Genomic DNA, 71,280 nt, shown 5'->3' on the forward strand with positions numbered 1-71,280 from the left:
AGAAGGGACGATCTGTCCCACACAAACACCAGGCATCGCTCCGACTTATCAAGCCAAACCAGACAACTAATCGCATGCACCTTTGATACCATGAAAAGCTACAGACCTGTTTGTCCTGTGGTGTGCACAGGTTTTCTTAGGACTTACTGGAGGGCTGTGGGGGAACAGAAGGAGAGCAGAAATATCCAGTGTTTTAACGATCTCCCACCAGCTGCACCAGGTGCAAGGGCTGCAGCAAGCCCAGCCCCAGGTGCTGCCAGGGCCCATCAGTGGTCCCTAGTTATAGGAGTGGGTGGGGTTTTCTTCCTGTATCAGTGTAGAGTGCTGTTCTTTGCTTTAGCTCATGCAGTTTGCTTTCACAAAGAAATTCTATAGCATCTGAAGGTTGTGAAGGATGCTGTGAGCCCAAGAAAAAGACAGACAGCCCTGAGGAGCTGAGCTCCTGTGACTGAGGGGCTTCCTGCAAGATATGTGTACTTAGACTCTCCCCAGAGCCATTCCACCTCCTTACTGCTGTCTAGCATCTGTGATCTCAGCGCTTAGCAGATGCAGTAAGGAACGAAGGTCACAGTTTGTGCTACTGGGAGCGATGTGGCTCCTTTGGTGAGGTTATTTGGAGTGAGGAGGCCTCCAGCTGCTGGGATCTGTGGCAGAGCTGGGAGGCCAGTGTGGAGACACCAGGATATTGGTCTGCTCTGGGACAGCCTGGAGGCTGCGAGATGACGGGGAGCTGCTGCACAGAATGGGATACCTGTGTGCTGTGGGAACGTGTCTGCTTCGCTACTGTTGGTCGCCCATCATCTCAGGTAAGTGATGCTCACGTACTTGTGCACATAATGGTGTTGGTGGGGTGGGGTGCCTAATGGAGATCGCTGACTTGTATTGTTTGGGGAAGTGAAACATGGCAGAAAGCTTCATGGTAATCCTCTGAGCAGCGGGAAGTAGGAACAGCTTTCTCCTTTGCAGTGCTTGCTTATTTTCCCCTTGCCAGATCTGCCTCTTGCTACAGCTGCCAGTTAACGCATGAGGAAACCCTGCACGATGGTCATTTGCAATGCACTGTTGTGAAATTGAGTTCCTTTAGAGCCTTTCAGCAGGGGGTTGTGAAGTAGTTTAAGATGTCTGTTCTCAGTGTGCTCTGAGAGAGAAGCTTGCTGGAGAAATGGCTTCTCACTGTTCAAAGTCCAACCTGTGCTCACAGTCTTGGGGCCAGTGGTTAATGTGGTTGAGGCCGGTGTTGCTGTGAGCTGCCAGTTGTCAACTGATACCCCCAGATTCTTTTTGTTTGCACAGCTTTCCAGGCATTCTGTCCCAAGCCTGTTGTGATGCATGGGTTTGTTGTGACCAAAGTGCAGGACTCAGCACTTGGTCTTGTTAAAGCTCATACAATGAGCTTCAGCCTATACAGATCTCTCTGTGAAGCCTTCCTACCCTTAGGCAGATTGGCAGCTGCTCCCAACTTGATGTTAGCAAACTTAATGTGGTTCTTAATGAGAGATTTACCTATAGGTATGCCACTGCATGGGGTATGCACAGGCTGGAATCAACACTATTGGTCTTTCCTAACCTTAATGATTCTATGATAACAGTTTAAATTGGCACCGGAACCTAAGTGTTGTTTTGTATAAGCAAAATTGGACTAAAAATCACACCCAAATATATATATTTATTGATTTTAGGGTGATGACAGTGCTAGTTTTGAGATGTAGGTCTGCTGTAACCAACAAGCACTTCTCCTAAGTGTATGCAAGTCAAGGATTGCCATGTGTGACTGAGACCTGGTTTCATCTGTTGTTGGTGTGTAAGAGCCCTTTGGATGTGGTGCTGAGGGCCATGATTTAGCAGAGGGTTGTTAGAGTTTGGGTAGGATGGCTTGGGTGTGGTTGGACTCGATGATCTTGAAGGTCTTTTCCAATCTGAGTGACTCTATCGTTCTATGATTCTATGAGTATTGTTATTTTGAACTAAGCCATTCTTTTCAGCAGTTGTAAAACACCCAGTTAAGAATGAAGGCACTTAATTGGAACACTTAATTGCTAGTGATAGCTACGCCTCCCAGGGTTCCTTGTGGCAGTGTTTCACACAGCAGCTGGGAATGCCTTTGCAGTTTGTCACCAGATCCCTGCCCTGAGCAGGGCTTATGAGGCAGCCTCACCCAGTGGGTGACAGAATAATCCAACCCAAGTTCATTGTTGTATAGCAGTGCAGCTGCTGTGCAATGCTCTGTCCTCAGCCTTCAGGTGCACAGGGCAGGAGGGTGTTACAGCATCACAACCCATCATACTGCTGCACTGCAAAGGGACTGGTCCCTGTGTGCCATGACTTGCAAAGCAAATCAAACTGGCTTTTATCATGGTGAAAGACTGCCTTGTCTGTGGTGGGTGAAGGACCAAAAATGCCCTATGGCAAACACTGCCTTAGGAAAAAGGCTCTTTCTGTCACTGGTGGACTCAGTGGTCAAGGCTGGGATCTAGTGTGCTGTCAGGATAAGCTCCAAGCTTAGTGCCATGTATTGTTTGTGGCTGTGGCTTGCTTCAGTAGGAAAAGGGACTTCAGCTGCAAACTGAATGTGAGCCCAGATGTAGGTGAACATAGTCAAAGTACATGTGGATTTGACAGGCCCAGTGTAAAGGGCAACTTCTACAACAGGAAACCAGATGACAAAAAGGAAGTGTGCATACAGTGCCATCACTGTGCTTATTGTTGCAGTCAGTGGCTATAGCCTTATTCTTTCAGAAGCAAAAGCAGCGCTCAGACATCAGTGACCAAGATACAGCTTTACTAATGCATTTTAATCAAGAGTAGTTTTAGTCTTTCCCTGTCGATGCTTTGGGAGATCCCTCAGCTTTCCATTGCCAGCTGACTTGAGTGCTGCAACACTACTGCATCTTGGTTAATAGAAGCTTATAGAATCAAGACAAGAAACAAGAAAGGAAAGAAGGCAGCCTACTGAAATGACCGCATGACCAGCGTGGGGGGAAAACAAAACAGATACCAACACGTGATTTAAAACAAAATAACTACATCTTTCTAGAGAAAAGAGAGATGTCAGCTTGAGAGAGCCCCAACTGCCAGGGAATGTAAAAGTCAGTCAAAGGGAAAACTTGGAAGTGGATCACTTTCTTGCCTACAGGTGTAGTTCACAAACATGGTCTCGCTATCCTTTGTTTCTTCTCTTAGAACCACTTGTCTGCTATGTGAACTCACTTTAGACCAAAGTTGTGATACTAGAGGCAGCTGGACACAAGAAGTAGCAGGGAAATTATTCTAGAATCCAGGCTATTGCAAAACATCTCTACTTCTTTGGGGAAGGTTCCTTCTCTACCAAGCACAAGCTAAGTTATCCTCAACAGTTCTAACCTTTGGGGGTAAAAAGTCAGCCTCTGCCCTACCTAACAGTAGGTGAAAAAGCAGGAGAGCCTCCTTTGGAAGCAGCTACTGCATCTTGGAAGCAGGGATCAAGCACAGTTGTTACTATTACTCATATCTAGGAGTAAAGATACATCATCAAATACAAACTGGAAGTGACTGAACCAGAGAACTACATAGCTTGAAGAAAGAGCTTGCTTTGCAATTGCACTCTATTCACTCCTGACTTTGTAGGAAGCCAGTGGTACAAAGCACCTTGCACACCAGAGGGACCAGAGAGACCTCAGATGTACAGTAAGTGAATGGCACTGCCTTCTGCTATAGTGCCCTGCATTAATGCAGGGATTCAGCACCTCACAACAGTGCAGGAAATAGCACTGACATGAAAGATTACAGGATCTAAATGACTTGCAACGAGCAAAGTAACAAAGCAAAAGATGAGCAAGAGAACAGATGTCAACACTGACCACTTTGTCATAGCATTAGTGAGAATCTACACCTACACAGAAGGATGTAATGAAGTATTGGATTAATTGAACTTTACTTGCTTATGAATTAGTTTGCCCTTTCCCAGGAAGTCTTACCTCATTCTCTGCTGAGATGCAGTGTACCTCCCTGAACTGCTCTTTTCAATAGTGCTGCCTGCAATGTCGTTTGTTTAGACAGCAGTATAAATCTTACAGCTACAGGGATTTGGCTTTGGTAGCCCTCTGTGCTGCAGCTGCCTTTCATCACCTTAACAGATCCTTTCCCCATTGCCTATAGGTTATTCCATGTGGAAATGCAGCACTGTGGCTCAACTTTTAACTGATTAAAGAATGATTCTTCTCAGGCCCCTTCCTTATTCTTTAAAGGAATCTTAATTCTAATATCTACCTGTTGCTCAGAAGATCACAAAATACTTCCTTGCCATTCTTCTCATTCCAAATGTATTTGCTTCCCAAACACGGCCTGTTTCCATTCTTCTTGAGCATTTGCTACTGGATGTGGCTTATCAAGGAAGAGAGCACCCAGGTACCACTCAGGCTTTTTGGTGCCATACTCATGCTTTATTTAGAAAATAATAATAATAAAACCCCCCAAAAAAAACCCAACACGGCTACAAGATGCTAAAAAAACTTCAAGTTTACAAAATACCTGCGGCCAACTTGAAGAGATCTGATCTCACTTAAGAAATGAAAACATCACCTGCTGGTGTTAACTTCATTCAGTCGCAATACACCATCTGAACTTAATCATCCCAAACAATCATCAGTCATTCTTCAGCTCTGTCGATTGCATGTACAGCAAACAATCATCTGCATCGCTTTGATTAGAAAAGTCCCTGGGAAAATTTGAAGTTACATGGACAAGTGTGAGAGGAGAACTTATTAAAGCCCACCCTGCAGCTCCTGCGTTCATTCTGGCTTTTGCTCTCCCCTATAAGTTAACTGCAATCCCTCTGCATATTGAAGTCTCACTGATGCTGCTCAGCTTTTTCCAGTGAGGGAAAGAAACTGATAGACTATGAATCTGTCTAGTTGCCATCACACTACATCAGTGCTATGTGTCTTACTAGCTTTATGGAAGCACGTTGTGCAAGTCTCAAGTAGCTTGAAAACGCTCCTGAAACAGCCCTTGGTCATTCCTATGAGGTAGGTGCTGTCTTCCCTTTGGAGGAGAAAGAACAGACATAACTGCTGCCAAGCACACCAGGTACATGGAAAAACATGACAACCAGCCTACATTAATTGACTTCCCCACTACTTCTCTGAATTCAGAGCTTTCAAATGCAACACGTTGTTTAGCACCACACATACCAGGAAGAAAACCAGTGAATGATGCTTTAGATGGCATCCATTCCAAAACGCTCAGCCTATCTGAACTCTGGTGTTCAGCCCACCTGTTTCCAAAGAAGCTGAAGTAGGGCCATCTTTAAGCACATCTCACTCAGCTCCACTGCCTACAATTGGACTGGTTTGTATATAAATGATCAAAGCTTAATCCTTTCATCCAGCAGCTGCCACTCATCTTTCTCATATTAGATATTAGAAAAAGGCTTTTCATAAATGACAGTATAGAAGACTGCAAGTATCAAACACAATTCAGATGAAGCCAACTTAATGCTTTGCTATTAGCACAGACAAAGCATTCAATGCAGTGTTTGTTCTTTTCTTACCTCACACCGGTAGCCTTGTGAAACCCTCACAATTTTCCTAATTAGTTTACAAGGCATGACAAATGAACAGCAATCTTTCACACTAGGGCCATAACTTCTTCTGTAGTCTAAAAGCATCTCTTCCCAGTAAGATATCCACTTCTTGCACAGCTCTTACTCCCCATAGCCTCACGTGAGCAGGTGTGCAATGAACTGACGAGGAACTCGGCTGATGAGAGCTGATGGATTATACAATATGCCACAAGAACTGAAGGGATAGCAAAGAAACAAGCAGAACTGCCACAACGCAGTAACCACTTTCTCTCAATTGTAAAAGCCGTGTGCAGTAGACAGACTTACTAGAGAGAATGTAAGACTTGCCAAAGTTCAACTGCCACCACACTAGAATGAAGCTTGGTTACAGCAGATAAACACAACTTTAAACTACTGCTGCATTTACCACAAACAATAGCAGACTACTATTCGTTTGTATGAACTAGCAGCTTCCAGCCAGAAAAGTTACTATGAACCATCCCAGGTCAATGTTAAGTCCTATGATCAGTCTTGTTACAATTGTTCAACTGTCAGCTCCTATGCAACTTGCTAAACTGCTTTCTCTTTCATGCTCAGAACTTAAGCATTCAGTTGTTAACTACTAATTGCAGAGAGGAAAGCTGAAACCTCAACATTCTTCTTTCTAATCTAAGCACAGCATTGCAGTCCTATTGCAACTTCTCTTTAGCTCTGTTCAGTGTAAGATACTGAAGGACTAACCTGCTCCAAGACTCGCTCAAAGAGTTTAGCCCTTCCTGATGAAACAGAACCTGGATATCAGAAGTTGCTGTCCTGCCTTCTCATCCTTTGCTTTTCCTCTTGGAGTCCCATTTAATCTAGAGCAGCTCAGATCAAGTTATTATTGAGGAACTTCCAAATCTCGTGAGCAGTTGAATGCAGTTTAACATTACCTATTCCCAGAAGGTGGGAGCCAAACAAAAAGCCCATCTTGATTTCAGCTGAGATGCATATAATCCACAGAAAGGAGCAAAAGTTAAAACTGAGTGTGTCAGCCCCTACAGCAGCTATAGATTTTACCATACAAACCATTTATTACATGAACATTTTGCTGAACCACTGCCAAGACTGAATGTAGACTCCTAAACCTACCACAGAGGCAACACTAAAGGCAAAGTTGTTGCATATACCTGGAGTAGCCAGCTGTTACAAAGTTACTCAATTTGCCAAGTGATCTGCAGGATCATTCAGCCATCTTCCCTACTAAAACCATTCTACTTGGACTGGCATATCATGAAGTTGCTGAGAGCATGACTAGGGATTGTTCTTCCCATTCTATTTCCCACACAGAGATGAGTTGAGAACAACTCCACACAATTCATTCTGGCACTCTGTATATTAAGACAGTGTGAGTACATCAGTGCAGGTAGTTTCAGAGCTTAGATGTCTCCAATATATTACATGATTTATAAGTATTGCTCAACTCACGCAGGCTTAGCAGCTCAGTCCCTGCAGAACAAGAACAGATCCAAAAGCCCTTCTTCACATGTGATTTTTTCCCCCCTTCCTGATCCTCATCTCAAACCAATGCCTTTTCCTGAACAAGCTCCCAGATAACCTTCAGACACAAAGAACTGCAACTGAGATGAAAACAGTCTGAGCCTGAGAAGCAGCAAACTGACTTTACTTTATCTGCTCTCCTCCCCCTCCACCCTCTCAAAGTTACAAGTCCTGAATGCAATGGATGCAAATCGGCATCTGTGTTCCTGCTAATTGTGTAAACTGTGCCTACCACAAGAAATCCCATTTTGGCTACATACAACCTTTCTGTTGAAGTACCAAAGTAGTACGTAGTTAATGGAAATACTTCTGTTTCTAAGAAGAAAGCCAAGGAGGTAAAAGCTTAACTCGGACCAATCTACTAACAATTCTAAGTTAGAGGTTTAAGAACTGTAAAGGTTGAATTTGTCATTTAAAGAGATTACCTGAAGCTTCTCATATTCAGTTTCAAGCACATGGAATACATCCAAGTCCTCACCCCATGTAAAGCTCAAAGAAAATTCCGTATGTTTCTATACAGACAGCATTCAAGTCTTTGTAAGTACCAGGAATGTATTGGAAAGTTGTTCTGGCTTATTGAAAGTTTCTTGGGTAACACTGCAGAGGTACCACTATATTGAGAACAGCTGAACTGTTGGAATGACTCAATCACCATTTAACAAGTTGGGTATAAAAACAATTTATGTAGTAATACCAATTGAGCACACAAATTCCATGCTTCACGAGTTCCGCTGCTGTGTAAGAGTTGTCCTAACGCCTATGCAGATGAGTTCAGATGTTTACATCGCTGCATGCCCAGGTCAAAACAGCAGCAAAATATCTATCGCTACAAGCAGCTATACCCAATTGTGCCTTTAGAATGCTAACTATGCAGAAATCCAGATGATGAGTATCTGGAACAGGACCGGACACACAAACTCGAGTCTGTGTGTGCAAATAGAGAACAAAGTTACCGAGGAGAAAAACTGGATACAGATTCTGATACAGACAGGATACAATCAAGACAGATTCAGTCACCAGACATTCAGATTACGGGGAGGGGAAAATACCCTTCCAAGTATACAGATGACAAGCCAGCATTTAAAAGAACTCTAAAGGCACATTTCAGGTAACACGGTTCTGTTAAGACCAACTGCTTACACGCACAGGCACAAATCTTAATGGCTCCCTCCCGCCCCCCCCAAACAATTATTTAACAAAAAAAGAGAAGTGCATTTTCAGTAATATTAACACCATTCAGTTAAACTGTTCAGTCCAAATGTTTAGCAGTATTTTCCTTATGCTGACACGGACTCTGCACTACTCCAATCCAAAAATAAACAAACAAACCCAACAGGCAGGATTAGTAAAGGTTCAATCGTTGCACTAGTTAACATTTACTCATCAGAGCCCACTGATCTCTTCTGTGCCCTCTTGCGGGGCAACCTCCTTGGTGAAGCTTTATCTGAAAGAGAAAAAGGCAGGGCATTAGTTGTATCACCTACTTCATGCTAGTTGTTATATGACACTGCCTTTTTTAAAGCATGACGCATCATGAAAGAAGCCAGGCTCAAGCATCTCGAAGCTTTAAAAGAAACAAAAGCAAAGAACACTACGTGCTATTTGCATCCTAGATAGTAACGAGAATAACATCCCTATACTCTAACATGCAATTCTAGAGCGAGTTACTAAACCAGCCCTTACTAACCCAAAAACAACCACCCCAACAGTCTCCTGATGAATCTGTATCTTTTGCTGGTTTAGAAAAATCAAAATCACACCCAGTGATTAAACTTTCAGAGAGTTAATGGATAATTATCAGCTGGTTTTAGTTTACCTGCCTGAAGAATGTGATGGACCCTCCCCCTTTAGACAGCTTTGCCTTACATGAAATATTTCTATATTCATACAGATTAACACGAGTGTTTTGGCTGTGAAAAATCACCTGTGCAGAAACCATTCATACTTAATTATGTGAATGGCACTTTGTAATCAGCCATCCCAGGCAGGGAAGCCACCAAGATTTAGCTGCATGAGCACGGGGCACCAGAAACCCGTTCTTTCTATTGAAACTTAGGACAAGTTTACAACTGTCCTTCTCCAGTGACAGTTCTTACATAGGCAGCATCTTCAACTCTTGTACTGTCATTCATAGTTTGTATGAAGAAAGAGGTGAGGTGATTGCTGAGCATTTGCTTACAGCTGCACTCTTCTTAACTAGGCCTGCTTACAGTAATCTCACTGTTCACAGCACGGGCAAGCAATGACTTTATTGGCATGATGGGTGCTCAATCAGTACACATCTAATGCATCTTCAACAGAAGAGGCATGAATCTCTGAGGATCCTGAAGGCCAAGTTTTTCAAAGCGTTAGAGCTCTAATTTAACCAAACTAGGAATTAAAGACAATTAAAAACTTAAGCCTCATTACTCCTAGCCTTCAGGTACTGAGATGAATCTGCTTAAGCCTAAAAGGGGATGAGGGTAGAATTCAAACACTGACAAGATAGCTGGCTCTTCAGAGAGGTTTATCATTCAGACCTTGCACTCCTTGCTAGACTGAGACACCTCAAATTTCTAACCCTGTATTTTTACACTGTCATTCCACTGTCTCATGTGGAATATACAAGAAAACTGACACCTTCCAGATGTAAAACAAGTCCTCATATCCGTGTAATATTAGTACAGTTAAAAAGCGATAAGGAATCAAAAAACTTAATTCATAACTACTTCTCACAAGTCACCACCTGAAGGCCTTCTGTACTAAATACAATTGTCAGGGTAAGATCACTCAAAAAATGAGTATTTAATCAAAACTGGAGTATTTGTACAATAAAGGTAGTTGCTGCAAAGGGAATAGCTTCTTTCTTTTAGAATGTGCTTTGTTTGAAATGAAGCTATCTCATCTCAGACCAGCCAACAACAGCATATTAGTGACAGCTTTTGTGGATTAAGGAAGACCCCGGAAGAGAAACCTGCCTATGAAGCTATTATACTCTAAACTGAGGCTTGTTTCTCACTGAAACAAGATGTACTCAACCAGCAGACATGACCAGTCCTCCACCACTTCAACAACAGCTTGACACTACAGCAAGGCAGAACACTGCATGATGGGTAAGGGGCTCCGGCAACTGTTAAGAGTAATATTTTGCTCTACTGTTTAGCAGCACATTAACCAAACTACACCACTACAATATAACCAAAGGTACTCTATATGTATCACTTATATCTACAAATACGTAAAGTAGTATGCATATAAAACATCTGGATGGTTGTATGCATCTGTTCTGTATTTCATTGCTCATGCTACACTACCAGCCATTCATTGCATGCAGGGAGAAAGGTTTCTATCCATGCCTAATTATCACACAGACAATACATTTAGAGCTTCCACTCTTTATCACCAGCATTTGTCTCACCTCTTCTACTTTGCACTGAAGCAACAGGAAAGCAATAACAAAAGAAACAGCAAAAGAAGTTAGAAAAATTCAAACACATACACTATAAAGAAATCAGATTCTAGCTTTGTTTTAGGCATTTTTGAGCAAAAATTTAGTCATTTTGAACATGAAGAACCCAAATTCCAAGTTGAAATTGTCTTTGGTGAATACACACGTGCAATGATTATTTAGAACTTCAGTCTACAGGCAAGCTGCTAACCAACTTACAGAAACTTCCAGGTATTTGGCTATTAAAACCTTTTTTGATCCAGGTTTTGGGCACAGATGTCATACTGCTGAAAAAGAGCCACTGAAGTGTGAAAACAACCAGCAACTGCCATTACTACCGACCAGGCAAGTTGGTTCTGTATAGGAACAGGCTGTTAATATTGTAATCACTACGACCAGTGCTTTAGATAACTACTTATTCCCTAGAACATGTAGGTGTGCTCTGGAAAAATCACTATTAGCTACTTGGGAAGTTAAACTATTTGACTGCTTAATTTTGTGGCAGAGGTCTACTTACTTATTTGATTTAATGTTTCCTGGGGAATCCAGCTCATATCAACATCATTCTGATTTGATGTTCCCATCTCAACTTTCTGTACCGGTCTTTTCCTCTGAAAAGTCAAGAAACAGGTTTTTGCTTTTTACAGTGTTTTGACAGCACAAATAATTGTTAGTAATCAATAGTTCTTTAATAAACAAACAGCAAGTGTTTCACTAAGAGGCAAACTTAGGGTTAGTCAATAAGTGATGCTGCCTTGACCCATTTAGCAATTTACTTGCCTAGGTTTTGTGTTAACACTCCTGAAGCCTCACAACAGTTATTCTACGCACAGATATTAAGGTTTAATGCATGTCTAGAGAAGTTCATCATACTCGTTATGAAAAAATAGCTGTCAGTAACCCAAACTAGATGACTGTTATGCTTTCTTAGATTGGCACAGCATTCCTTTATGCAACACTGCAAAACAGTCTGAACAATAACAGCAATTCCATGGGAAGATTCTTTGTATTACATTAAGGACTAGACAGCCATTTGCCCCCAAGGTTAGAACTCATTTATCATGAGATATAAAGAGACAGCAAAGGGAAGTCTACCTAGCAAGCTTTGAATCAGCAGCTGCACACATCCAGAGACTAGAAGGTAACAAAATGTTTTACATTCTGACACTCCAGCATTATGGCAAAGATGATTCAAAAAGAGCACTAAGCAAGAATCCTACTGAGTCTTCAGCTCTTATTTGTAAGCAACCTTCTGAAGTTCTAACAGTACCATTGAACACTGGAAGCGATTACTACTTCACCCCCCTCCATGTACAGTAAGGCCTTGTGTTACTAACAACACAGACAGCGCACCACTTACCTTCCTAGATTCTAGCAATTGATGTAGGCCAACAATAACAAGCAGACCAAGTCCAGCAAGGAACATGTACATGAAGATCCTTTAAAAGAAATTTCAAGTCATTAACTGGACATCATAAGTGTTTAAGAAAATATATAAATATAGAAACTAGTGCTAGCTTTGGCCACACGCTCATTAGATCTCTCCCAAGCCATTTTACAGACGTGTGGGTGTAGAGGGGGTGAAAATGAACCTGAAACCTAGGTGTTAACCAACATTAAGTCATTATTCTGATTTTGATTCTGAACAACAGAACATTGAAGAATGTTATATAAGCTAGAAAACAACATGCATAACTACTGAAATTCAGTACCTGCAGTGGGTCTTTGATCCATGGTGTTTTCAAGATGTTGGGACATACAAGTTTGTTTCTTGACTGCTTTAACCACTTGGAAAAGCATCAGTGAACTGCTTATTCACTGATGCTCTTCCTTTGACAAATATGATTTCATAGAACAGCTACCTTTAGTTTAGTTTTTTTAAAGGTCTTAAAGGATTTCTGAAGACCTTCTTTGAGCTCACATGTTTTTAACATTTCTTTCCTTCATTAGGATATTTAAAAAGCATACAGGCACAGCCTATGCTTGCAAAAATACAAGGTATGATCAGGTCTAGCTGGTCTTTTAAGAAAAAGCACTCCTGAAAGAAGCCTGCAACCAGTAGAAGTGCAACAAAGAATGAGCATGAGTTCCTCTACTTCCTATTCAAGGCATCTTTTAGCTTACTTAATCTTGAATTATACTGGAGTGCTCCCAGAAGCCTGTTGTTCCAGCACAACCCAGAGCCCAATCCATGAACCCTCAGCATCTTTTACCTAGAGGAAAATGGCACAGTAGCATTACAAAAGCTTAACAGCTTTGAATTGCTATGTAACTGTGTAACACTACGCCTTATTCCATACTGAAGTCCTCTGAGGACTCAGCAACATAATATAAATGCTGAAGAACCCTAATACTAATGCACATCTTAATCTGGGGGAAGAAAGCTCAATCAGCACTCCAACAGTCAGATGCCTTCAACACCATCAACAATATACAGGAGACCTAACATTCAGTAAATTAAAGGTATGAGAACTATTTTCGTTGCCCCCCATCAGCAACTTATTCTAGTACACCAACTAAATGTTACTCTTCAGTCTCCTTACGTTTCTCCATCCAGTCCATCTTCTTTTTCAATAATTGTAACCGTTTGATTGAAGACAGCATCTTGAAACATATTACCCTGTTAGAAAAGTTTCCACATTAAATTATTCCCTTCAACACACACAGCTTCTCTCTCTTCCCATGTTCTTGGGAAAACTCTAAAAAGCTCATCTTGCACTGTTCATTTATTTGCTCATAAAATCAAATCTGCAGATAGGATTCAGGCTGTTAAGCTTGTAAACAAAGCCTAGTATAAAAAACAAAGTGAAATTCAAGCTTCCCTGGAAGCTCTTTTTTTTCTTTAAATGAGTATAGCCCGCTACTATACAACAAATTCTAGTTTCCATCACTGATATAACATATACAGCATAAAATATACAGTCATGAAACATGTAGTGTGTTTATGCACCTACTGATGTGCTTTAAAGACTTTCGAAGGCATTCACTATTTGAAGAAACAGTAACTTGACTAAGCAGTTCCTTCCTGATGCCTCCACATCAGCTAAAAACACTGCAATGAATTACAATATCGTGCTTACACTTGCATCTCTGTAGTTGAGATTGATAACTAATCCAAAAGGACGGCCACCCATAGGCTCAGCAGGGATGAAAGAGTACTCAAACGTAGCTTGTCTCTGTGGTGGAACAACTGTATTCAGGGGGAGAGCAGTGAAGTTCTGGATATAAAACTGGTAGTCTTGAGGGTACCGGAACGAAGCATCAAGAGACTCAACAATGAAGTCTTCTGTACCCTTATTGGTGAAGCCTACCAGGAATTTCACAATGTTGTTTGCTGGGAAATCTGAAACGAGAATATTTAACTATTAACAGTTCTCAGCATACACAGTCCCTGGCAGACCCCACTTTTTTTAAAGAGCCTCATTGCTTTAACTGTGTATGGGAGATTGGTATTCACAGCCTGAACCTCTGATTAATCAGCTGAGGCAAGTATGGGGTCAGCTGTGGGAGCACAGGTGAGAGTGATGTAGCTGAGCTCCCGGGAGGGGTGGAGCTCGACTCCATCCCCTCTGAGACCTCATTTAAGGGCTGGCTCCCACTGAAGCAGTATCTCTTGGAGACTGCTCACCAGTGAGGACTGCCCCAGCTTCTTCAGCCAAGGCACCACCACTGGTGAGTTTTCCTTTACTTATACCTTCTGTACATTTGCTACCATCTGTATATTAATAACCAATACAAACTGATAAACTCTAAGCACAGTAAGGAATATGGTAGACTGGCACAGGACTCTTACCTTCACCTTTGACAAATAATATTGTTGTATCAGCGCTAGGTGAGGCCTTAGGTTCTCCCGACAAGTCTTCTTCTTCTTTTTCTTCTGTCTAAGACAAGAGACTTTTTTAAAAACCCTATAATGAAAAGTACAGGCAAAGACCATGCTTGCTTTATGAGAATCCTACATGATACATATCAGTGTGTGAAACCATACCATGATGAGCACCAGCACCAATTCCTGCGGCCGCATAATTAGCACTAAGTCTGTTCTCCTTCTAGATTTGATCTGAACCATTTTTAGTATTTATCCTTCTCTAACTGACAAAAATGACTAAACTCAGCTGCATTCGGTCGTAATTAAAAGTATTCTTATCACAAAGCAAGAGTAAGGTTTTTGTTTAGGGGTGGAAGGAAAAGAGCAGAATCAAAGTATTCATTACTCACATCACTAAGCTTTTCTACTTAGAAATCATGGATAACCACAAGGCAAGCGAGAATCGTTTTCACTACAGATAGAGTGTTCAACTTTAAGTAGTACTTTAAGCAGTATTATGTTTGCCTGGAAACAGATTTTTTAGAGCGCAGTATTTATGAATATACTTGTTCCAGTTCATCTAGGCATCCAGCCTAGCTGTGCAGACACCATTCAGTCAGGAAGCCGTGAACCAGAAGTGAAGTCAAGAAGCTAGGCCCAAAAGGTGCTACACAAAACTTCCTTGTTTCAGTGACATATAAAACAAACTGCCAAAAAAGGATTCCATTTTGTACTCTGCTTAGCTATACACTATTTTTTTACAATTACATTTGTAAGGTTACCGAATTCTATCAGTACAGAATATCTAGCACACCCTCTGTGACTTGCAAAGCTGGCCAGCCGTAAGTTCATAAATAGCAATAAGACCAATAGAATCCCAGAACTGTAACTGGGACTTCACTTGTACTATGCAAATCTTCTTCCCTCCTCCAGTCATACCCCAAACTTACTTATTTTACACCAGAAATTTAAGAGCTTAACCAGGTTCTCACATAAGCTCCTTATCTCACTTGGAGGTCTTTTCACAAACAGCTGTTCTGATAGCAGGAACCTGGCTGTCCCCACATGATGTCTTCCCCACAGGTAATTCAGGAAGACAAATCCTTTTGAAGCTTCAAGCAGAATGGAAGCTTCAAGGAGACTCTGAAACAGCTGCTTAGAAATATCACTATACTATTAAACACACACTTAACTGTGCACCTTCAAGTACTTTTGGTCAGATTCCTGCTTATGAAAACACATTCGTGTACAATTACCAAGTCTGTAGGCTCATCTTCTTCAACTTCAGCTTCATCATCTTCATCTTCAACTACAGTATCTTCCACTGCTTCCTCATCTTCTGTAGCATCCTGAGCTGCAACTAATAAGCCTGAACCTATCAAAACAAGATGCAAGCACAAAAGCTTTTCAGTACCTCCTAAACCAACAGAAAACTGATGCAGTTTGCAGAGGGCAACCAAGTTGCCACGAAAGCTATTAAAAGACATCAGTTTTTAATCATTACTAATGTAAAATCTAAGGTGATTGCTATTATCAGTAACATAACTTTGGGAGTTTATGTTTCTTTTAAGACCAGCAAGCTTAGTAAATGATTAACCGCCCTTTTCATTTGCTGGTATCAGAACACTACACTTTTACAGGTAGTTATAAAACAACTTTACATTAAGCTTTCTTATCTAGCTAAGTATTTTAATATGATCTGCTCAATACACCAGCACATTAACATGCTCAACAGAGCTGGACTGCCAGTCAGAAAAGAACAATGACCTAGAACAAGGTAAGTACAGTCAAGCAGTTGATTCCTTCTCTACTTTTATGGTGCCGAGTCTCACATTCAAACACTGAGCAGGGCAAACAGGTCTGAATCCAGCAGCAGACCCAGGGCAGAGTTACACCTGTATTTAGTGCATGTATCAATCAGGAAGAGAACTTTTATTCATACAAGGAAAAAATGTATTCTCATAAGAACAGTGAGGCAGTGGCACAGGCTGCCCAGGGAGTCACCATCCCTGGAGGTCCTTGAGAGAAGTGTGGATGTGGCACTGAGGGCCGTGGTTAGCGAGCATGGTGGTTGGACCAGATGATCTTAGAGGTCTTGTCCAACCTTCACCATTCTATCACTTAGAAGACCACAGAGCTGGGCTGATCCTTTTCCAATGAAGCTAATGCTTTCCAAAAGCGAAGGAGCAGAAATGAATGGACGGCTGAATTGCGCAAGCTTCCAACTCCTCTCTGCTCTGAGTACACACGCTAAGCAAACACTCAGAAACTTTCACGTGGAACAGAAACCCTTGGCCAAAACTCTTACAGCTTCAGGATTCCCAGTAACGGTCTAAAAAAAAGCCGATAAAACCCCTATCTAAGACTTTCTATGGGTATATTCAAAGACTCTGCCCGATCACACGCCACGTTCAAGCGCAGCGATTTTACCTACTGAACTTCTCGGACACTTTAAGCCTCCAAGTAATAGATTATGGAAGGCCTCCTGGCTGAACGGGGCAGAAACGAGCTTTATGGCATCTTTCACACGGTACCCACGCTCCCGGCCCCCCAACTCGCAGCGTTCCCATAGGACGCCAGGAGGGCTGATGATGTGGCAGGAGGAGGAAAGGAGCGCTCCGCTACGCGGGAACAGACCGAGGCGGCCGCCCACCACCCACCGGCACGGCTACAGCCGCCACACGGGCGGCAACCAGCGATCTGAAGGACACCACGGCGGGAGGGCCGCGTGTCGCCACGGAACAACACCACCCCCCCGATATCAGCCCTTCCATTCAGTTCCCTTCACCTGCGCCGCTACCCCGAAGCAGGAGGGAGGCGGGAAAGACGATCAGGGCGAAGAGCAGCAAGCACGGCACGCTCCTCATATCGGCGGCAGGCCGGCAGCCCCGCGCCTTGCGCTGCGGGCGATCTAAATGGCGGCCGCCTCCATCCGGGCCCGCCCCGCCCCGCGCCGCAGCGGACGTGGCTCGGCCGAGGAGGAGCGGTCGGATCACGTGGCCTTAGCACACGTCGGCTCTCAGCTCGCTGCACGGCGCGCATGCGCCGGACGGTCGGCTGTCCTCCCTTCCTGGAGCCGCCTCTGCTCTCTGGGCCCTCAGTGCGCGTACCCGGCGCTTCCCGCCCACGAGCGCGTGTGGTGAGGCGCGGGCGCGTGGTTTTCCAGTGCCACTTGCTTTAGACCAGCCGGTGGGTGGTGGTTTAATTGAAAAAGCTTCTCAAAGCATAATAAACAACTGCAACAAGAGCTGCCTTTCTGGGCAGTTTTTATCTCAGTCTTACTGTAAGCATGTTGACAGAAATACTCAGTATCACCTGAAGCGTGATTATGAAAACTGGAGACCATCCATTGCTACAGGACTAAAGAAATGATCCTGCCCCGGTACTTGGTATTGGTGAAGCTTCATCTCGACTACTGGGTTCAGTTTTGGGCCCCTCAGTACAGAAAGGACACTGAGGTGCTGGAGCAGGTCCAAAGGAAGGCAACAAGGCTGGTGAAGGGTTTGGAGAATATGCCCTGTGAGGAGAGAGTGAAGGAGCTGGGGCTGTTTAGTGTGGGGAAGAGGAGGCTGAGAGGGAGACCTTACTGCTCTCTTCCAATACCTGAAAGGTGACTGCAGTGAGAACGGGGCTGGTCTCTTCTCACTGGTGACAGGACGAGGGGAAATAAGTTGTGCCAGGATAAGTTTAGGATGGATATCAGGAAAAACTTCTTTACAGAAAGGGTTGTTAAGCACTGGAATGGGCTCCCCAGGGAGGTGGTTGACTCAACATCCCTGGAGGTGTTTAAAAATGGTCTGGATGTGGTGCTCAGGGACATGATTTAGCAGAGGGTTGTTGGAGTTAGAGTACTATGGTTAGGTTGTGGTTAGACTTTGATGATCTTGAAGGTCTTTTCCAACCTGAGCAACTCTATGATTTCTGTCAGACATACCTACTCAGTGGCAGAATGTTTTATTCTGTAGAGTTCTGTATGCTGTTTAACATAATCTTTGGTCAAATGTGTCTGACTCAACCAATGATGGCTTTTTGAAAAGATATCCATATATTTTTGCTTGGGGGAAATAAAGGAGCAAATACCAGCTGGCTACAGGAGGTGTTCTATTTAGCACAGTCCAGTTTGAAACATTTTGTGTTTTTTAAGCATCAGCTACCTACATTATGTGTTTCTCTTCCATTCAAGTTAAATGGTCCTGCTGTTACTAATTAACCTGTGCAGTGTTCTCACTGAGCTTACATGTGATAGGCGCAGGGAAAGACACAGGTAGTGGAAATGCGAAGTCACAGCCTGAAGCAGTGATTGAGCACCTGGAGGGAAGGCAGGGCCAACACAGGGGAGCTCAGGTGCAAGCAATGCACCTGAGTGACTGGGAGGGGTGGATGCACCCTTTCCCAGACCTCATTTAAGGGTTGGCAGTGGAGGTGGGGATGTTTTGTTGCAGATCCCTGTGCACCTGAGGCTGTCTGCAGGTATGCAGTTTTTCTTCTTGCATTTCTGTGTCTATGGTTGCTGCGTTTAGTTTTGTTCTTGTTTGCTACAGTCTAGGAGTGTGCTTACCCCGCTGTTATTGTTGTGCTTTCTATCTTATTATAACCAGCTTTAGTGAAACCTTGTTTCATTCAAACTGCAGTACCACAGCAGTGTAACAAAGCCTTTCGGTCTGCAGTTCTTCTGTGTTGTATCCTACACCCACAATGAACAATGCACAATCTGAAAAAAGCAGTAACAACAACAAAACCTAAATGAGTAGTTAAAGCAAACTATGGGTATTTGTTGGCTTTTCTTGGAAGGGGTGGGGAGGTGGGGGAGGGTAGTGTTGGGGTGGGGATCAGACTGTTCTAGGGGAGGGGTATTCACATACATAAAGAACCAATTGTTGATAGTGGCTATTATTGCTATTATTCTGTTTGGCATCTCATATGCTGGATGCTAATTCTGAGCAGGCTGGAAGGAACTCTTCATATTATCCACATGAATCCTGCGTGTGGCCATAGCTGTGTATAAGCACTGTACTCCTGCATTTCAGTTAGAATTTGTTGTTATTGTGAAAAGTGCCTTCACTTTCATTGCTCATATCACAAAAAGAATTATGTTTCTTAATAGGTATGGTGAGAAGTTTACCTTAGGCTACTATTTTCTGTTTCATACTTCTGACTTTTGCAGGTGTGAGGTTTTGTTTTCAATGCTACCAGCAAAAGAAAAGCACTTTATACTTATTTTAAGGCCTAGTTGCAGTAGAAGCCCCTTATTGTTAGCTTAAATGATATTAATAAAAGCAATTCTATGCTTCCAAGGTAACTGTGTCAAGGATTAACTCTTCATTTCCTTTTGGTAGTTCAGAGAAGTAGTATGGCATTAGGAAAGCTTTTCCAACTAATTAAATGGTAATATACTAGTCTATAGTAATAAGACTTTTCCAAATGAAAGTGTGTGGCAGTTGTTAATTATAGATTCCAGTGAGGATTGCCAGTTACGCTTATGGATTGTGCCAGTTACAATTAAGGATTCCAGTTACACTTGCACCAACAAAGGTGGTGTAACTGCAGGATCTACTTATTTGATGAGAGCAGAGAGTACTAGTACTGCAAGTCTTGGGTCTGGGAGTCCCGTATGCCTCTTCCAGCTAGGGAGCAGTACAGGAGACAAAACCCTTCTGTCAGGAAATGACAGTAGTTGGTGGTTCAGTGCCACAACAGCGGCCACTTTACTCTGTTATGTGTGTAATATATTGGAAGAGGCATAGATTAAATATTTCTCTATTCTTTTTTCAATAAGGATGGTAATTTTTAATTCCATGATGTATGGGATACTTCAACTCTCTCACTTAACACGTGCTCAAGCACACCTTTGTAAAGCAATGCATATGAGCAATAGCTAGATCAACCAAACTGCTTTGATATTGCAAAGTCACAGAATGGTTTGGGTTGGAAGGGACCTTAAAGATAATGTAGTTCCATCCCTCACAGCTCTGGGCAGGAGCGCCACCCACTGAACTAGGTTGCCCAAAGGCATTCCCAGCCTGGACTCAAACACTTCAGGGGTGGAACATCCATAACTTCTCTGTTATAGAAGTTATGTAGTTACGTTGTAGAACAGGCAACCTGTTCTAGTGTCTCACCACCCTGACAGTGAAGAATTTCTTCCATATATCTAATCTAAATCTCCCCAGTTTTAGTTTTGACCTGTTACCCCTTGCCCAGCCACTACACTCACTCCAGCTTTCTTGTAACTTTCTATCATTACTAGAAGGCTGTTACAAAGCCTTCTTGGAGCCTAGTCACTCAAACCTAATGCCAACTTATTCAATCATTTTCTCATGTGATCTCAAAGAAAAATCAATAATTGGAAAGTGATTAGATCTAATACAGTTAAGATACTTCTGTATTGGGAAGGGATCACACTAATCAGCTCCCCTGCCTGCACCCTACTTGCCTTAGGACATTTCAGAATGTCTGACTTAAGGAGATACTTAACAGGATTTACTTCTCATGTGACTTTCAATCTACATTAAATCACAGCAGCTGTATATTAACCTCCTCTTCTGTTTGTTAGGGAAATATTGTATCAAATGTAGGTGGAAGTACAGTAAGTGGTGGTTGTTCAAGAATTGTCTCTTAGATTTCTCACTTAGATCACATGAGCGTTTTCTCTGATCGCCCGTAAGTATACTGATTCTAACAGATACAGTACAGTGCTTATGCATATGCACAACTGAATTGCCAGCTTGTTTTCAAAAGGTGAAAGGTTAGTGAACACCTACTCATGGGGAGTATTCAAAGGTTCTGTACCTTCAGTTTCGTGCTTCTCAGTTTATCATTTTCTCCTCCAAGACTGCTGCGTTCCTCTTCCTTTTAGCTTTTTGTCTTGAAAAATACTAAAATAAGATTGCATATGATTAGTGGGGAGAAAATACATTGCAAAGAGAAAACACAGTTTCTGAATTGCTAGGAGTTTCTGCAGCCCTTTATTAATTCTTTATAGCAATTCACACAACTGCCGTGTGAGAAATTGGCCTTAGATACTTCTTTAGGATGAGAAGTTGCTTTGTGCAGCACTAGCAACGGAGTGTAACCTCAGTGTAAAGATTAGCGATTAGCGCTCACACCATCAGTCATTTGATGTGGTTTTGTATGTCTTTATGTACGTTCAAAGAGCTTATGGTGAATCAAACAGAAGGAAGCTTGTGGCAGAGGCTGTACGGCACCCAGATATCCATCGCTAGTATTTCTAGGGTTTTTATTTGCTTGCCTGTTTTTATCATGTGTAGTCTCTACATCTACCTCTGAAGCTTTCTGGCTTTGTTCCCCTTGTCATCCTCATTTAGATTTGGTCTAATCATACCAGCTTTGTATCGATCTCATCTTTCCAATGAGCAGCTCCTGAATCCTGTACAAAAATGTGCCATTTCTGGAAATAAAAATTTCATAACTATCATTGAACTTATTTGTCTTTCTGAAGTGATGGGTTCTTTCTATGATGCAGCTAAGATGCAGGATGGACCTTATTTTTGGTGGCTGGAACCATCAATAGGGCTTAGCCATGAAGTCTGGCTTTGTTGAAATGACATGGGTAGTGTGCCGTAGCTTGGCTTCTTAGTTGCTGAGATAGCATATTTAGTCCATCTGCAAATGCTGTCTCTTACATGTTCTTTGGTTCTACTTCATGCTATATTTGCAGGAGATAATATTTAAGTTCTATGTGCTTCTGACAGGCTTTTTTCTTCTTTTCAGTCTCAACATCCTCAAGACATCTGATAGCAATGAATAAAGCTTCCTGTGTGGCTAGAAGCCAACAACAAACCTCATTTCTCACCTTTCTGACTTTCTTTTGCTTCACTTTGTTCTTCAGAGTTCTTTTTAAACTTCCAAATACTGTTTGCAGGACTATTTTTAGCTCTTTAGGATCAATCTGTGTTGGCTCTTTCTTCTGATTCCACTTCATCATCTAGACCTGAGTTCCATTCCGTCAGCATCAGTTTTCTCATCTTTAATCTCTTCTAAAACCATATCATCACACTGAAGAGCTGTGAATTGGATTCGCTCTTGCTGAGCTTGCTCTAGCTCCTTGATGTCTGCAGTAAAGTTCTCAGCTCTCTCACAAAATTATAGCTTTTCCAAATGGTAATTGGGGTGTTTTGTTCCATACATAGTTTAGGATTCTTTACAAAGACTTGGACAAGGGCTTCCTTTTCTGCAAATGGAGAAAATCCCTTTATTTCTTATGTCTCCTTGCTATATTTGTCTCTGGAAGTAAGTGACACCTTGGGATACTGGAGTGCAAATTCCTTATCAGCTTGAAGACAACCACATTTTGCCATCAGCTAATTAGAAAGGAAATCACATTGTCTTGACAGATATCTATTTAGGGAAAGCAGAAGAGCAACAGAGGATAAATCTGAGTCAGCTTCACCCTTATTGTCACAGTACTATTATACTTCTGCCATTCTAATACTGAATGTATTCTAGGCTACATCTAAAGGAAGGTGGCCAGAAGCATGTGATTGCTCCCATCCACTCCGTCTTTCTGAAGCCCCATGTGGAGTGCTACATCCAAGGCTACACCTGAGGCTGGAGTTCCTGACACTAAGAGGTGCAGTGCTTGGAGTGGATCCACAGGAGGGGCCACAAAGCTGATCAAACGAATGGAGTACCTTTACCATATGCGGATCAATGAGGAAGAAAGAAATACGGTGCTTGAAATTTAACACGATCATTTTTGGTCAGGAGCCACCTAGCGAACACACAATGCAACTACATCATGTTCACAGCAGCACTGAAGAACCATATTACTTGCACTGTGTTACTGTGCTGTTTGCCTTGTGACAGCTTGCTGTGATCGTGGACAAGAGAGGCAATTCACAGCCTGGAAGAAGGTGGAAGGACTCAGCTATTAGGGAAGTACTTCACTCTTCGTTCTACTGGCAGAGTAGAAGGGAATCTTGTCAGTTACAGCAGCTTACTTCTAAAGCTATAAGCAAGTTAACTGAATGCTGCCTTTATATTTCTTTTCTGCATGATCCCTGGTCAGCATTCCTTATCCATAGCTTCAGCAATGGCTCCGTCCCCTCAGCACGCCATCCGCGGGCCTTCTGACATTAAGACGCACGTGGCCGTTCGCGCTGGATAATTCTGTCCCTATGCAGCCGCCGTAGAGGCTGTTGGCCGTGCAGGGAGGCTGCCGCCATGGATTACCGCGCTGAGGTGATGAGGCAGGCCGTGCCCGGGCAGTTCGATGACGCGGAGAGCTCCGACAGGTATGTGGGCAGGTAGCGGGGCGCGGAGGGCGATGGGCTTTAGTGTGGCTGTGTGAGGTGAGGTGGGGCGGCCCCGCTGGAGCCGGTCGGGTTCTGTTTGGAGTGACGGGGGTCCCGCTGCGTGCTGTTAAAGGCTGGACTCTGTCGTCCTGTCACCGCTACACGAGAGAGGAGGCCGCCTCCCACCTCGCCACGACCTGCTTTCAGGTAGTTGTAGTGTACAATGAGGTCTCCACTGAGCCTTCTCCAGGCTAAACGATCCCAGCTCTGTCAACCTCTCCTCATGAGCTTTGTGCTCCACGCCCTTCGTAGCCCTTCTCTGGTCGTGCTCCAGGGCCTCCATATCGTTCTTGTTGTGAGGGGACCAAAACTGAAAACAGTACGCATAGCAATTGGTCCTTCAAAGACAGGTGAAGTGACAAGCATCTCTTGGAGAGCTAACATCCCAGCATTGCTTGCTGGGGTAGGAATACCGAATTAGTTAGAACCGTAACAACCTTTTGTAGTTATATCAACCTGTACTTCTTCAAAGTGACCTCACAGAAGATGCAGAAACAGTTCAGGAAGATGAGTTTGCTGAGAATTGCCAGTCAAACTTGCGCAAAGGAGTCAACGCAAAGGAAGGAGATAGTGATGATGACGATGAAGAGGAAGAAGATGATGACTGGGACTGGGATGATGAGATGGGAAGACTCATGAAGTGCCACACCAATGCTGCTGGATGCAATCCACAGGTATGCTGGAGGCTGTTCCCTGTGTAACAACAGTATCTGAAAGCAGATGAGACTAACCCAGAGGTTTTGTTCTATTTTTGTATTAAGCTGAGCATCAGTTCTAGTGGAAACTTGTCATTGATGGAATCTCATTTCTTTGCATCTGTTGTTATGCCGTGCTCTTTGGGTAGTCAAAGCTGTGACTGGCTGCCTTGTCTCAAACATTTCTGCTGGATTCTCTGTGTCCCTGCAGTTTTCCCTCTGATCCCTAACTTTCTTAGCCTTTCTACCCTTGTTTACCCCATCTAGTTTCTGCTAATGTTGCTTTTTTTCCCTGGAATTTGTCCTCTGTGATTTTTAAACATCTTCCCCACCCTTCCTGCTGAATGTTATGACAGTATCTGTTTGTCACATCCATGAATTATGCTTTGGGCTGCATTGTTGTTTAACACTGACAGGCAGCTACGTACCATGGAGACGCTGTATCTACCTCTTTGGCAGGACAGGGTGGGGAGAGAAACAAAAATAATAAAGAAAACAAGAGCCTTTTTTCACAAGGCTCCTTTTTTTCCACAGGGAGAGCCTCGTGGAAAAAATGTAAAGGCCGTGTAGAAGCAAAAGAAGAAACAAATATTATAAATTTCCCATCAACAAACAGTGTTCTTTCACTCTTGGGAAGCAGGACCTCCATAAGTGTAGCTGTTGGTCAGGGAGACAAACACTTTGATAATGAAAGCATAACATCATATAGCATGGAATATTCTCCTGGTCAGTTTATGTCAACTGTTCTGGATGTGTCCCACCTGTAACCTGCTGGACATTGGAGGGAGAATTTGAGAGAGTCTTAGTGCTGTGCCAGCACTGGTCAGCAATAGCCAAAACACTGATGCAGTACCAACACTGTTAGAGCTATGCATACAAAGCACAACATTGCATGGACTACTGTGGGAGCCATACCCAACTCTGTCTAATAGCAGTAATAATACAGGTGAAAGAAAGTGCTGGAGATGGATGGATTTAGACTGTATGTTGTTGGTTTAGAATCTTCTTGCAGAATGAAAGGCCTGTGAAAGTGTGAGAATTAGAATCCTCTGTCCTCTCAGCTTGGCCAGTAGAGTTTCAAAATCTCCCTGTGACTGATACCAGCATAACAGAATAGTTGAGATGAATGAGAGTGGTGCTGATGGTGGTATATTGTCTGCCTCAATGCACCTGTGTGATTTACTCTTGCCTGTTAGCATTTTTTGCTAGTAGCGTTCAGATACTGTGTTTAGCAAAGACCATCTGTTTTAAAAAGAAAAAGACACCATCTTGGGAATTTCTTTCTGCTCTTCTCATTTTTTGTTCCTGTTTCTGTCTGTTACTCCCTTTTATTTTAAAGATGACGAAGTGTTTATATGAGATGTTTGCATCTCAGTTTTCTGACTAAAAGTAACCTGGAATTGGGGCACTTCTTGAAATCCATTTCCTCACTCGTTCTGGTTTTCTGTTTATAGCTATAGGCATGGTAGGTACTTCAGCTGACATTTCCAATCGTATTGTCTGTATATGAAGGGACTGTTTACTTACACAACTTACACTGACAAATCCTTTGTTTCAGGCAAATAAACAGACCTCTAGTTGCTATTCAGCAAAAATGTCTACCCCTACAGACAAGGCTTTGAGGAAATTTGAACATAAAATTAATTTAGGTGAGTATAACTGTGTTATCACTCTGTGAGGTTCTCGGATGGATTCTGCTTGCTTTGAGCCAGAACTGACTGGTTATCCGACAGGTAGAGTTGTTGAGACAAGTAAAGAGATTTCTCTCCTTTTTGTGTACTTGTTGTTTACCATGTGTTGAAAACAGCCTGTTAAGGCAAGTTGTAGCTGTGACTGGGGCTCTTTAATAGACCAGTAAACAGTTGCATTTCCTTCATAATTAAGTGGTTCTAAAATGAAGGCTGCAAAGAATGGTACGTGTAGCCAAACAGCAGTTTTATGTAGTTAACAGACAAACACTGTTTTGAATATGCCATGGGAACAGAAACTTGGAGACTGCTGTGTCCTCTGGCGTTGGATTGGTGTAAGAGAAAGGCAGATGAGTTTAATGGTAAAATATCATTCAAAGAACATTACTTCTGGTTGGCATTGCATCCCCAAACTTGTGAGACTACAATAGTTATGTTGCACTCCTGTTTTAGAGTGTAGTCAAAACAGATAGCTAGGTAAACTCATATTTAACTAAGCTTCTGTGGTAAGCTTCTATCTTTCGAGCATCCAATTGGCTTGTTATGCACAGATCCATCTATGAACATTGTGCTGTGACATGTCAGAGAATTGCAGAGGCAGTTCCAAACAGGAAAAAAAAAACTTCTCCATATCTTACGTGTTTTTCAGATAAGCTGAATTTTGATGACTCTGTTATAAACCGAGTCACAGAAAAGTCTAGACAGAAGGAAGCAGACATGTGAGTATTAACACCGTCTCTATATTCACTGATGTAATTTGAACTCAGAAGAGTTCTTATTATTCCCTAGTTTGATCCTGAAATTTGAATACATTTATTAAGGAAAAGAAAACTAACTTGTGAGCAAGCAGTCAGCATGCAGTTTGCATCTCAGTCTTCAACTTCTTTGATTTCCAGATCAGTTCCCTAAGTAATTCCAACATTGTGATCTTCTTGTCCCTGAAGTGGAGACAAGAAACTATCTGTAATAGGGAGGGGCAGTGATGCTTTTGGGTTTCTTGGTTTTCTTTCCTGCCTGCAGGAGAGAACTTTGCTGTTGCATGAACTGAAAGCCTTCTTTTTTTTTGAGACTGTTATCTTCTCTTTGAATCAGAATGGCATGTTTTACTTTGTTCAAGTATGGGTGGGTTTATATCACTTTATTTTCTCTAGGTGCCGAGTCAAAGATAAGTCAGACAGAGCAACAGTAGAGCAAGTAAGTCCTTAGTGCATCATATTTCTCTTTTGACTGGAATAAATAATCTGGAATCTCAAAGTCAGTGGTAAAACAGCTAATGTAGGAGAAGCCTTGCCTTGGAAGTCAGTTTCCTTTCTTATCCTAAAGAAGCCTGAAGTTGTTGCTCTCTTTCTTGTATGAAGGTTGCACTTGCTCCCATAACTGTTTTGGGGCTCAATTTTGTGCTTAGCATCATGATTTGATGGTATATGCAATGCAGAATTCCATTTTAAGCACTTACTGAATTCCAAGCATCAAACAGACCTTGAGGAAGGCTGAACTATTACTGGCCCAAGGCCATATAGCTGCTATATGGCTCCTATTCCATATTTTGTCATCTGGTGCAACTATAAGTGGGAAATCATTCTCTTAAATCTGTTGTGAAGGTAACTCAAGGACATACACTTGTTCTAATTTATTTATTTATTTATTTTTAATAAATTGATGTATTATTCTAGAATCATGGCAAAATTCAGTGTGGCAGCTGTTTGAATGATCGTTTGATCCTTAAGAATAGCTTGATGCTATTGGTCCTTTAGTATAGTACAAAGAAGGGGTTGTAGGAGTAAGTAAGCTTAATTCTCTTCATAGAGTGCACTTGAGGTGACTGTTCTTTGTTTAACTTGAGGTGTTGGATCCAAGGACCCGAATGATTCTGTTCAAGATGCTAAGTAGAGGAGTCATATCAGAAATCAATGGCTGCATCAGCACGGGGAAGGAGGTATGTGTTGTTACAAATGGTGTGATAGTCTTTCTCAGCCAGCTAGGTAAGATATTTATTGAAATGTTTAGTTTTTCTACTCTTATTTTTGTTTGTTGCTCAGTAGGATGTTATTTTAAGATGCAGTTTACGTTAAAGGAAATCAGTTTCCCCAACGATGAAGGATTTCTCAGGATACTCCCATTCATTCTGTGTTGCAGCTGAAATTTTTTACAAGCTCTATATGTATGTACAATACTAAACAGTGCCTGAAAGACACACAGATGTAGGTCGTTCTTTCTTCATGGAATACTATTGCATGTGGATTGTATCAGTTTTGCATCTCTCAGTAGTTTAAAATGCTGTTAAACTTAAGTTGTTTTACAAAACTATCGCGTTTGTGCACTGCTATAATCAAGTTATACGGCAGATAATTAAAACCAGACGAGAGTTTTCCAATTCAATTAATAAATGAGTTTTAGGGTGCTTTGTCTCTAGGCTGATCTGGTTTTCTTCCAGGTCCTTGGATGCTGATTAAAGGCATATGTCCACCCTGTGTAGTGGTGTCAACTTGAGGTGTTAGGGCCATGCTTTAGGAGGGCCTCAGTAGTGCCCAAGTTCCAGTAATTGCCTGCAACAAAAGGGGTTGTTAAAATCTCATAATATGGTATTTTCCAGAATGCCGGAAGAAGATTGTGTCAACTCAAGGCTTTTCTTCAGTGATGTTTCTTCCATTTTTAATCCAATAGGCTAATGTGTACCATGCCAGTACTGCAAACGGGGAGAACAGAGCAATAAAGATTTACAAAACCTCTATTTTGATGTTCAAGGATCGGGATAAGTATGTGAGCGGTGAGTTCAGGTGAGTTGGAGTTTGGCCTCATTTTGTTGAGCAAGGGAGGTTATTTTGAAAGGTGGTGAAATGACTAACACTAATCCTGCATTGATTGGCTAAGGATCCTCTTTATTTTTTATTTGTGTTTTAAGATTTCGTCATGGATATTGTAAAGGCAACCCAAGAAAAATGGTGAAGACGTGGGCTGAAAAAGAAATGAGGAATTTAATAAGGTGATTGTTGCAGTTTTTATTTCATCATGAAATAATTTGACGTTACAGGAGATGCTCTTCTATTGCTAGGTCATGCTTATTACTACATGTTGCATATATTACTACATGGCACGTGCGGGACAACTGGGGGATCAGGTGTAGCCAGCATGGGTTGATGAAGGGCAGGTCCTGTTTGACCAACCTGATCTTCTATGATCTAGATGACCTGGATGAGGGCATTGAGTGCACCCTCAGTAAGTTTGCAGATGACACCAAATTGGCTCTGTGGATCTGCCTGGGGGTAGCAAGGCCCTACAGAGGGATCTGGACAGGCTGGAGAGCTGGGCTGAAGCCAATGAAATGAGGTTCAACAAGACCTAATGTTGCATCCTGCACTTTGGCTACAACAACCCAAAGCAACACTACAGGCTTGGGGTAGAGTGGCTGGAAGACCACGTAGGGGAAATGGACCTGGGGTTATTGATAGATGCTTTGCTGAACATAAGCTGACAGTGTGCCCAGGTGGCCAAGAAGGCCAATGACATCCTGGCTTGCATCAGAAACAGTGTTGCCAGCAGGAGCAGAGAGGTGATTGTTGCCCTGTACTCGGCACTAGTGAGGCCGCATCTCGAGTACTGTGTTCAGTTTTGGGCCCCTCACTGCAAGAAAGACATTGAGACCCTGGAATGAGTTCAAAGGAGGGCAATAAAGCTGGTGAAGAGTCTGGAGCACAGGCCTTACGGTGGGAGGCTGTAGGAGCTGGGAATGTTCAGCCTGGAGAAGAGGAGGCTTATTGCTCTATAACTTCCTGAAGGGAGGTTGTAGTGAGCTGGGGGTCGCCCACTTCTCTTGTGTTATTAGTGATAGGACCAGAGGGAATGGTTTCAAGCTACAGCAGGGGAGATTCAGGCTGGACATTAGGAAATATTACTTCTCAGGGTGGTCAGGCACTGGAATGCACTGCCCAGGGGGGTGATGGAGTCACCGACCCTGGGGGTGTTCAAGGAACGATTGGATGTTGCGTTGAGGGACATGGTTTAGTGGGAACTGTTGGTAATAGGTGAACGGTTGGACTGGATGATCTTTTAGGTCTTTTCCAACCTTGGTGATTCTATGATTCTGTACACTTTATGCTCTCTGGAGTATTCAGAAAAGTGTCTTCATCTTCCCTGTGGGATGGAAGGGAAGGGGAAACATTAAAATAAAGATACTTCTCTGTCTGGCTGTTTGTGCTCTGAGCTTGTTTGACATGTACACTCTCTGGCTTGACTGAAAAGTGAGGAGGAGCTAGAAACAGCTGCTGCTGAGTAGCAGCACACTGTGTAATACAGGTTAATCCTGGATGAACAGGATTGAGAGATTCTTTGTCTGACCCAGGGATGCTTAAAGAAGGTTGGTGCCGAATGATTGTGGGTTTTTTTTGTTGTTCATTTTTCAGTTACTCTTTGTGAGTTCTTTGAGCAGACGAGCCCTTACAGTGTCTGATATTTGAAGCAACAAAGCTGCTGGGGGCGCTATTGCAATGCAAATAGTAGAGTTAGTTTGTATTTACCTCTTTTATGATTTTGTTCCTGTATTGCAGGATGAATACAGCACAGATACCTTGCCCAGAGCCAATTATGCTAAGAAGTCACGTGCTTCTCATGGGCTTTATTGGTAAAGGCGACAGGTATGTATGTATTTGAAAATTAAAATGATTCTTCTTATTAGTAGTTTTCCACAAAGATTCATTAAAAATAAACCAATTGACGCTTTATGTACTATTTCTTTAGGTCTCTGAATTTAACATATTGCTCTTATGTGTGTCTGTCACCTGTAGGGTACCCTGATCTTTGCCAGCTACTGCAGTAGAAAGTCTGAATGATTCTGGAACAACTCTAACCAGAGAACAAGGGCTAGGAAGGCTTCCTAATTTCGTTTTGTAATGCAAATGTTAATGTAGCACAGCCCAACTTCTTAGCTCAGGTTGGAATTGGAGCTACAGTATCTTTGGCAAGCATGTATCAAGCTTTGCTGTCTTTCATGCTAATTTGCTTGACACACTGAGTGAAAAGATCAGGTACAGCAATTAACATATTTGTGGCTGGTATGAAGAAGAAAAACACTCACTTTCTATTATTTTGCTTGCAATTTTAAGGCCTGCTCCTCTGCTGAAGAATGCTCAGTTGTCTGACTCGAAAGTTCGGGAGCTGTACCTGCAAATCATCCAGTACATGAGAAGAATGTACCAAGATGCCAGACTTGTTCATGCAGATCTCAGTGAATTCAATATGCTGTAGGTTTTTAAACTTTGAATTGTGACATCTGAAATGTATGTGTTGGCAACCTCTTTGCATATATTTAGAGAGTACTAATCTGCCTGTGAGGGAGGGTGGAGTTCTTTTTGTGACTGTTTTCCAATTTATCAATTATGTAGCTTTTAACCTACCCCATGCTGCTCTGGCTCTACTATGTGAGATGCATGCTTGAGAAATACGTTTAGTTTGTTTGCTGGTTCATAAGATTGAAACACTCTTTGTTCCCTGTCCCTCGATAGTCTCCCATGTAAGAGTGATGGAATCAGTGCAGCCCTGCATGTTTATCCACAGGTACCACAGTGGGGATGTGTACATCATTGATGTGTCTCAGGCAGTGGAGCATGACCACCCGCATGCATTGGAGTTTCTGCGAAAGGATTGTGCCAATGTTAATGGTGAGCAGGCTGCACTTGAGTGCTTGTTCTGATAGGTGTTTTTGTGTCTGTTTTCTTTGTGTATGTGTTTGTTTTTAAGAAGGTGAACTGTATTCTTTCTTACATTCTTTGATTTTATAGATAGCTCTGGCTGTTGAAGCTGCCTGCTCTCCTTCCTAGGTTCTTATGGATTGTTCAGGGTGCTGTCTTCTATGCCAAGTTCAGTCAGTGCAGCCTATTTTGCTAGAAATCATCTGAATCTCAGATTTACAAGAGAAAGAGGAGGCCAGAGTCCTAGTCTGCAGCAGCACCTGCATTGATCTTGACTTCCCTTACATTTGAAGGACTGTGCAGACATACTAATCTGTGTCCTTCTGTGAGTGTGTAATCCACAGCTGGAATTCCTCAACTGACAAGAATTGTGTCACAAAGTTCCCTTCACTTATTTGTCAGGTCAGCTTAGAAGGGAAAAGCATAGAGTAATTTATTAGAGGTCATAGATTTATCTTAGTACTTTGATTAACAGGATATCTTTATGGTATTTTTGACTAAAATATGCTAACTTCATGGGAGTGTACTTAGGTTATGCAAGAGTCAAAGATGTTCTGGTTGGCTGTGTTTCTGCCCAAGAGCATGAAATCAGTCACAGCAGGCTGATTTCTCCTCTCCCCTTTCTTTACTATGATTTTTCTAGTTGTACAGAGGCATCTGAAAGTCTGAAGAAATTGTGTACACTTTGATGCAGCATGTTTGTTGATACCCAGTATGCTAATTGTTTCTTTTTCCTCTTTTCTTTTTGGCCCTTTCCATTACTCCCTTCTGACTCAGATATTTTCACCCTTGCTCTTGTTTTTATGCTTTTTGGCCTATTTTCCCTAAATACTATTGCCACTGTGACTTGATTGTTTTTCTTTTCCCTGCTACTGCAGCTTTCTCTATGTAGTTCTCCTACAGAGACTGTAAAAGACACCTTCTAGCTTTGGGCATTGCTAAGACTTGTGGTTCCTTGAGCACGGAGAGCTGCCACCGAACTACATTTTTTTTGTTGTTTGTTCTATGATTAATTTCTCATGGGGGGCATATCTTCTGAGAGCGTTAGTAGGGAGCAATTACTAAGCAGTCCTCAGTGTGTTTCACTGCTGTTTTTCAGTACTGAAGCAAAACCTCCAAAATCATTTATGCTTGACTCATGAAAGCAATTCTGAGTGTGGTAACTGAGAAAAATTCTGATCTAGTAGTGTGTCCCATGTGTCTTTCTGTTCAGGTGAATTATAAGCAGGCTGTACTGTTTCAATGGGTATTTCAGATGCTCTTTGACAGAAGCTTGAGGTCTACGTTCCTTATTATTTGAAAGACATTTTTCATCTCAACCACTGCAAATACTCAGGTTTATCTTATATTGTTTACTTCCTTCTCTTTAACCCCCTACTCCATTCAGTGTGGCTCCTAATGAAGTTGATTTGACCTTATTTGCTCATTTTGATTCTTCCAGTATTTATCACTTTGGGAAAGTTATACTTTTGTTGTTGTTGTAACTGTAACTGCTGCATGTATTGCACAACGCTTACAGTTTTTTGTCTCTGCCCTTGATTTCTGATAGGCTTTTTCCAGAAGCACAATGTTGCGGTGATGACTGTGAGGGAACTGTTTGAGTTTATTACTGATCCTTCTATCACAAGTGAGAACATTGATGACTATCTATCAAAGGTAAGACCATGTGGCTTTGTTGCTTAAGGAGGTAGACTTGAATGATAAACTTAGAACTGTTTCAAACCCCTTCATTTTGTTTGCTCTGTATCCTGCTATTGAAGTTTACTGGTAAATGAGATGCTGGATGCTCTGCAGATGGTGGGCTGAGTGTAGAAGGAAATGACTCAGAGCAACATTATTCCAAAGCAGTCTTACCAGCCAAATTTAGTGACTGTTGGGACATGCTTATTCTAGGAATAGGTAAACTTGCTTGGTGCTGCTGGCAGCACCTACACATTTCATATGTGGCAATCAATCCTCTGTTCCCAGTTAAATGTTTCTTTAAAAAAGGAGGATGAAAAATTAAAAACAAACAAACAAATTGATCAAAAATGGTCTTCCAAGCACCACTGTAGCATGGGGATTACCAGATGTTGTATTCTTTCCTTCATCCTGGAGGCTGAGTGAAGTAGAACTGTACTTTATCATTTCCCTTTGCTTTCACTCCTCTGACTCGCTCAATGTGCCTGATAGTGAGAAGAGCATATTTTGGGACTAGGCACTGCTCATCGTGTTCCCCTTCCTGCTATCTCTTCTAGTAATGTAGTCATGTTAGGCTTGCTACTGTTTGGTTTATGTGGAGCCCCAAGCTTGATTTCCTCCAATTATTAAAGCAGATCTGCAGTTCTAAGTGTACTCTGCAGAAATGTCGGCTACCATTAGGTGTCGCTCAAGGCATTGCCATAGGAAGACTGGGCAGTTTTGTGAGCCAGTCTGAAATGCTGGGAGAAATACAGATGGGAATAGTTGGATTAAACGACGTGATTCTAAAGAGTGATAACTGTATTGTTTTATGTTTCTTTAGGCAATGGAAATAGCATCAAAAAGAACAGAGGAGGAGAGATCCAGTCAAGATAAAGTGGATGAGGAAGTAAGTGAGGATTTTTGTTCCTGCTATGAAATGAAAATTAGCCCGTCCTCTTCTGAACAGTGAAAACAGTTCTGTTTTGTTTGGCAAAATGCACCGTTGATAAACAGAACACTGTGGTACTGATATGTCCTGAACTAGTTGGGATATGAAGGACTGAGAGATAGTGTGTAAAAGCTTAAGTGACGTTGATCAGGTGCTAAAAGGCAAATACTCAGCTACCTAAACTGGTATGTTTGCTTGTAGCTAGATCCCTTTATGTACCTTCCACATCAGTTTTAGTTAAAAACAAACAAAATCCAACTAAGTGGGAATCTGATTGTGTCAATGTTTTCAGGCTGGTGATACAGACCAGGAGAATTCCCATGATATTCAGCTACATGCTTTGACCAAATTATTTGTCTTTGTTCCCAGTCTACTTCAGTTCTTCCAAATACTGTTTTTGTCCCTTGCTTTTACATATAACTGGAGCCATCTTAAGTCTTCTCTATTGGTATTTTTGAAAACTGCTGATGTTCTGGGAAAGCTGATGTAAAAATGAAACTGCCTTAATTCACTTTTTTTCAGTCTTACGTGTGCACAAAAATAAAACAGCACTTCAGTATTGGGCAGAGCTTATATCAGCAAGAACCTCTTCAGGCATTGGAATGCACTGCCCAGGGAGGTGGTAGAGTCACCGACCATGGGAGTGTTCAAGAAACGTTTGGATGTTGCATTGAGGAATATGGTTTAGCTGGGAAGTATTGGTAATGGTTGGACTAGATGATCTTCTAGGTCTTTTCCAACCTGAAAATTTCTGTGATTCTGTGTACTTGTACACCCAGCATTTATCCTTGGAGTCTGTTGCTTGATGTACCAAAGACATTTTCTCTTGGAGCTGTATAGGTTTTGCCAACTGCTTCTGGCTCAAGCTTGGCCAGTTAAAGATTTTGTTTCCAGAGACATCTTGAGCATACAACTCCTTTTGAATTAGAGGGTCAGATGTTAGGTTTTTTTAAGTACTCTTTAGCAAACAATTTATCCCTTTGCACATGTGAATGTACTTCAATGTCCTATAAGAGCGATGGTTAAGTAACAGTGAAGTTCAAGTTCCTTCTCAGACTTCTCAGTTTAGCCAAACTAGCTTGTACCACTTAGAGAAGAACAGGTAATTTAGAGCATGCTCTTTGGAGACAGGGTCTGTGCTGGCTGCACAGCACTTAGTCTAGTAGTTAAAAATCATAAAGCATGCTTAATTTGCTCTAGGATTGTACTGATACTACGGAAGAGAGGAGCAAAATACTTCAGTCTGATCTAGTAGTAATTTAAGTTTGCTACAGGACAGAAAATGATTGCCTGACAAATGCACCAGTATAGTACTGAAAAACTTTCTAGAGTTGCTTCCATTGAAGCGGGAATTATTACATAAAGACATTAAGTTGTAACAGCATGTTTTAATGGAATTGCCTCCTGAGGGCTTTGCATACATAACAGTAAAAACGCTGGGGAAAATTCTTAGGATATAAAACTCAAATCAGTTGAGAGGAAGTTGGAGGGATTGGAGAAGTTCCTACATGGCTGCCAGTAATGATAATAAATAGGAGCCTCATTCATGATGAGCTGCAGTGGTACGTAGGTGGCAGGTGAAGACTCTGTTCCAGCAAAATAAATAGTAGTAACCCGCAATTCAAATGGTGGTGTGTGACTTTGTGTTTGTTCTGAGCTTCTCTAAGTAATGTGTAATTAGTATGGAAGAACATCACGAAACTTTATAAATCACTAAATCTGTTTTCCCTTTGCTTTCCTAGGTGTTTAAGAAGGCTTACATACCTCGAACATTGACTGAAGTTAAAAACTATGAGAGAGATGTAGATATAATGATGAAATTGAAAGAAGAGGATTTGGCATTGTGTGTTCAGCAAGATAATGTGAGTGTGTGTGTGTATATATGGTGTAGAGTACTGAATCCTGCGTCACACTTAAAATTCTCTGGTTAATACTGATGCTTACGTTGCTATCTCTTTTTGAGACTCTGATTTTCCTTGGATAGAAAGATGCAAGGCTCATATTTTGCTAAAATAATTTTCTTTATTTATTTCTGAGTGTAGATTCTCTACCAGACTGTGACAGGATTGAAGAAGGATTTGTCTGGTGTTCAGAAGGTGAGAGGGTCTCTTTGAAACCCTTCATTTTAGTCATTTTCATAGAAATACTTAAAGGAATACAGAGAATGCCTCATGTTGCAGCTGTGACCATGGAAGAAACCTTTTGTCTATGGAGTGACTGTTTCTGCCCATTATGTGGCAGCAGTATAGACTAAATGGAAATATAAATCAGGGAAGGGATCATGCTGTTGGCACAATTTCCAAGTGTTGTTTAAGAATAAGTGTGTTTTGCAGTGTACATGTTTGTGTTTGCACTAAAGTCTATGTGCAGTGCCCCCAAGGTAGATTTTGGTATGATCCAACTGTAATTAAAAATTGACTTTCATCTATGTTAGCAAATTGCTGTATTAACTTATGGAAATCAGTCTGGGAGTGCCAATACATCTGTGCTGTGAGCCCTATCCTGTTCTTAGTTTGAATTAATCACTTTTTGACTCTTCTTGAGACTCAGCGATAGCTGTAGTAGTAGAGGAAATGACACAAGTTTGCTCAAGGGTTTCTTTGTAGAAGATTATAGATACATATATTTTTAATATGTATATATTTATATTTTACTCTTAAGCTCCAAAGTTTGGGTTTGAGATAAACTCCATCTTGATGCATCTTGCAGATTCCTGCACTTCTAGAAAAGACAACGGATGAGTCAGAAACGGGCTCTGATGATGATGGTGACGACTCAGAGGGCTCTGATTCAAGCTGTAAAGAGTCTCGACATCCCAAAGATCTTCCTGCTGCAGTTATTATGGACAAAAAGGTCAGTTGGCCAGAAATTGTACATTTTTTTCTACATCTGCCCATGTAACAGGAAAAATCTACACCTAGTTTGTTCTACTTCTAGTCTGAAACAAGCTGTGAGCTTTTTTCCCCTCTGAAGAGCATGAGCAGGAAAAGCAGATCTCATGATGGATGCTTTATTAATGATGTTTTTGTCTAGAGGAACATTATACCATATTATTTTCTAGCCTAAACAAAGCTCGAAGAGAGATCTCTGCAGAGAACTGTAGGGCTATGCAAAGCAGAGCTTAGTGAAGCCTGGGCAGGTCTTCAGCCCCTCTGGCTACGCTTCCAGGCTTCGGTGTGTGCAGGCTGGTGGATGTGGCTCTTGGTGAACCACCTTTTGTCCAGGAAACTGAGACCACCTGATCTATGCAGCTGGAGACTTGGTGACAGTGTTTGTACTACAGTGGCTTTTGTTATACTGTTGGTACAGACTGACAAGCATTGCTGTGGGGAGAAGACTGACAGCAGGTGTGCAAGGGAATATAACATGTTTTTCAGGTTTTGTTTTTCAAACTACAGAACAAATATCCTCAGTTCTTGTGATGCTGTTCTGTGGAGTATCCCCTATGGGTGAGAGCCTCGTGGCAACTTTTTAGGGGCTGTGCAAAGAAAGATAAAACTTGCTTGGTTTTAGTAGAGTTGTGAGGGTTTTGTTTGTTAAATTTGTGGGTTTGCTTATATATATATATATATATATATATATATATATATATATATATATATATGTATGTATGTATTTTACATATATATATGTATTACATATATAGATACTGGGTTTCAAATCCATGAAATGAAATGGTAGTGCTCTTTTAGATTGGTACCAATCTAAAGCTGCTACCTTTCAGCTATGAAGCAGGGAGGCCTTGGTCACTTCTTAGCCTTATGGATAAGTCTTGACCACCTAGCAGAAATTCCAGTGCACTGCAGTCACATAGCACTCTTTCTAGCCAATCCTGATGGTAATTGAGTTGCTCTGAGTTATCAGAAGTTACTGGATCACTACTTTTGTTTGATGATTAAAAGCATACCCTATTGTAGCCCTAGGGGTAGCAGAAAACTTGGATCAGGCTTTCTATTGTAATCTTTGCTATAAATAGCATGAGTTGAGTGCCTCTTGTTGCTTTTCCTCAAAGGTTGAATGAAAGTCAGGTTTTAACTAGTTTGAATTTTGTACCGTCATTACCGGTGTGCAATTCCACCCCCACATTTATACTTCCTTTTTCCTTTCCTCTCCCCACTCCTGAAGTCATTTTTGTTATACCCACATTTTTAATGTGATGTATTTAATTAATGTAAAGATTGATAGGCCTACTCACAGCCTTTTATTCCTGCTGGCTTTGAATGGATGGTGTTTTGCTTCTTTATAGGAGAGGAAAAAGATGGTTAAAGAAGCCCAAAGAGAAAAGAGAAAAAACAAAGTCCCAAAGCATGTGAAGAAGCGGAGAGAGAAGACTGCAAAAATGAAGAGGGGCAAATAAGATCAACTTTGGCTTGGCAGATGGACTCATTTGTTTCTGGTTAACGAGTCACCTTCTTTTGTAATTAAAAATTCTTTATTTACATACAGACAGTACTAAAGTACTAACTGTGAGGGTGGTCTGAGGGACAACGTGGTGTGATTATCTGAACAGAATGTATGCTATGGTTTCAGCATACATATGGTTTTGGAAGCAGGAAAGAACAAATATAACACATTTGTGCTTTTAAAAATCCTTTTCACCTGCAGATTCAGCCTGTTGTTAAACTTGCATTTATTTGTTCGTAGCATCTTCCTCTCCTGCCTTACACTGCAAGCATGCTGGTTCAGTTTGTTCCACAGCGTTCATTTGGTTCAAACAGATTCTTGGAGGAGGAGGAACAACAAAGATGGAAGAACTAACTCAAGAGAAGGCCTGTGCATCTGTACTGTGAAGGCAGCATCTTAAGCTAGCTGTCCTCTGCAGGTTGTTGCGGTTATCTGCAGGTAACCTTCCTGCCTGTCTGTGCTTTCATTACTTTTTAATGTTATCTTGCTGAAAGCTGAGTTTCATGATTTGGGAGGTAACTTTCCTCCCAAAGGAACTGTCCTGTTCCCTTTTGAAGCAACCAGGGAGGCATACTTAAACAGCCTAAAGTGTGTGCGTGTGTATGTGTTGACTCCAGCATGGGGCAGTGTTGCTCTTAAGGGAAATAGGACACATCTTTTTGTAGGCTGGCCAAATGAATATTTGATGTCAAGATTGCATTTGTTCCCAACTGCGTTTGCACCCAGCTGTGGTGGGAGCTGTTTGTGGTGTGCCTCAGCATTACCAGTTTCATGTATGTGTCTCAGCATTACCAGTCCATGTGCTGAGGTGTATATAGGGAGTATATAGCTGGCAGAGTTTGAAGAGTCCTTTGTGTTGGAGCAAAGGTGCCATACTCAAAACATCCTACCTTTTCTCCTGGCAGCCACGTGGGCTACTGAGGCTGACAGAAGCCTTGAGAGAGTTGTTGTCCTTGTTCATCAGTCATCTTTTCCTGCTGACAACCGTTTCAGTATTCTCTGCACCAGCACAGACAAGGAGTCTGAGTTCAGTAAAAATCTTTTTGTTTTGCTATTTTAGGGGTGGAGTTGGTGCTCTGAGGATTACACTTATAGGATGCACAATGTTTGATGATAGAAGAAGGTGGTTGTCCATCAGCAGGCATCAAGCAATGATGGGTTGGCCTGAGGAACGGTGAAGCTTCCTTCTCTGTTCTTCACCTTCCACACCCATAAAAAAGTGTAGGATGGTCACAGGCAAACACTGAGATGCTGGCCAATTGCACGCATGGTTGCTCCACTAAGAAGCATGTTTCCTCAAGGAAATGTGGTCTTGTTGCTCTCCTCAGCTTGACCTCTACAACCCCTTATGTTCCTTTGGTTAGAATTATGGTCAGTGCTTCCAGACACCTCCCTCCTTTTCCCCCTGTCCCCACAGGGACTGGTGGACTGTTACGCAGTGTTTATGTAAGTGTACGTGGGATTGCTGAAACACGTTGGGAAGCAAAACTGGTTTGGCCTCAGCAAGTAGGGGATGTTTGTTGGGAGACCGTGGAAAAACACATGCAGTTTGTAAAATGACATTACACTGGGTGCAAGAAAGGTGACTACCTCTAACTTGGTAGTGAAGGAAGGGAGAGGTAAGACTTACATCCTGAGATAAGCAAGTACTGTTGATGTCTATTTTAATTTTGCAGGGGGCTGAAGCCCTTCTAGTTGTGTGGACGTATTTTCTGCTTTTGCTTGCCATCATGGGAGCTTGCATAGTGACATCATCAGGCAAGGTGGCTGTGATTAACATGGTTGGTTATCTTCTTGGGTACAAAAGGTTTTGTGCAGTTTGCCATTGAATCACATTGTATTAGTCACTCTTCTCTGCTGACAAACTGACAGCTCTATGGTTTATCAGTGATAACATCCATGTTTCATGAAAGTGATGGGGGGGAAAGGGGTGGCTGGTGGTTTTTTGCAGGGAGTTTTGTCCCTTGTGTTGCTTTCCTCTAGCAAGGAGCTGTGCCCTGGGTAAACCTCAGGGTGTTTTGTGAAGTGTGCCAAGCCTGAGTGAGTCTCTGACAAACTCTTTGCTCTCTAAGTTCAAGTAGGCCACCACTGGACTACTCTCCTAGGAGATTGGTTCATGGCTGGCTGTGAGCCTGGGGTTGCCAGATGCAGAGGCAGCCCCATTTTCTTTGGGAACTGCATGCTCTGAAGTTGAGGGTAAATCCTGGATCTTGTCATGTTGGGCCTGGAAGCTACTGACCCAGAGCATGTGCCCCCACCAAGGACTTTTGCCTTCCTTACCTGAGGAAGCACTTCAGAAAATGGAGGCTGCTGTGATCAGGGCTTGAGGGATGAAGAACTGTCCCAGCTCACATAGCCTTGTTTCCCCTCCAGGCTGTGTTGCACAGCCTGATCAAGTTTGCCCAGCTCTAGCCATCCTGTAGCATGAAGGTAGGCCTGAATTAGCTGTTTTAGGAGCATTGCTTGCAGCTGTGTGTAGCAGGACTACCTGAGAAGGCTATGCAAAGCTCACTTTCTGCCTCTAGTGCTTTTCTCCAGGCAAGTAGTCAAGGTGTTTGCAAAGCATCTGTGGAGGAGCATGCCAGAAGAGCCTGTGTTTTGCAAGTGCAGGTGACCTGAGGATAACTTGCAGCTGGGTATGCATTTGTTGAGGTGGGCTGTGAGAGCAGCTCATGTGCCCTGGCTATTGCAGGCTTGAGGTGTGGAGAAGTGGGGCAGTCTACAGGCATAGGATGGGCCAGGAGTTGCTAGGTAAACCACCTTTCTGGTGAACCCTGTAGCAGGAAATAGGCCATTAAAGATACATTAGGGGCACATAACTACCTAAAGATGTCAGTCTAGCAGTAGGTGGGGTAAGATGGGAAGGACTTGTATTTGTTTGTATCCTGTACTAAAGAAAAAGCTTTGAAGTTCAAAGTAGCATAGGATATTCAGTTATGTTGTATGGATATCAGCGTATGATGAGACAGGGTGTTTTTTTCCTGAGTAATAGGATCTGAAGAAGCCTACTTGCTTTGCATTTGCCATAGCAACACGTTCATAGCATACCCTGTCACTGTTATCTCTGCAGGTGGAATATTGCTAGGGTGGGAATGTCAGTACCTCCTGTAAGAACTGGGTTGCAAGCAGCTCAAGGTAATGCTGCTGCTTTATGCTTACCCTTTTTCTTCCCCTCTCTTACTGAAGTTACTGATAGCGCTTTGGGATCTTCTGTGGGCTGTGGGAAGTGTAACACCCCTGTGGAGCAGCATGAGTGAATAGACCATGTAGAGGTTGGCCGTGGGGTAACTGGTGGGCTGTGGCCGCTGCAGATGGCTGAGATGGGTTACAGCAATGCTGAGGCAGATGTGATAACTATCCCTCAGGCGCTGAGAATTCCTTTCTGTTGACCACAGATCTGCTTCCCCTTCACGCTATTGCTCACAGGGTATTCAAGTGTCAAAATGTAGCATCCAGATGAGTTTCTTTTCCCCTTCTGAATGAAAACATCTGCCCTTCTGTCACGACTTGAACTCAAGCTGCTTTGTCGCCGTGGTTTTGGGAACGTTTCTGTAAGCAGGACTATATATTGTCTGACACGTTTGTCAAAGTATGCATGTTTTGTTATCTGCGTTCTCCAAAAATGGATGGGAACCCTGTTCTGTCAGGCAATCGGTATGAGTTTTTACAGCTGCAAAAGAAACAGCATGGCTAACTATGAACTGCTTTAACACCCTTTTTCCGGCTAAAATATAAAGACTAAATGTCTGAAGTACCGCCAATGAAATCAAAACACCTGTATGTGAAATGTTCAATTGGAGAATCAGGTAGGGTAATTTTAAGAGTGGATTATAGCCTTGTTTGGGGGAGGTATAGTGAAGAAGATGCAAAGGGCGTCTGACCAAATCCTAAGGCTGGTGCTTAGTTCTGGTTGGAACATAGACCCACAGGGTATGCTTTTGCCCCCTGGTCTGCTGCTGTGCGTGACATCAGCTGCTACGTGAGGAGGCTGTGGTAGCATCATCCATGGTCATCCCAGGACTGGTGGCTCAGCTCTATGGTATCAGTGCAAGGAGGAGTGCGGCCAAGGCAATTGCGGAGGCTCCTCACTTCAGACAGGAGAAAGTGAAAAGGCTAGATGAGAGGCTTAAGGAATTATGGAAACAGCAAAGAAAGTTAATGCTGAAGTGTTATTCACCAAACCCTGCAGTAGTAGTTAAGGGAAACTTAACCTGGGGGAGGGTTGGTTTGAAGCAGGTAGAAATAGTTTTCATGGGACAGCAGTGCAGGTAAGCAGAGGTTGAAAGTCAGCTCTCTAATCTGAGGTGTCATTAACTTGGTTTAACTTTGTATTTTTAAACAGGCTGGACATGTGGAAGGCGTCGGATTCTCAGACACGAGTCAGATACTTGGAGAAATGCATTTCTTGGAATTCACAGCCAAAAGATTTAGTGATATTTGAAAGCACATGTACATACAGTGGAAATATTTACAACTGTGCTATCAAAGACAAGAGCATAAAAAAAGCAATTAGTCCTATTGTAGGACATTCCAGAGCAGTCTCATCTGCCAATCACTGAGCCTCAGTGGGCGGGGAGAAGTAGGAAGGAAGTACTCTCAGCAGGTATCTTCTGTTCCATAAAGTTGATGTCTGAGTTTTCTTCACCTTTTCTCCTCTACCCCCCACCCACTCTGTCCATTTTCCTAAGATGCTGTATGACCAATTTGCCCTTTGGGCTGTTGCTGTCAGACTGTATCTCGGTTCTGAGGACTGCGCCAGTCCTTCAGTCACTTGAAAATGTTTGGTAACAAGCATCACAGATGATTTAAATACAGTAAGCTGAATGAGAACTCAATTCTGAGTTTCTATGGTATTGCTGTAAAAAATAGATATGTAGATCTGTAACTTGCTATTTTTACAGTTGTACTTTTGGTCCTTCTACAACAGCAATAGACTTTGGAGGCAGAACCACTGAGCTGTACCTTAGTGTCTCATGACTTCTCTGGTCTTGACGTGATCTTATTTTCCTTCTGCTTATTTTCACATCCTTAAGAGGGAGAAGCAAGTTGCTCAGACTGTTGGAAGGTCTGCTGAGAATGCATTAGTGTATGGACTATGGACAGTGCTAATGATGTTCCCGTAGATTTTGGTGGATCTATATGTGGCACCTGAGCCTTTCAGTTCTCCTGAATTTGTAGTTCCTGGGCAAACTGTTATTCTCTCAATGGTGATAGGGGCATAATTTGGGCTGGGCTGGGCTTTGGCTGGTGTTAATGATGGATTTAGGATGAGACTGCAGGCAGCACGTAACAAACACCAAGGAGACTTTTTTCCTGTGTGTATGAAGACCTGTGGTGAGAATCTAAAATATCCTAAGGATACCACTCTGCAGCTGTTCAAACTTGTGAGCATAAACTGCAATCCTGTGTAATGAGATAGACAGTAACTGCTTTCCCATAAGAACTAGCTGTAAGTACAGTTTGAGTAGTTGACAGCCATTATTTTTCTTCCCCTATGTTTACTTTCAAGGGGCAGAAATAAGGACAAACTTAGTCTTTCTTCATGGCATGCAACAGCCCGCCTCTGATCTCTACAGCCTATGTGGACCTGTAAGCTCTCCCAAGCAAGAATGTAAACATTAGACCTAGCCTACAGCACTGGATTTAAGGTGCCCTGGAGATCCATGTCTGCTTCGGAGCTCAGAAGCCACAAGGCTTGAACAGTTGAGCAGGAGTGGCTGCTGGCAGTTTTGCTTGGTGTTTGATTTTTGTTGCGTATTTTGGTTTTGGATTGGTGGGCCTTTTAAATTGTTTTGTTTTAAGATATCTGGTTATATTGGGCTGCTCCACAGCAGGATGGCAGATGGGCTGTGACCTTTCTCCTGGTGTTAATGCTGGGCTAAGGGAGCTATGGAGATGGAGAACAGAAAGCTTGGCCCGTGGCTAGCTTCTGGAGGACACTTGAAGCCAAAGAGTTGACTTGGCATTCCTTCTCTTAAGCCTTGCTTTTTACCTCCCTTTGCCTGATCTAACCCCTGACTCTTGCAGCTTGATGGCAGAAAGCTGTTGCAGACCATTACCAGCACTTTGACATGGGATCTTGACAGCAAGTCTGAAAAGATTTCTTTATGGATTCTTCACTATATAATTCTGTGTCTGTGATATACATGAGTTACAGCAACCTTACCAATATGACTTTTAGCCTATGAAATAGTCAAAGCAGGTTGGAGTCAAGGTTTGGAGAGGGAAGGCTGGCTAAGCAGGCTTCTCACTAGGTCTGAAGATGAAGTGTTGAGGTGAGGTCAGGTATGTAAAGTTTTAAGTAATGTTTCCTCCAAGGTGCCAAGCATTCCAGTTTTGGTGTGCGTGCTACTGCTGACATTCTGGGATATGCAGATCTTACAGAGCTGTGAGTTGGCTGGAGTAGATGAAGGCAGATGCTAACTAAAAATGCATAGCACAGGGTTTGACTGTCTCTGTTCAATTCATTCTTATTTGTGTGTTTAGGATAAGACATTGCTCTTGATGCTCTTATGCTACTGGTTAGAATAGAAAGCTGTTTGTCCCCTGTCCTCACCAACCTTCTCATTCTGTAATCTTCTGATGTGCCTGAGCTTGCAGAGTACAAGTTTGCATGCCTTGCAGAGTGTTAGGTCTCTTTGGGCCTCAATGTGGACTTGAGAGCTGCTACTATGGATGGTAGACCTCAGGTCTATCAAATATTTGGGTCCTCGAGGGAATGTAAGGAGGCAAAATCATAATGCAATGGAAACACACTGTATTACTTGTTTTGCTGTAATAGTGGTCAATATGAGGAACAGTGGTTCTTTGGAGATGGTGACAACTCAAATGATGGTGCAAGTCTGGATGAGCAAAGCTAGCAAGGGAAAGAGCAGTTGAAGAGTGGGGGCTGTCATGTGGTGGTTTTCCAGCACCTTCTACGCCATGCCTTCTTCTGGATACTGTCATTATCTATCTGCAAGTTGTCCTTCCTTTTAGTTGGCCCTTCCTTGATTGCTCCTTGCCATCACCATAGAGGGTACAGAAACTATGTAAGAAGCGAACTAAAGAAGTAGCAGAGAGAGCAGGAGGCACTTTTCAGGGCAGTTTTGACTTGTTTGAGAAGCCACTCCCTGTGAGGCTATGTGACTGAGGTGGCAGATTTGCAGCAACTTGCCCCTGTGACTTTAGGAACAGCAGTGCAACACAGGGTGCTATTCATTGTTGGGGGATTGGTAGGGAGCAGACCAAGGGCTTAGTACTGTGAAAAGCTCGACTCCTGGTGCAACAGATGGGAGGATTAAAACAGCTGAAGAATTCCTATCTGAGCAGCGGTGAGGGATGTGTTTCTTGAGGATGTCACACTTCTGATGTTCTGTTGTGTTAGTATTAGCCCAAGAGAAAAGAAGTAGTTCCTTCAGAGTTTTTAAGAAGCTTAAAAGAGGAACAGTTCTGAGGTGTCAGTTGTGTGGCTTTATTTTGCCAATAGAAAATAGCCTATTTATCACCACCTCTTTAAATCTTATGCATTAAGATACTCTTCGGCATTATATGCATCACAGATGAGATGCGTGATCTGTGACATCATTGCAGGGAAAATCCAGCTCTTTTTTTTTCCTACCTCAGTCAACCAAACACTACTCTGCAATGGAGCTACGTTTCTTTCTTTATTTCCTTAAAGGGCAAAATTTTCTACTGTAGGGAGTCACAAACCAAGCTGAATTTCACTTCATTCGTGGCTTTCGAAGTGTTTAGATCAATTCAAAACTGTCCTAAGATATTGTTGTACAAAGGGACATGGATAAGTGGGGAAACGGTGGTGGTAGGTAGGCAGTTGGCCTAGATGATCTTGGAGGTCTTTTCCAACCTTAGTGTGATTCTATGATTAGCAAGCCCTTGTCAGACATATGTTGTATGAGCTTATTTCCCTTCCCACTGGTGAGCCAGGAACTCCATCTCCTTCACTTGGGGAAACCAAAGGTGCTACTGCTAAGCATTTTCCACTTAAAGGAAAACAAAATGTCAGCTTTCTGTGACCAACCCGTGTAATTGGTGGACTCCCTGTAAAAGAGCCAGAGTACCCTGTGGCTGCCTGGGTATTGCATTGTGGAGAATTAAAGGATTCCTGTTTGTATTGGATCAACAATACCTGAACTCTTTGCTTTGAAGCGTGTTTAATGAGTGCATTTTATTGATGGTGAGCCTGGGTGGTGCGCTGTTCTCTTCCTTTGAGATGCTGGAAGTATTAGAGATGGGAGCTGGGAGTAATGTGATGAGTTTGGCGGTGAGAGGCTTAAGTGAAAAGAAAACATATTTTCATTGAGGCTTGAAAGTACCTGCTATTGGCTCTGAATTCCTGGCAGCCAGGAGAAACTATCCCACGGTTTGTACTGAAGGGAAAGAGGACAAGTGAGAGAGGAAATAATCTGGCGCAAGTGGGATGCTTCAACACGAGGTGAAGTTTGTGTAGAGCTGTCAGCGTGCGCTGTGCTATCAGCCACGTGTGCCTTGGGTAAAAATGCATGATAAGGGCACGTTCAGACTTGAGCCAGCTCCTCACTGCTGCTTTTTGCTATCTCACAGTTATGTCAGTCAGGACTCTGAAGAGATAGAAGTTCCCTGACCAGTGTGGCAGCTCTTGCAAAAGCCTCAAAATGGTGATATCTTCTGGCAGCTTGCTTCATGCGTAAGGGGCAGCACAGGCAAAAGATGAAAAGATTTTGGTGGGAAGGAAGTAATAACAAGCACATCAAAACAAGCTTGTTAGGAGTGGTGTTACTGTAGCAGCACTTGTTTGCTGACGTAATGGAGTCCACCAGAGGTGTGTTTGGGCAGCATGATACGCTGCTGATTAATGCTGTAGAGACTCCTAGGGCTATAGCCTTGTATCTCAGGGGAGGTTTGGGTTGGATATCAGGAAAAACTTATTCTCAGAAAGAGTGGTGAGACACTGGAATGGGCTGCCCAGGGAGGTGGTGAAGTCACCGTCCCTGCACTGAGGGAAGTGGTCAGTGGGGATGGGTTGGTGGTCCAACTAGGTGAGCTTAATGGTTTTTTCCAACCCTAACGATTGTATGATCACACAGTAAGTCCCAGCTACAGGGTCTGGCTGCACAAGGCATTGTGATTGAGCTACCTGTGCTTTGGGTGGCTCTATGATGCTCCCAAATGTCTGCATTCACACAACTTTTAGCTGTTGGGTCAGGAACGGTGATGCTTTATTGGGATCGAAAGAAGCTGCAGAGTGCTTCCAGCCTTTGTCAGTGGTTAGACCCAAAATCTGAGTGAAGCACATGGCTTGGTGATACGGGCAGGAGCAGTCTCTTGGTTTGGGGCTGCAAAGTGACCTCTGGAACAGAGTACTCACAAGCCCAGTTCAGGAGCTGCCAACATTTTGGAGAGGTGAATATAAAGGAGTTGTTTAGAGGAGGATGAATGGATTGACTGATGCCTGGAATCTCCTTCTCAAGGAGAGAACTTAGAACTCCTGCAGGTAGGAGATGGACAACTGCAAAGGAGGTGCTTCCTCTGCTGCTTCAAACTGGAGACTCTTCCACATCCCTCTTGTAATTTACAGTGAAACCCATGCAAATGCTAATGGCCAAATTCTGTTCTTAGTTACACCCATGCAGCCTTCCTGAAGTCAGCAGTTGTCTGTTTTGCAACCATTGCCTGATGCAATAACTTAAGGGCTGCGTATCTGGAAGGTTTAAGCCTTGCTTGCATTCCCAGCTCTGTGACAGTGAACGATGTCTGACGTGAAATTGTTGCAGCCTGAGTAATTGGTGAGGAATAACTGAGGTCAGTGGTGTTTCGCAGTGGTAGCTCATAGTGCTGGGCCGGGGGTGTTCCTCCTCCTCCAATACCTATAAGTTCAATGGGACCCAGAACAGGCTGACCCTGGCTCTCCCTCAGGTTGGAATGCCACTTTCCCACATCAGACACTCCCTGCACTAATTACACCCTTAGACTCGCCCTTCAGCAATTAAATGTCTAAGCCCTGCCTCAAGCTGACATCACTGGAAAGTCCAATAAAAATACAGCAAGCTTTCAAACCATCCCAGGAAAGCAGAATGATGTATTATTAGTAGCAGCATTTCAATGCAGCTGTTTGCTGCTGATTTGCTTAGCTTTATCTCATGATAGGAAGAGTTTGGGCTCCCTTCTGGCAAATGGCTTCCAGGGTCAGCAAAGTCCTTGTCTCCTCTTCAGCGATGTGCTTGGCTCCAAGCACTTTGCAGCGGCTCATTTCTTTGCTTCCCTTTAACTCTTTTGTGCAGTATCAAATGCTTTCTTTTGGAGGCTCAATCCTGAGTTGTTCAATCCTCAAGACATAAGCCATATGCCACTGATCATCATCTTTGTTGTTCCTCAATGTATGTCACCATATGTACAACGTACACATCACCAACGTGAACTTGGCTGTGATGGGTTCGTGGTGGGACTAGATGACCCTAGTGGCCTTTTCCAACATAAATGTTTCTATGATCTGCATTCTCCTTTATTTTTATTTCAAGGTTGATCACCTCTTTAAGATAATATTGGTATTTTCAGAACTTGCATTTGCTCAGGAAGAAAGGAAAGCAAATGGCAACTTGCCATTTCCAGTCTGGTACTAAATGTGGAGGTTGGCAGCTCTGCCTGTAGCAGGCGGGTTGGAGCTTGGTGATCCTTGAGGTCCCTTCTAACCCAAGACGTTCTGTGATTCATTTACATGTTGGGTTGGTGGTGGTGACTTTTATTGTATTTTTTAGTAATACAGCTTCAAGCAATTCCATGAATTCTCTGAGGACAGAATTATTACATTTCCCTTTTTGTTATGGGTGAAGCTGGAAAATTGGACCCGAATCAGAGCAAATAGGCGACTTCTTTTCCCCCTCATTATGGTCCTGTCTTAACTGGTGTACGGCTCATCCCATGACGTCAAGGTTGGTTTGTTTTTCACAAAAAAAGTTCTTGGTTTGCATGGAAACAGTAGGACAGAAAATAACTTTCCAACTAAATAACAAGAAAGGAAACCACTTGCTGCTCACGCAGCCAACAAAGGTAATTGGAAATTTTTGCAGGCCAGGATTCCTGTTCTGTAACACCTGATGATGGAAGCATGAGGCTTTGCAGTTGTAAACATAATTTCTTTCCACCCTGCTTGGCAGTCATATTCATTTTTTGGGTGTAACCCTTTCATATGCACAGCTGTGAGCCCCATTCCCACAGCCAGGCATGCTGGGTAAACCTTTTGATCTCGCATTCTGGCCTTCTCTTGCTTGTGCTGTGTTTATTACAGCTTCATAAAACTCCTCCAGACCAGGGTGTGATGGGTGATCCTCCAGGAGCTGCCCTCCCTCCAGATCTCTCTGATTATACGGAGCTGATGGTTTCTCCCTGACAGGTGCAGGCAAGCTGCTCCAGAAAACAGAACAAGTCGTCTCTGTAAAGCACAGCTCACCTGGGGTTGCCTCTCTGCTATTGTGCTCAGGTTGGGAGAGCAGAGGCTGTGCTCAGCTTCCAAATCACTGACTCCCAGTTTTGGCTCTGGTACCACAACCTCTTTGAATCCCATATTGCTGGCCTTGTGCTTGCTCTTGCCGTTTGGTACCAAGGAACAAGGAGCACAAGCTGGAGCAGCCCTTGGAATGTGTTTTTTACCTTTTTGTTTCTTTGGGGTTTTGCTATGTCTGGTATTTATTTCTTTATTTTTTCCTTAGGGTACCGATGCACACTGTGCAGTAGGCTCTGCAGGAAATGTTTTTCTTTAAAGTTAAGCTGTTTGTACACAGAAATCCCCAGTTGAGATTAATCTCCATGTCATGCCCGCTGTGCTGTCCTGTGGCTCCCTGTCCCTTAGCTGGCAGGTGATGTGTAAGCATTCTGCCTGTTTGCAAAACACCACAAGTAAAAACAATTGTCTGTGTTTTGCCCTGGTTTAAGTAGTGTGAAAACCAGCTGCAGACCTCGGGCTCCCTGCAAATCACAGTGTGTTTCTTTACTGTTGCAGTGATCGAGAAGAGCGGGTGCTCTGGAGAGATAAGTGCCCTTCTCCATTCCCTGTGGTTTTGATACAGGGGAAACTCTTTACTTTTTGGGGTGCTGCACATGTGGTCAGTTCAGTGTCATGGAAGCGTCAGAGCTGTGGTGTGGGATGCTGAGCTCTCTGATACCATGTTTCCCATCTGTGCATGTGTATTGGCCAAGTGTGGGTCAGTGATAAGATGACATGAAGCCATTCTCTGCAGTGTGACACGTGAAGCAATGTGAAAGACGCTTATTTCTAGTTTGCCTATACTTTTTTTTTCTGTATTTCTGGGTGTGCGTGCATTGATTGAGGCTGCACATCTCAGAAATACATTGTGGATTATCTCTTTTCTTAAGGGAGGAAAAAACAAATCATGTTGCTAATCCACCCTTTGATGCCTGAGGAGTTGGGATCGAATCTTACTGGCGATGATATACAAAGCCCATGCGTCAGCTCAGCTGCTTTTTAATCTCTGTACTGTGATTTGTCCATGCTCAGCAGCTTTCTTCTGGCTGCAGCAGGAGCCAGCGCGGTGCTGGGGGCAGAGGCGTCACCCAAGCTGCCTCTGCTGATGAAACCGAAGCTGCTTCCCCAGCGTTCCTGTCTTGTGTGCTGCTGGGTGAGCCCGCTGTGCAGCTGGGGCCCATCTGGGTGTCTTCAAGTGATTCATGGTGCTCAGAGCCGCAGCTGCTTCATGTACAGTGGCGGCTCTGGGACCACCACTATCATCTGTCACCACCACTGGTCAGGCTGAGAATAAAGTTGAAAAAAAAGAGATCATTTTTCTTATGGTGCCTCTCGATAGCTTTTTCCGCTTACTCTTTTATTAAGAGATGGAGGGTTCTTACTCTCCAGCACGTCTGAGCTCTGCTCTTTCCTTCTGGTTGCCTTTTGGAAGTGAGTTACTGGGAGCTGACAGGAGGGATTGCAGGGGGCTGCTGTTCTAAAACCTATGCAAGGAATGCCAAATATGAATACAGAAATCTATCATTGGGAGAGCTCAGTCATGGAGTAACGGCAGGTATTCATTAGGATGCATTTGATCCTGATGATTTGAAGGCAGTGGTGACAGTGATGACAGAGTAGGAATCCTGTCTCCTTTTTTTCCTGCTTACTCTTAGTTATCTGAAATGCCCCCCAAAAGGAGATCGTGGCAAGGTGGGAGTTGTCCTCTTCTCCCAGGTAACAAGTGATAGGACAAGAGGCCTCAAGTTGTTCTATGGGAGGTTCAGGTTGGATACTGGGAAAAGAAGGAGCAGTGAGGCAGTGGCAAAGGCTGCCCAGGGAGGTGGTGGAGTCACTGTCCCTGGAGGTGTTCAAGAAGCATGGAGATGTGGTACTGAGGGAGGTGTGTTAGAGGGCATGGGTTGGCAATTGGACTTGATGATCTCGGTGATCTTTTCCATCCGTAATGATTCTGTGACTTTATAACTGTGAATCAGGAAGGTTTAAGCAATGGAGTTTGGTGGCAATGGAGTGTCTATGTAAATGTGCATAAAAACAACACTTGGTATCAACATTACCAAGATTCCTGAGTATTTTACCTAACAAAAACTTGATTGCTATTAGTTACTCGATAAAGAAATGTTGTCTATGACTAGTGTCATGAGAAGGTACGGGCTGTCATCCATGAAGTATTAAAGCAGGGATTGATGCCTATTTTCTTTGTGTAGAGATGCATTGATCTTGTTGATGCTGATTTGAAGTAAATTATAAAAACATACATCTTTGGAGCCTCAAAAAAAAAAAAAAAAAAAAAAATGAAGTTGGAAATATGCATTATTTCTTGATTTCAATGAAAACAGATGGGATTCTCCAACTCTTAAATCACTGTGAGAAAAGACTGTTTTTGTCTCTCACTGAAACAGTGCCATAAATGTACTCCTCTTTCCAACCACAATCTAATAATGCCAACCTCATGAGTCTAGTACGTGGGGCACGTCTAGCTCTGAATGCTTAGACAGTTAAAATCCCTTTTGATATTTTCTTTGTCTGAAATGTGAAGGTAACGAAAACAGTAGTGATGTATTTACAAAACTCAGCAGTCTTGGAACAAATACGCAAGTGTCCTAAAAGAGAAAAATGTCTGCAGTTGTGTAGCAGCTGGTGTGAGAGCATCTGTGTTTTTTGAAGTAAATAGGTAGATCTCAACTAACAAACGCATATGGAGGTGTATCGCACCATGGTAATATTTGTGACCCAATGATAAACGTGTGTGGGCATGCAATTATTGCTAGGATGTACGTTTGAAGACTCTGAGTGGTTTAGAGGAGAATGTGTGGAATCTGCGTGGCTCTTGCATGTTTCTTGGACATGAATGTGTTTATGACCTTTCCTAAATCTGCTGACCTTTCCACGACAGGAAGGCCCATCTCTTGCATGTGGACACTGTGCAGGCGCTGAGCACCCTAAGTCTTGCAGGAGAAGAGCATTCTTCATGGGAACATGGAAGCATATTTCATCTGTGGTTCTGTATCTGGTACCTCTTGCAGATAGCACTGGGGGCTGAGCAGCAAGCAGTCCTTAAGGATTAATGCCTTCAGGGTGGCAAAGGCCAGATGTCTTCAGGAAGAGGGCTTGCTGCAGCACGTGCCAGCCACCACCGCTCTGCTCAGCTTAATGGCTGTTTGCTAGTTTTACATTTACAAAATCAGTTAACAGTGGCAAAAAGTGATTGGAGAGGTTTAAACTTCTGGTCTTGTGGGAGAATGAATCATCCAGGAGCACCACGCAGAGTTCTGTGAAAAGCTTTATTGAACTCAAAGGTGATGTGGAGCAGCGGATGCAGGTTCTGATCTAAGTCAGAAGTTGGATGTAATATAAGTTATAAGACTGATAGGTGCTCTGGTGAATCCATTGTCCCTTATGCCCATTACAGCCATGAATGATGTAATTACTAAAGTCAGTTGAAGGGAAGATTATGACTGAAAATGAAGAAGCCTCCATTGGTTGCTATGAGAGACGTCAGCCCTTGGGGGAGGTAAAATGGATGCAGAAGTGTGGCTGTGGTGTGAAGTCATTGGTGGAGTCTCACATGAGTCTCAGCTGTTCACTGTACCCATACATGATCTAAAAGAGTGAGCAGTGAGCTGAGAAAAATCATCAGAGAATGCTTAGGGATGAAAAGGTTAAGAGTTGACTGCAAGGGGCTGCAGAAGGACTTTATAGCACTGTCTGAATGAGGAAATAGCTAGTAAAATACAGTGCAGATAAGTGAGACATCTGATAAGGAAGTGGGGAAACAATCCTGATTTTATACACTGCATTGAGCACTAAGTTGGTGATTGCCAAGTGGGAATGAGTTCTGGGTTTATAATGGAGCTGTGAAATACTCTCATTTTGCATTTAAAACAGACAGAAAAAAACCAATTCCTTAAAATCCATTGCATCTCAGTCAAAATAGTCATTCCAGTTTGCGGGTGTAGGTATGTACCCCAAACTACCCAGTGGAGCTTTTTGCTCTCAAGTCACTGTCACTCATCTTTTCAGTTGATAGTACTGTATCTGCTTCAGGTATAGGGAAAGCCTGAGATGTTAATTAAGTGTATAAAATTAATCTCTTAATGCATCCCCTTCCATACCAGTTGGTATTGGTACCTACATATTGTTTTAGATCACAGTCTGTGTTTGGAGAACCAAAGAAAATGCGTCCTCTTGTTTATAATGGTGTTTTTGGTTTTCATATAGATACTGCAGGTTTCAGGTGCTAACAAGCACTTTGACAGCACTGTTAATACTTTGCATTTGCTGGGGTGGACTGCCATTTTCTTCTGCTTTGCCACAGGCAACTTGTTCACTGCCTGCAGCGACAGTCATTGACCATTCATTGGGTTGATGTTCCAGATACTGTGATGTAACTTTTCTGCTGACACAACCTTGGGAAACACTTGTTTCCCTTGTAGGCCACCTTTTGCCTACATGGCAGAGGGCTTACGTAGAGCTCGATGGGACTTCTTCTCATTTTTGGAGGGCACAAAGCATGGGAAAGTCGTGTGCCCATCCATATAAGTCATCCATTTCATACACCATACCAGAAGAAGGCAATGTGAGGAACGTGCCTTGAAAAGAAGAGTTGCTTAGAGAAAAGCATTTATGGTTTCTCTCTTTATTATTGTGCTTCTTGCTCTGAAGACTGCATGGGCTTGGTGGGGAGAAATGAGCTAGATATGTTCCTGTGCCTCCTACAGGCAAGTGATGGATCTCTGCAAGGTGTAGTTCAGCTGGGGCCCGATGGAAGAATGGCTCAGCATCTTCTCTGACCAGGTTCTCAGGTCAGAAAATGTGTAAAATAACTGAGGAAACGTAGCAGGTGCTGGGAGATGCTACTTGCTTCAGTGGGGAAATGTGGGAAGCAGTGAAGGCAGGATTGGGCTTGTGAACGTAGTGTCTCCAGCAGGTCAGGATGAGTTTTAAAAGCAAGTTTGTCCAAATAAAAATTAATACATGAGTGAAGATAGGCATCTTCACAAGCAAAATTTAGGTGCTGCAGTGACAGTGTGGGTTTTCCCTCCTTCCCCTTTCATCTGCTGCTTTACTTGTAATCTCAGTGGGCAAGGGACAATGTGCAGCCTGGTTTTTATTGTCTTGTTATTCAGTTCTCACTATCGATATTGTTTGCTTGGATAATGTTGTCTTTTCAGGCAGAAGACACTGCCTATGAAAAAGCACACAGTAATAAAAATAGGGGAACTATAAATGTGGCTTGGCCCACTGCTCAGCTGCTGTAAATTACTGTGTGCACAGCAACTGCCTGATAAAGTATTGCCTCACTACATGGCACAATAAAAGATATGTATTAGCAAGTTTCTGAAGAGGCATAAATAAAAGGTAGAATGGTTTTGGTTGGGAGGACCTTAAAGTTTATCAAGCTGCAACCCACTGCTGTGGGCAGGGTTGCCACCCACTAGATTAGGCTGCCCAAGGCTCTGTCCAGACTGAACTTGGATGGATGAAGTTAAAACCAAGTGATGGGCAATGTAGAAAAGTGGTTAGACATAAAAAGCTGATGGCTCAATGAGCTCTGTGCTGAGAATCCCAGCATTGTTATGACCCCTCCAAGCTTGTTCCCTGGGGCAGTGCCACGGAGGCTGCAGCTACTCTTAGTTGCAGGGCTGGTCTCCAAACTGTGCTGGGGTGTGCAGGCTGTGGCTGGCCCTTCGGCCTGGTTGCATTGTAAGCTGCACCTGGCAGTTTGGTCTGCTGTTGTGGTACATGAGGAAAGGGAACTGCAGAGAGGAAAAGGCAGGTTTGGCTTTTAAAGGCATTTCTTGAACAAGGACGCTGGGATCTTTGCACTCTTCCTGTGTTGATCACGCACCTTGTGATGGGAAGGGCAGCTCGGGAGCAAGGCAAGACTGAAAGCCTGGCACACCTGAGAACAGCTTGGAATTGTCAGGAAGTATCAGTAGGCAGTGGCATGTAACACCATCAAAGAACATACACTGACTGCGTTGGTGCTATTTGGCACTGGGCAGGGAATACTGTGTTGGCTCTCCTTTGTGTTGGGCGCTGAACCTGTCCCTGAGCTTCCCATCCTTTTTTCCTTACCACGGTATGCTAATGAAAGCCCTGGCCTGATTCTTTGATCTCATCCTATGCTTTGCTTTATTGTTGCAGAGTAGGAACAAGGGAGGGGGCTGGAGAAAGAGAGATAAAGCAGGTTTGTTTATGGCTGAGTCAGAGGACAGTCAGATGGAGTGCTTTCCTCCTCACCTAACAGCTGCATTAATCATTGGCACTGCAGCTACTCCCACTGATGGCCAGAATAAGGCCTGGGCTTCTCACAAGTTTGCTGATACCAAAGGAGTTAGTTCTCTGCAAAGGCTTCCTCTTAGCAGGTACAATTATAGTGTTCTAATAGGCATGCAAGATGTGGAAAGATTTTTAATTATTGTGCACTAAACAAGGCTTAACCTCAGCAGGAACAATTGTTCTGAGTAATTTCAGATTAAATGAAATGATTTTGTGCTAGCAGTGAAGTAATTGGAGCATCACTGGGTAGCTGGGTAAGAGTGGCTGATTCTGCAAAGGCATTACTATCTAATTGTGGCACTGTGCATGCTAATGTGAGGCTTGCTGAGGGCCAGTCAGTTCAGTATGGTCTAGGTAAAATCATGGGGTCCAATTTGCAGAAGCCTTTAACTGTGCGTGCTCAAACACTTGTGCGTCAGGATCAAGTAAATAAGACATTGATGCCTACATAGAGAAGGAATGAATAATCCTATGACCGAAACCTGATCTGATTTTGGAGTAATGACCTCAGTTCCTTGATGGAGCACATCACTGGCTGTCTCCATCCTTGTGCCTCAGGGCCTTGTTTCAGAAGTGGGAGACAATATTTTTAAGCACAGAAGGGTTCCCCTTCTTTCCCACCGATGTCCTTTAAGGTAGGATTTCCCTGGTGAACCATTTATCCCAGCACAGTGAAGTTCAGCACTTTTCCCTTCAAACTTCACCACAGCTCTCTGAGCTCTTATCTCTTGTATCCTGCAATACCAAGTATAGAATTTCTAGGGTACCTGCATGAGTTACTACAAATCCAAGTGAAAACAGGTAGGGCTTGTGCTCCTATATTACTATGACATCTTTGAAAAGCCTCCTTTTAGACTGATAAGGAAGGAAGGATGGATAAGAGTGGTAGATTACTTATTTGAGTAGGATTAGTACAAGAATAGGGGAAAGGGGGTTAAAAGATCACAAAAACTCAAAGTCTTTACTTCAGTCCTTCTGACCACAGAGATGCTACTTCTCTTAGGGATGCCCACAGTATCTTGGGGCAAGGACTATAGAATCATAGAATAGCTGGGGTTGGAAGGGATCTTAATGACCATCTAATTTCCACCTCCCTGCCTCACGCAGGGTCACCTTCCTTTCGATCAGGCTGCCCAGGGCTCCATCCAATCAGGCTCTGAACACCTCCAGGGATGGGCATCCATAGCTTCTCTGGGCAACCTGTTCCACCGCCTCACCTCTGTCACTGTAAAGAGTTTCTCCCTAATATCTGATCTAAGTCTACTATCCTTTAGTTTAAAACACTTGTCGTGTCATTGCACACCCCGATAGAGAGTTCCTCTCCAGCCTTACTGTAGGCCCCCCTCAGGTCCTAGAACACTGTTATAAGGTCTCTCTGGAGCCTCCTCTTATACAGTCTGTACAACCCCAACTCTCCCAACCTGTCCTCATAGGAGTGGTACTCCAGCCCTCTGAGCATACTCATGGTCCTCCTCTGGACTCAGTCCAACAGAAGCATGTCCTTGTGCTGAAGACCCCAAAGCTCCAGGCGGGGTCTCACAAAAGCAGAATGTGTGGGAACAATCACCTTGCCCTGATGGCCATGATTTTTTTGATGCTGTGTAGCATATGGTTGACTTTCTGGGCTTCAGGCATGCATGCAAGCTCATACTGAGCTTCTCATCAGCCAACATCTCTAAGTCTTTCTTCTCAGGGCTGCTCTCATTCCATTCTCTGCCCAGCCTGTACTTGGGATTGCCCCAAGCCTTGCAGCTTCTCCTGGGCTACTGTAAGGCTGAGCACGTAGTGAGCCTTCCGGGGCTGGGAGCTTTTACTGCCTTTTCCTCAGGGTATGTCTACAGTGACATGTCACAGTTTCTGACTCTTTGTGTGTGCTCAGCCTCTGCTATGAGCAGTGGCATATTCAGTTGCCTCTGACCTTGGAGCTTCCTTACCAGGCTCATTGTGGGGTCTCTTGCCAATACTTGCATGTTCAGTAGTACAACAGGTTGCAACTGTTCTCCCATCCTCAGCTCCTTGGACTGACCTTGCCCTTTGCTCTTTAGCATTGCTAAGGCTTCCCATTTTGTCGTGTATCCTTGGCTTTCCTCTTTGCCTGCCATATGTTTGCCGGAGCCAATTCAATGTCTATGATATACTTGCCAACAATGGTTCACAGATTCTGTTTATCTGATTCCCTTGTGCACATGCTTTCTTTTCCTCACCCTCCCTCAAAAATGTTATGTCCCCTCAATTTTCTCATGTCCTGTGGGTGGCTGTGCCCTCTGCTCCTACCCATCCTTATTGGAGTAGACATCTTTTAAAGTAATTATTATTTCTATTTTTATATTGTCAGTGCGATTGCCAAGCCAGGGAGTCATTTTTAGTCTAGAAGGCAATAGTGGGGAGAAGCTTAAGGGTGTGCAAGTAGAGAACAGCAAGTGTTTTGGGCACCCTTGTACAATGCAGTGGTAGAACAGGGCTATGGCTGCTAAAGGAAGAGAGTATTTCCTCGTGTTTAGAGAGTGAAAAATGCTCAGTTTCCACATGTGGTTGGCTGTGTAGGTTATTTTCATCCTTTATTGTGGTCTGCAGCTTGCTAGACCCATAAAAATAGTACCTTGTGTTCTCTGTGTGGCTAACTGCTAATTACCTGCAACCATCGCTTATGGAACAAAACCAGGCAGCCATCCAGGCTGCATGTTGCTACCTGTGACATTGAGCAAATCATTTCAAATTCATTGATTGGAAGGGGGATGGGAGAGTGGGAGCCACCTGCCTTCCCACACCCATCGCCAACCGCTAGGACAGCCTTGTGGGAGCTGGAACCTGCATTAAGAATCGGAGAGGCACAGTCTCCTACCTCAGAACAAGGGTGTGCCCTTCGTGAAGCTCAGATCCCATGAGACTTTGAAAAGAGTAAATGGGAAATAGCTTTGTGCGAGGGGTGCCTGACTTAGACATTGATGTGGCTTCTTGGGAAGCTGAAGGCTAAAACTGTTGAGTGGTCAGCTTGAAAGCCTTTTACACCCAAAGCAAGTGAAGGAAGTAGCTTTGGACAGTTTCTGCTTTGTGATGAAATTTTGGAATACGTGAAGACTTGCAGGTGTCACATGCTTTTCATGTATTCTTTGCAAGCTTACTCTTTTTTTATGTCCTCAAACATCACTTACCAGAGGCTCTGAAAGACTCTCACCATTCTTTTTCTGGTGAGAATTTCTTTCTGAAGCACTGCTGGATAGAGAGAGAACTAGAGCTGGATTAACAGCAACTCTGGGCCAAATTTGTAGCTTCTGTGCACCTTTCTGTGTTGAATTTGCTCACCTCAACTTTCTCCACTTTTCACATTCAAGTACCTTCTGTTTCCATGTTTACACACCTTGCACCTCCTAGGCAGGCCATTGGAGTTCAGGGAGTGAGACAGGTGCCTTCACTCTCCCAGGTGATATAAGTGGAGGCAGAGGGACATTTCCTTATGCCCATCTCATCTCCTTTAGTTAGCAAAATCTTCACTGAGGACTGAGATTGTACTGGGGATGGAGCCCTACCTCTGGTTCACAGTTCTCCAGGACTTGTGTTAAGGTAGCAGACACAACCTGGGTGACCGCAAGTGGGTCGTCTTTTGAGAAGAATAAGTTATCACAAGCATAATGAAGCATAAGAAAGTAGCAGCCTTGTGCTAAATTCTTCTGTGTGAGCAGCAAACCTATTTCACTGTGAATTAAGTATTTCTCCAGGCAGCATGCTTGTGCAGACCAAGGTTATGTGTCAGTCTCTGTCCTTCTGCATCTCAGAATGCCTTGGTGTGCAGCCACGCAGAAGTGGAAGCACTAAAAATTGGGTCTATGGTATGGTAATGTGTTTTAATCAAGGCTTAAATACAAGAATACCTAGCTGATGCCAGACAATACCTCATCTTATGAGAAGTCTTCCTAGGTGCCATAGGCATGGAGTGAAAGATGGAATTCCTTTCCTTTCTTTGTATTAATGAGAGGAGACCTAGTCAGACAGCTCCCTCCACACCACTCTTGACCAACAGGGGTTTGGCTGCGCACCAGCAATGAGCTGTTTCCAGCTCATGTCAAAGCTCAGAAGAGACGGGAGTTTACTTCCCACTGAAGGGATGATGAATGCTAGAGAAAATACTGTTTCTTTAGGTCAGAGCCTTTTTGTTGCAGAGGAGGAACACCATGAGGACTTCTGGCTTGTGGCCATGCCTCATCTCACCCCTCCTCTTCTCAGGAGGCGAGCTTGGCAAGAGCTGACTTTCTGATGTGCCAGGGCTCCCTTGGGTTGCACTGACTGCCCAAGGCCATGAGGGAAGGGCCTAAAATATAGCTGTTTTTAGCTGTGGCAGCTCCTCTGGGATGTAGGAAGCCCAGAAAATTCATAACCACAGATCTACTATTAGCTGCAGCAAGATGAAAGGCATGTTTAATGAAATAAATATATTCTAGCATTACACGCGCAAGTCAGGAGAAAGACAGCATACATAATACTGCATTGCCTATTTGTTTGCGCACATTATTCTATGTGCAGGGGATCAAATGTTTGTTATTTATGCTATGCTGGTAACAGGTCTCCAGACCATGTTGTCTGGCTGTGATCCAAACAGTGAGGCTGTAATATGCTTTGGTATATTGCTGTGGGTTTCCCCTTTATTGAAAGACTTGTGTGTGAGTACTGTTCTCCAAGGTGAGATGCAGGATTCAGTCGTAGAGCTATGGTAGATGGCATGATTTAAGAGTGAAGGGTTAAGAAAGTTGAAGAGACTAAAAATCAGATTGAGAAACATGGCTGAAAACCTTCTAAGCTTTGCACCACAGCATCCCTCTATTTTGTCTATTCCCCACTTGATCTTTATCTGCTGGCCCAATGCAAGATACCACCTCTAGCAAGTCACCTGCTCTGCCTATAGCTGGGTAAGCCTGAAGTGTTCTCACACTACTTACAGATTTGGGGGCGGGTTGATGTTAAGATACTAAATTGATGGGCCTGAGATCCAAAATAAGACTTTGAAACTGATTTTTTTTCTCTTAACCATGCTTCTGCACAGTCATCTGAAGTATGATTGGGACTGCCCATCTTTCTATGAGCTGCTCTAACTCAACCACAGAACGCTACTTTGATTCAAGATTAGATTTACAAGGTGAGATTATAGTCTGCTCTGTGCCGGGGGCCAATTATATTATCAAAACTGTTCCTTCTGGCTTTAAAAAATTATCTCTGTGAAAAATCAAGAGCAGTTTTTTGACTATGAGGGTTATAATAGGATTTAGAAAATGTTCTCTGTGTTACCTTTCTTGCAGCTGCCTTGTGCTGCCATATCCAACCTGCTTTTCTGAGAGGCAATGGTTTGAAGTGCTTGTGGGCTTTTGTAGATGAGGGGAAGGAGTGGAAAGCAGCACATTGGCTCAGTGCAGGCTGGAATGGCTGCAGCTGCAGGGCTGGCGATCCCCATCTGGATGAGCAGTCTGTTCCTTTGCGCTGGGTGCACAAACTGTGTGTTTGCAGCTCATCCTACAATCCCAGACAGGTCTCTTTCTGTAAATCTGCTGTTTCAAGCAGCTATGAAGTCTGCTCTTGGCCACATGTTTCTCTGCGCCTTCTTTCCTCCTTGAAGTCTGAACTGCGCTGTTTTTTTTTGCTACCAAGTTTTATACTGCACCTCAGCTCCACTGGAGTTGAAATTCTTCCTTTGGGGTGAAACCGCTCTCTGCTAAGTGACATTACAGAAAAGCATGAGCATTTCATGCACAAATATGCTGTTTTGTTTCTTCCCTTGGAGCAGTGTTTGACCCTCTTCTTGCAGGTATTAAAAGGAGAGATGATGCCGACAGGTTGGGAAGGGCAGCTCTGTCTTTCATACGCTTTCCTCAAATCCTTTTGAGAACAGCTAAACGTATTCCTTTAACAGAAATTAGCTAAAAATTATAGGAGAAACTGATCATCTCCTTCTGGTGAATTCATCAGCTGCACCTCTCTTCATTGCTCACTCAAAATGCTCCCTCTCTCTGCTCAAGTCAGGCTCCCTTCCTGCCGCACCTCCTCTGAAGCACTCTCCTCTCCAGATTTTCCTTGTTCTCTGAGCAGTTTGGAGTCTGCTGCCACCAGTTGATGGCCTGTGTGACCTCTTCTCCCTGCACCTCCTCACACATTCCTTCCTTATCTGTCTTTCACTCTGCTGCAGATTCCCTCCCGACCATAGACCATACGTGTTTACAGATCCCAACTTTATGCCTTCTAACAAAGCTGGCTTTCATCCTGACACTGAGTAGTGTGACTTTCCTTTTCTCCCCACAAAAGCCCTCTGTATACTCACCAAGCCTTTAAACATCGGCATCTGAAACGTTTTCACATCATTCTCCACGTCTGTCTGCTTATATCATCAACATTTTTATTAGGTAGTTATTGCACTTTTCTGAACCTGCTCTAGCTGTATTTTGACTAGACTGTGGTGACCTTTGGACCCTCTGTTCTGCACGTTTATATATCACTAAATACGTTGCTGTTGCTCAATAAAATAAGAAAATTCCACACCTTTGAAGTTACGTGAGGAAGCAGCTTAAGATAAATCTGTGGAGTGAGAAACTGCCACCTCTAAAGTCGATGGAATTCAGCCTCAGGGCATTTAGTGCACAGTCTTACCATGATTATTGTCCCCTTGTAGTTCTAGGTTACTACCTCAGTTTGTCATTCTTTTCTATATGGATCGAACGTTGCCTCTGTAAAGTTCCCTTGCTTTTTTAAGATGCAGATCTCGGTGATTGCTGAGTTTGTAAATCTGTTGCTCAGAGAAGCAGTGGGTGCCCCGTCCCCACGGCCAGGTTTGATGGGGCCCTGAGCAGCCTGATCTGGTGGGTGGCAGTCCTGCCTGGGGTGAGGGGTTGGAACTGGATCCCCTTTATAGTCCCTTCCAACCTAAGCCTATGAAATGAAATATTGGTCTGTTTTTGCCTGTTAAAATGACCCCACTGAAGCCTAATTTTTTTTTCTCCAGATGGGTTGCATGGGGCAGTACCTTATTTTTTGGGGGTGATGGTCAGCTTCAAGAAGAAGAGCAAACTAGGAAGCACTCTGAATGTGCATTGCCATGATGCCTGTGTCTAAAGCCTTGCACTGTGGCAAACTTCAGACCTGCAAGAAATCCTATTGTTTGTCAATGGGAGAGGCCCCACCTCAGCCGTAATTAAAGCCAAGCTCATGTCATAAATCTGTTGGCATCATGAGTGAAGCTGGTGTTCCCTGAGAATGAAGGTTATCTGTTTCTTTTGCTGCTAGTCCTTTGAACTTCCTGTGGTCAGGGATTCCTAGTGTCTTAAACTAGAATAACAATTATGAAACTGTCCCTGCTCATCTGGCCGGGGTTCGTGTCTAATTAACTTTAACAGGAGTCATAATTTTAAAAGCCATTTTTCAAAAGCATTTTAACTAAAGACAATTAAGTCTTGAGAGAGAGAGAGCGCGAGACAGGGAGGGGAGAAAAACAGAGGCACTCCTTGGGGCAGGGCGCTTCATGAGTATTAAACAGCCGTGACTCATTCCTGCCTCTAGTCCCAGCACAAGTAAGACCTTTTGAATAAGTTCTGCCTGCTAGATAAAAACTTGTTTGCCGGTGCAAAAATCCTACGGCACATGTTGGAACAAGCACCTCTGTGGGCTGTTCCCATTTAAAACAATTACACAGAAATGGATTTATTTTCCATCTGTTGGTGTAGTTTTTTTTTAGTTATAGAAACTTGTCGAAGTCTACAGAAAGAGGGGAGAAAAGGGAAGAAAATGCAGACCAAAGAAGGAAGGAATTAACTCAGTTGCCCTTGTGGAGCAGGATGTTTTTATTATTATTATGCATGAAATGTACATTAGTATGCATGGAAAAAATCCATCAGTCCATTTGACAGGTAAAACCTGGTCAATTTCAAGGTAAAACCTTGAAAACAAGGATGTGAATCTATCAAGGAGGCTTCAGCAGTATGGGACACCAGCATGAGTGAGCCCTGGCCCTGACTTGTGTCACCATCAGCGCTGGTAGAGATGAGCTCTTGCTGGAATAGCACTCAACAGCCTCACTATGTACTCTTGAGGCTGGCTTTGCACCTGTGCAGGGCAGTGAAGGCTTGGTGTGATCCCACTGAAGCCACTCCAGCAGCTGCTTCCATGCTGGAGACATGAGATCCTTACAGAGGGCAGGGAGGGCTGCTGACGTTGTGCGTCCTTATGATGATTACCATCTGTTGTGCATAGCAGGCCCACACTGCAACCAATGGTGCACTTGCAACATGGTTAGCTCCGTAGGGCTGCTTTCCACGGGATTGGCTTGGGTGGCTGTGGCAGTGTGACGGTAGCAATGTAGCAGCAGCATGGAGCTGCCCTAGCATGCTCGAGATGTATTCTTCCTTAAAAATACTGAACAGTTGTGGTATGGCTGCAGGTTCTGCCTTGCAGTCATGTTTTCTCCCCTTGCAGAGAAGTCAAGGATTTCAGCCATTGAGTGCTTCAGGTCCTCCAGTGCTTTACATCCTGCAGCTGCTCTAACAGCTTATCTTAGTATCTTAGCACAATGAGACTAAAAGAAAACCTACACCATTTCTGGACTTCTCAGAAGGTAAACCCTGACCATGTAGGGAAGAAAAATCTAAGCTACCATGTGGCAGAGTGTCTTGTGTCCCTGAAGCCAGGAACTGGGAATTTTGTGCCCTCTGGGAGGGAGCTGGTTGGCTTTCTCTGTGTGAGAGCCTGGGGCTAACCAGCATGAATGTGGTACGGACACCAAGAGGACCAGGAGTGAAACAGAGTCAACCGCAATGATAGCGTGCAAGTATGCTAAGGATGATGCTTAACGGTTTTACAACTTATATTCTACAAGTGATGAATGTGAATTTCAGACTTCTTGAATTTGCTTGAAGAAGGTGGCCTTTGGAGTAAGTAACATTCCATGGTAGGTGTGCTGTTTGTGCTGTTATCTGACTTCTCCGAGGGACAGTGGTAAAAGCTTTGTTACATGAATGAGATGAGCTGAAATTTCTCACTTGAGCAACATCTTTGTATCCCAACTGGAACATTCTGGTCTAAATGAATGGATTAGTAAATGAGCGAATAACTGTCTTGGTTGCTGAGCTCGATGACTTAATGTTGTACTTGGAGGCCTTTACAAGCACAGTTCTTCCAGATCTATTCTGGTATGTATCTGACTTACCACTTCTGTCAGTGACATGCAGGTGGAGCAAGAACTCACCTTCATCAAGTCTGCAGCTGACACCAACCTGGGGACAGCCATCATCATGGGCTGCCACTTGGAGAAACCTCATAAAATTTGCCAGCAATTTGCTCTGGCAGCAATGAAGATCAAAAGCCTGATACAGCTTGGGTTATATCAGCAGGAGCACGGACAGTGTATTGAGGGTGAGTATCCCTGTCTATGCAGTATTAATTAGATCTTGTTTACAATCCTGTATCCAGATTTCAGCCCTGGTGCAAGAGCTAGGTTGATGAACTTGATGCTAAGCCCCCCTAACGTTTGGGATTTGGAGATCAGCCCTGTGAGGAAAGGCTGATGAACCAGGACTTGTCCAGATCAGGGATGAGACATCTTCAGGAGGTTAAGAGCAGCCTCCACTACCTACGAGTCACCAGATCTCCTCACTGTGGTACATGGTAGAAGGACAACAGACAATGGATGAGGGGGGGAGTCAAATGGAAGATAAAGAACCTTTCACCATGAGGACTGCAAGCAGTGGAACAGGATGCACAGTGAGGCTGTGCAGGCACCATCCTTGGATGTGTCCATCTCCAGCACTGAGGAGCTCCCTTCAGGCATAGTGTATTGCATCACTTCCCCTACACCAGTACCAGGTGCTTCTGCCTCTTCTGGAAGATCCAGATCGTGGCACCTCTTGTTCTTATCTGCATCAAAAGAGTGCATTAGCTACAGAAATACAAGCACAGTGTTACAAACAGCTGCCCAGTCCGTAATTATTGCTTTCTCACAGACAAAACTGGCACTTTTTCAAAGATGTGGCTAGAGTCTGTCCTGGAGGAGAGGATGTACCTGGCATGAAACTGGCAGGACTAGACTTATTCACAATTTAAACTCACAGTTTTTTTTCTCCAGAGGGCAGTGGGCATGGAACAGGCTGCCCGGGGCAGTGCTCACAGCCCCAAGTGCTGGAGTTCCAGAGGCATTTGGACAACACTCTTAGACACAGAGGCTGGATTTTGGGTAGTCCTGAGTGGAGCCAGGAGTTGGACTTAATGGACCTTGTGGGTCCCTTACAACTCAGGCTAGTCTATGATTCTATGATACTCGAGCATGTTTAATTTGCTAAAATGCATGTACAAGGAGGCATTGTTACAGTGAGGTCATCTTGTTTCCTACAGTGTCATTCAAAGGTTACTTCCCAGGAATCCACACAGAAAATAAAACCTGAGAGCTGCTGCAATAAGGTTAATGTGCAACAACCTTTTCCTTCCCTGTTTCCCATCAACTTCTTCTGTATTGATATTAGCCTCAGTGACCATGCAAGAGATTTGCATTTTTATGGAAACAGCTGACTATGTCCTAAAGCGATCTAAGTCTTCCTCACAGAAAGGTGGATCTGAGAAGAAAAAGAAGAAATTAAGTTATATTTTTACTTCCTTACATGTCTGATTTAGAGTTTCTTGCGCAGAGAAGACATTGTAGATGCTGAAAGACAAATCTAAATCACATGCAGAGCTGGGAAGAAAACATTAATGCAAAGTAGCTTCTTTAGCATCTCATCTCCTATCAGGGCTCTAATTTTCTGGTCTCTTTATCAGACCTTTATGATTGCATGCAGCACAAAAAGAGAAGGCAGAAAATTAAATGTAATAGATTTTTTTCAACTACGAGATTTGTGTAGGTGTCTGCGGAAAGAAGGCAAAGTGCACCAGCTCTTGGAACACTGAACAACGACACAGGAGCAATAATTGAGGACCAAGAAGGAAGAGAGCATTCCATTGTAATTCTGAATGAAATTTATACATCATGAGAGCTCTGGTAATCACAGATGGTTCACGATTCCCAGTGGCTGCCTCATGGTATCCTGGCTTTGCTGATGATGACCTCTCAAGTTTAAAATGGGTTATGGTGCTGTGTGTGCACTTGCAATGGAGTGCAATACCGTTCGCTATAAAAGAGCTTCCCATTTTTGTCATTCTGTTTAACACGATTCAGCTGGATAGAAGAGAAAGGTGTTCACTTTTCACTTCTGAATTAGTCTTTAAAGAGTTGTGGATGTATGCAGCAGGGGGAGGCTGCCTCTTTTTTCCTTCACTTAAAATGCATACTTTATGGTAACAAAATTCCCTGCTCACAATACAAATCATGAACCCCTGATCACAATAAAAAGACTTCTAGGAAACTTTCATATGTCAAGTTTTACATGTTCGAAAAGGCTTTCTCAGCGCAAAACAATTCTTAATGCTGCTCTAACTGCATAGCCAGATTCTTTTGTTTGCATACCCGACATACTGGTTGGCTCTAGGAGCAAGCACAGCTAGAGCACACAATGCTGTGATAGCATCTGAAGTTTGTAGAGTGGGAATCTTGGTAAGGAGGTTTCCATTTCTTCCAGGAGATAAAACACCCTCCATAGCCTTGGGGTTTTGGAGAAGAAAATCATCTTTTAAGGATGACACCTCCACTTCTCAGCTGGGAGAAGAGCTTCTGGCACAGTGAAGAGCTAAACCTTTCTTTCCTGTTTGTTATCAAAGTAGCTTTGGTATGCCCCACAGATTGAACATGAAACAAGTCTGCTGGCAAAAAACTAATGCAAACTGAGCTAATTGCCATCCTTTTGTATATATTAGACCAAATTCTCTATTGTCCTCCACAGCCTGCAGCCATTGTACTCTGTCGAAGTTCAGTACAGGGGGGATGTGCATGCAAATCTGTTTAAAAAGTCCCACTTTCCTCCATTAAGTTGGTGAAGATATTTAGGATCTTTATAACTGCTCTCATCTGGTTTTCCTTCTTACAAGTTACAAAGTATTTTTAATTACGGCGGTAACATTTTAATAAGACAATCAGTGCCTCAAGCCAATGCCATAACCCAGTTGTTTGACATGCTGGGATGACAAGCATCTGTTACAGTGTTCAGCCTTGCTAATGGAAGACTCATGCTAATGAGGGGAAACCCTGGCTGTATGTAGACCTACTGTTACAGCTCCCATTTGATCCTTCACTCCCATTTCCAAGAATGAGGACATGAGCAGAAGAAAGGGATGGGTGTCAGTCATGTTCTTCATCCCCTTGGGCTCACAGGTACCTGGATGCAAATTAGAGTAGCTGTGGTGTGAAGTGTCTGTGAAGTTTCCTGGAGAGTTTCCCATTCCATTTCTGGTACTGCGTGCGGCCCAGCTGCACTGCAGTATCCAACACCAAATATCAAACTGAACAGTGAGGCAGGATGCACTCTACCAAAAGTTCAGATTATGTTGAAATAATCCATCCTCACGAATGAATGCATATCACATGCATATTATGTGGCTGAAGAAACGTTTGACCCACTACAACACAATAGCTAGGCAGTAATAGCCTCATATTGCTGTCACCACTATTAAGTACCTTACCTGCTCTGGCAAATGTCAGCGGGTGTTGATGAAACATCACTGTAAAGAGAGTTTTTAAAGGAACAGAAATAATGCGTCATTAAATAACTGACCTTCTACTGTCACTTTTAGGTTTCTCTGCTTGCAGCAACACAAACTCTGTGAGCTGTGTAGAAAATACTGTGTGAACAATCAATCCATCGTGGTAGGACCCTGGTGGGAAAAGGATGTCACATGCCATTCTCCTTTACCTGAAGCAAAACAGCGAGGCATCCTGAAACTTTTTGTCTGACTCGTCAGTCAGGTTTGGCAAGGCTGACGCATCCTTCACCACACCCTTTACTTTTGCATGGTAGAGAAAGAATTTTGCAGACCTAGGATGCATTTTCCCCTTGAATTCAAATACTTTTCTATTATTTTATTTTTATTTATTTATTTTGAACCTTACTAGAAATCCGTAGTGTAATACTGTCTAAAAGGAGCACAGGTGGTGTTTAGGTACCTGGGAATGACAGCCCTTGGCAGACAGTCCTGAGCTTGGCTAGTTACAGGTTGACATGGAGAACCTCATGTCAGTCATTCCCTGCCCTTCCCAGCCCCTCCAAACACTCATTGGGACATATCTACATTTTAAAATGGATTATGCTGCAGGGTGTTATAAATCTGCCCATAATTAGGCAACAATTGAGTATATATTAGCAGTGTGCCCAGGTGGCCAAGAGGGCCAATGGCATCCTGGCTTGTATCAGAAATGGTGTGGTGAGCAGGACTAGGGAAGTCATCCTGCCCCTGTACTCGGTATTGGTGAGGCCTCACCTGGAGTACTGCATTCAGTTTTGGGCACCACAGTACAAAAAGGAAACGGAGGTACTGGAGCAGGTCCAGAGAAGGGCAGTGAGGCTTGTGAAGGGCTTGGAAAATACCTATGAGGAGAGGCTGAGGGAGCTGGGGCTGTTTAATCTGTGGAAAAGGAGGCTGAGGGGAGACCTTATTGCTCTCTTCCAGTATCTGAAAGGTGCTTACAGTGAGAGCGGGGCTGGTCTCTTCTCGCTGGTGACAGGTGACAGGACAAGGGGAAATGGCATCAAGTTGCATCAGGGTAAGTTTAGGTTGACGTTAGGAAACACTTCTTTACAGAAAGGGTAGTTAAACACTGGAATGGGCTCCCCAGGGAGGTGGTTGAGTCACCATCTCTAGATGTGTTTAAGAGCCGTTTGGATGCGGTGCTCAGAGATATGATTTAGCAGAGGGTTGTTAGAGTTAGGGTACTATGGTTGGGCTGTGGTTAGACTTGATGATCTTTGAGGTCTTCTCCAACCTGAATAATTCTATGATTCTATGATTCTGTATATCTTCCCCATGAGAGATACCTTGGAGTGAGTTGTCTGAGCTCTCTAGCTTTGTTATTAATGACATTTCAGACTGTTGCTGTAGAGGTGTTGCTGCTGGTGCCAGCTGGTGAACCTCTTTCCCCAGGAAGAGAGAAGCTCAGAGTAAAGACTTGGGATTTTGAGGTCGAGTGAAATGAGGAAGTGGAAATTCCTAGAATTGACCTTCGTTTCCCCAGAAACGCAGATGTGGTGAGTGCTGCCACTCAGGCTAAGCTGACAATTCCCAGGTAGTCATTGCACAGGGGTAATGATGCGCAGCAATCATGCTACAAAGATCCGTGGCCAGATAAGTGGCTTGCACGTGCAAACTTGTCCTCGCTACTCAGAACTGTAGGAGGTAGGAACACGGAAGTCACATTCTGTCTTACCATGACGATTCAGTCTTTGGAATTCTAGACCTAGTTTTCATAAGCAACAATAACAAAAATCAATTTTCAGATCACGTTCACATTGCCCTCTTTGAATGTCAGCTACCATCAGTTATCGGCGTTTCAACTATTTCAGATTTATTCAATTCTTCTCCATTCAAGGAAGGTATCAAAGAGAGGATGGTATTAAGTAAGCTCACAAGATGGCATGTGAAATAGGAGGGGATGGCAGCTGTTGTTATGAGCTAATTAATGAGCCATGGAGAGGAATTCAGCTTATGAATTAAAATATAGTTATCTCCCTGGTATAGACAGAGACAGTCACCTCAGGTAGTACCATGAATAATTAAAACCCCACTACCTGGTATCTGAAGCCTGAAACACAGTTTTTGGGTATACCACTTGGGTCTGGGAAATAAAACCTAAAGAGAGAGATAATGCATAGCCCTCATGTTGTGTATAAAGCAGCTCCCCTCTGTTTGATAATCTGGTGTTCAGACACAACTGTATCATCTTTGCA

At 43.2% G+C, this 71,280-nt stretch overlaps 2 protein-coding genes across 2 annotated transcripts; one reads left to right on the forward strand and one right to left on the reverse strand.

Annotated features, from left to right (window-relative positions):
• Positions 1 to 4,401: 4,401 nt before the first annotated feature.
• SSR1 (signal sequence receptor subunit 1) lies at positions 4,402 to 17,300 on the reverse strand. The gene is made up of 8 exons (XM_072328679.1): positions 17,102 to 17,300; positions 15,570 to 15,688; positions 14,299 to 14,386; positions 13,586 to 13,848; positions 13,049 to 13,125; positions 11,866 to 11,944; positions 11,023 to 11,116; positions 4,402 to 8,522 (listed from the first exon to the last, which is right to left on the reverse strand). The coding sequence occupies exons 1-8, from the start codon at positions 17,178 to 17,180 to the stop codon at positions 8,455 to 8,457; spliced, it is 867 nt and encodes a 288-aa protein (XP_072184780.1). The 5' UTR covers positions 17,181 to 17,300; the 3' UTR covers positions 4,402 to 8,454.
• A 5,771-nt stretch (positions 17,301 to 23,071) lies between these two features.
• RIOK1 (RIO kinase 1) lies at positions 23,072 to 39,293 on the forward strand. The gene is made up of 17 exons (XM_072329485.1): positions 23,072 to 23,567; positions 24,100 to 24,301; positions 25,881 to 25,971; positions 26,660 to 26,729; positions 27,162 to 27,204; positions 27,854 to 27,946; positions 28,675 to 28,787; positions 28,913 to 28,993; positions 30,555 to 30,641; positions 31,110 to 31,247; positions 31,561 to 31,664; positions 33,244 to 33,350; positions 34,198 to 34,263; positions 36,048 to 36,167; positions 36,348 to 36,401; positions 37,015 to 37,158; positions 38,552 to 39,293. The coding sequence occupies exons 1-17, from the start codon at positions 23,497 to 23,499 to the stop codon at positions 38,660 to 38,662; spliced, it is 1,695 nt and encodes a 564-aa protein (XP_072185586.1). The 5' UTR covers positions 23,072 to 23,496; the 3' UTR covers positions 38,663 to 39,293.
• Positions 39,294 to 71,280: the final 31,987 nt, after the last annotated feature.

This window comes from Excalfactoria chinensis, chromosome 2 (genome assembly GCF_039878825.1).
Source record: "Excalfactoria chinensis isolate bCotChi1 chromosome 2, bCotChi1.hap2, whole genome shotgun sequence".
NCBI lineage: Eukaryota > Metazoa > Chordata > Aves > Galliformes > Phasianidae > Excalfactoria > Excalfactoria chinensis.

Excerpts from the sequence above, each read along its gene's own strand:
- SSR1 (XM_072328679.1), bottom strand. The coding sequence starts at position 17,180 with ATGAGGAGCGTGCCGTGCTTGCTGCTCTTCGCCCTGATCGTCTTTCCC. Across the intron at positions 14,387-15,569 it reads AAGATGAGCCTACAGACTTG|ACAGAAGAAAAAGAAGAAGA; the intron begins GTAATTGTACAC and ends CTCTTGTCTTAG. Across the intron at positions 13,849-14,298 it reads ATTATTTGTCAAAGGTGAAG|ATTTCCCAGCAAACAACATT; the intron begins GTAAGAGTCCTG and ends TTCTCGTTTCAG.
- RIOK1 (XM_072329485.1), top strand. The coding sequence starts at position 23,497 with ATGGATTACCGCGCTGAGGTGATGAGGCAGGCCGTGCCCGGGCAGTTC. Across the intron at positions 31,248-31,560 it reads CTCAGTGAATTCAATATGCT|GTACCACAGTGGGGATGTGT; the intron begins GTAGGTTTTTAA and ends GTTTATCCACAG. Across the intron at positions 37,159-38,551 it reads CAGTTATTATGGACAAAAAG|GAGAGGAAAAAGATGGTTAA; the intron begins GTCAGTTGGCCA and ends GCTTCTTTATAG.